General features: G+C 42.4%; 1 long non-coding RNA gene across 1 annotated transcript; it reads right to left on the bottom strand.

Annotated features, from left to right (window-relative positions):
- Window positions 1–14,859: 14,859 nt before the first annotated feature.
- LOC105609771 (uncharacterized) lies at window positions 14,860–44,241 on the bottom strand. The gene is made up of 2 exons (XR_001435029.3): window positions 44,076–44,241; window positions 14,860–15,109 (listed from the first exon to the last, which is right to left on the bottom strand). It is a non-coding gene; the product is annotated as an uncharacterized LOC105609771 (long non-coding RNA).
- Between the last annotated feature and the right edge of the window lie 19,312 nt (window positions 44,242–63,553).

Genomic DNA, 63,553 nt, shown 5'->3' on the forward strand with positions numbered 1-63,553 from the left:
ATTACCTCTTAAAAAAAAAGAACACTGAATACATTGTTGTGTTTCTTCATTGAGAAATTCACTCAGATTACCTAAAGTAATGAGGTATCTGTTTTAATGATACAAACACAATCATAAGAGAGATAAGAAAGTGTGAAGTCACTCAGTCGTGGTCCGACTCTGCGGCCCCATGGACTGTAGCCCACCAGGCTCCTCCATCCACGGAATTTTCCCAGGCAAGAGTACTGGAGTGGGTTGCCATTTCCTATTCCAGGGGATCTTCCTGGCTGACCGCATATCAGGCCTCATAGGATCCTGCTGCTGCTGCTGCTGCTAAGTCGCTTCAGTCACGTCCGACTCTGTGCGGCCCCATAGACGGCAGCCCACCAGGCTCCCCTGTCCCTGGAATTCTCTAGGCAAGAACACTGGAGTGGGTTGCCATTTCCTTCTCCAATGCATGAAAGTGAAAAGTGAAAGTGAAGTCGCTCAGTCGTGTCTGGCTCTTAGCGACCCCATGGACTGCAGCCTACCCGGCTCCTCCATCCATGGGATTTTCCAGGCAAGAGTACTGGAGTGGGGTGCCATTGCCTTCTCCCATAGGATCCTAGGAAACCTTTATACCCAGAACTCATGGGAAGAAGAGGAATTATGGTATAGTGCCTAAAAGATCTGGAATGAAGAAACTAAAAATTTCTTCAGGATCCAGTGAAACCCTAGATAACTAGGTTCATTTTGTGACTCCTAAACAGAAGATGTTTGCTTGTTCTAATGTTCTGTCAGCTCCATGATTTAACTACTCTGTGCTTTTGTATATTTCTACCTGTACTATCACTGCCAATTAACACACTGTTCATCTGAAGTTCAAATTCCAGAGGGAAACTGATTGGTCCAGTTTGGATTGGTTCTCACTGGACGACTGGATGATTCATCACCATCATCCTGGTTCAACAGAACTTTCTTACTAGATCAGATCTCCTCTGGGCCGCTCCTGCCAAAAATGATGAGCCAGGATAGTGAGGCACTTTCTAAGGAACCATTTAGGACCAGTTTAGGAACTATGGGCATGACAAGCATTGGTAGGCTTGGCCAGCCCAGTATATTGCATATCCTATTTTCCAGGCACTAAACATCCCTCTGTTTGGATGTATAATTCCCAGAAATTCAAGGGAAGTGAGAGAACTTATGGAAACTCTGGAAATCTCTGATTTTTCTGAGAAAGTTAGATTTCTAGCAACATTGTCCCATCATGCTTGCTGAAGCGACAATTGGCTAGAGCTGAATAGAGGCTGCCCTTTAAAAAGGCTGCCTGACTTTCAGAATGGGAGAAAATAATAGCAGTGAAACAACTGACAAAGAATTAATCTCCAAAATATACAAGCAGCTCATGCAGCTCAATACCAAAAAAACGAACAACCCAATCAAAAAGTGGGCCAAAGAACTAAACAGACATTTCTTCAAAGAAGACATACAAATGGCTAATAAACACATGAAAAGATGCTCAACACCACTCATTATTAGAGAAATGCAAGTCAAAACCATAATGAGGTATCATCTCATGTTGGTCAGAATGGCCACCATCAAAAAGTCTACGAACAATAAATGCTAGAGAGGATGTGGAGAAAAGGGAAACCTCTTACACTGTTGGTGGGAATGCAAACTGATACAGCCACTATGGAGAACAGAGTAAAGATTCCTTAAAAAACTGCAAATAGAACTAACGTATGACCCAGCAATCCCACTGCTGGGCATACACACCAAGGAAACCAGAATTGAAAGAGACACGTGTACCCCAATGTTCATTGCAGCATTGTTTACAATAGCTAGGACTTGGAAGCAACCTAGATGTCCATTGGCAGATAAGAAAGTGTGGTACATATACACAATGGAATATTACTCAACTATGAAAAGGAATGAGTTTGACTCCATTCTAATAAGGCAGATTAAACTAAAGAGAAACACCATTACAGTATATTAATGCACATATATGGAATTTAGAAAGATGCTAACAATGATCCTATATGCAAGGCAGCAAAAGAGACACAGATGTAAAGAACAGACTTTTGGACTATGTGGGAGAAGGTGGTGGTGGGATGATTTGAGAGAATAGCGCTGAAACAAGTATATTACCATATGTAAAATAGATGACCAACACAAGTTAGATGCATGAAGCACTCAAATCTGATGCCCTGGGATAGCCCAGGGGGATAAGGTGTGGAGGGAGGTTGGTGGGGGTGGTTCAAGATCAGGGGACATGTGTGCACCCATGGCTGATTCATATCGATGTATGGCAGAAGCCATCACAATATTGTAAAGTAGTTATCCTCCAATTAAAACAAATAAATTTAGAAAAAAAAAAAAACAAGGGCTCTATAGCAACCTAGAAGGGTGGGTTAGGGAGGGAGATGGGAGGAAGGCTCAAGAGGGAGGGGACACATGTACTCCTATGGCTGATTCATGTTGATATTTGGCAGAAACCAACAAAATTCTGTAAAGCGATTATCCTTCGATTAAAAAAATAAAAGCCTGCTTGTTCTCATCCAGATCATTTCACTCCTTTACTTCCCTGACTCTTTAGGCAAAAAAGCTTGAAGTTCCTCTAAAAACAGATTGGAGGCAGTGAGGCAAATGGCAATAACTTACCTGTGAGGCACCTGAGGACTTGGACTAAGATAGTTCAGAGGAAATGGAAAGGTAGACATGGAAATAAAAGCCTGAGGCCTGGTGACTGAGCGGGGAGACCAGACATGGTGGGGAAGATGAGGAAGAGGAGAGGTAAGGAGAAGGGAGACTGGACAGAATGCTCCCTGACTTTCTAATCTTGTTGATTTGGAGAGAAATAGTAGCTTGACAGGATTGTGAAAATCCAGAGGGGCAATTTGAGGAGAAAATATGATCGTTGGGGTTTAGTAAGGTTTTATTTTTGATGTTCTTCATTTCAAAGCCAAATGAATTAAAATTTTTGTTTTGTTTCTCATAAACAAAAGAACCAAAAATAATTAAGTTGCTTTTTTTTAAATTTGCCTATGAACCCCTTATAGAAAAAGTATTCTTACTTTTGTTCAGTAAAAACATGAAAATCCACTTTTTAAATCAATCTGGTTATCTTTGCTTATTTCATTTGACATTTCCAGAAAATACTTAAGCTACCTCCAGAAAACTTAAGGAAAATGAATAGAAATATACCCTGTCAAATCACCTTTATTTTTCAGGTCCCCGAAGAGTCAGTTCAATCTTATCCTAGTCAGCTAAAATTCCATGAAGAAAATAGCATATCTCATTTCTATGAAATAGTGCAATGCCCCAATTTTTACTGTATTTGAACTTAGGGTGAGATCAGTTCAGTTCAGTCGCTCAGTCGTGTCCAACTCTTTGTGACCCCATGAACCATAGGACGCCAGGCCTCCCTGTCCATCACCAACTCCCAGAGTCCACCCAAACCCATGTCCATTGAGTCGGTGATGCCATCCAACCTTCTCATCCTCTGTCGTCCCCTTCTCCTCCCGCCCTCAATCTTTCCCAGCATCAGGGTCTTTTCAAATGAATCAGCTCTTCACATCAGGTGGCCAAAGTATTGGAGTTTCAGCTTCAAAATCAGTCCTACCAATTAACACCCAGGACTGATCTCCTTCAGAATGGACTGGTTGGATCTCCTTGCAGTCCAAGGGACTCTCAGGAGTCTTCTCCAACACCACAGTTCAAAAGCATCAATTCTTCGGTGCTCAGCTTTCTTCACAGTCCAACTCTCACATCCATACATGACCAATGGAAAAACCATAGCCTTGAAACTTTTTGGACAAAGTAATGTCTCTGCTTTTTAATATGCTGTCTAGGTTGGTCATAACTTTCTTTCCAAGGAGTAAGCGTCTTTTAATTTCATGGCTGCAATCACCATCTCCAGTGATTTTGGAGCCCCCCAAAGTAAAGTCTGTCATCGTTTCCACTGTTTCCCCATCTATTTGCAATGAAGTGATGGGACCGGATGCCATGATCTTAGTTTTCTGAATGTTGAGCTTAAAGCCAACTTTTTCACTCTCCTCTTTCACTTTCATCAAGAGGCTCTTTACTTCTTCTTCACTTTCTGCCATAGGGTGGTGTCATCTGCATATCTGAGGTTATTGATATTTCTCCCAGCAATCTTGATTCCATTAAGGTGAGATAATAAAGCAGAATTTCAGACTCAAGGGCTCTTTCAACTATGTGATGGTAAAAGGTTCCAAAATGAATATTTGTTTTAGAGAAACGCTCTTGATTTTCAGTTGTTTTTTTTTTATTAGTTTGTAACCCTAGAGCACAAAAACAAAAATGAAATTTGGCCAGTTATTTTTCTATTAATTTTCCCTAAGAAAGATTTTCCATGTCCTTACCATATCCAAAAAGATTTAAGATTTGTCCGAAGCAATCCAAACCAGAATTGCCTGAGTTATCTTTACTGTGTCCTTATTCCATCCTTGGAAATTTAAGATTTGTATAAAAAAATGAAACTGACCATCCCTGAGTTATATCTTTTTTTTTTCTTTTTACATTGCTGAACACAGAGCGGAAGACCAAAACAATGTTTGAATTGCAGAGCCAAAGAAAAGCACAGAGAAACTCAGAATGAAACTGTGATATTGATATTTTACCAAGTTTTCTCCAAGATATTGATTATGACTTTCAGCCAAGTATGACTCATTGCTGTAATCTAACATGATGTCATCAGCCTTTTGAATTTCAGGAGAGAGATGAGAGTGATCTTTCAGCAAAATTAGTAAGTTAAGCATATTACAGTTATTCTGCATGTATACAAGTGCATATGTGGTTGGCTTAAATACTGACAGCAAAGATTCTTTAAGAGCTATCCCAGCCAGATCATCTCATAAAGATGTTCACTGGCCAGTAATTCATGCCATGTACACTGAGTTTACCATCAGCTTTTTGCTATACCCTAAAGTGCAAGCAGTCAGGCAAGGATCACCAGAGAAACGAACAAGCAGGAATAAAAGGAACTTGCAGGACATAGAAAATGTAGAAGAAATTTTAAAAATTATTTTTGGTTGTGCTGGGTCTTTGTTATTGTGCATGGGCTTTCTCTAGCTGAGATATTCAGTTGTGTTGTGCAGGCTTCTCATCACGGTGGTGTCTCTTGCAGAGCATGGGTTCTAGAGGGTGGGCTTCGGTAGTTGTGGCTGCTCCTTGGCATGCGGAATCTGCCAGGACTAGGAATGGAAGTCATCATTCCATTGTCTTCTGGCTTCAAGCTGATATTTCAGATATGATTCTGCTTTCAATACTTTGTATTGGACCTGTTTTTTCCCTGCCTGATGATATTAAGAGGTGGGGCTTTTGGGGGTAGGGGGTGATACAATCATGTACTTGGAGCTCTCATGAATGGGATTAGTGCCCTTGTAACAGTTTGCTTCCTTCTCTCTGCTCTTTATCAGATAAGGATACGAAATGGCAACCCACTCCAGTACTCTTGCCTTGAAAATCCCATGGACGGAGGAGCCATGGATGGATGCTACAGTCCATGGGGTAGCAAAGAGTCAGACACGACTGAGCCACTTCACTTTCATAAGTCAGAAGAGGGCTTTCCCTAGAACCCATCCAGGCTGGCACCCTGATATGAAACTTCCTGCCTCCAGAAACTGTTAAGTGTCTGCCTGCCGTGCGGGAGACCCGGGTTCGATCCCTGGGTTGGGAAGATCCGCTGGAGAAGGAAATGGCAACCCACTCCAGTAATCTTGCCTGGAAAATTCCATGGACTGAAGAGCCTGATGGGCTACAGTCCATGGGGTCGCAAAGAGTTGGACACGACTGAGCAACTTCACTTTCACTTTCCAGAACTGTTAGAAAGAAACTTCTGTTATTTATAGCCACCGGTGTATGTTAGTCAGTCAGTCCTGTCCAACTTTTTGCGACCCTGTGGACTGTAGCTTACCAGGCTCCTCTATCCGTGGGATTCTCCAGGCAAGAATACTGGAGAGGATTGCCATTCCCTTCTCCAGAGGATCTTCCTAACCCAGGGATCGAACCCAGGCCTCCTGCATTGCAGGCAGATTCTTTACCATTTGAGCTACAGGGAAGTCCTTATCTACAGTACTTTGTTACGGCAGCCCAAACTAAGATACCTCCCAAATTATCATTCAAGCATAAAGGCACAATAACAGATATTCAAACACAGAACAACTTGTGAAATTTCTCCCATGCATTTTTTTCTTCAGGAAGCTACTAGAAGAGTGCTTCATTGAAGAGAATAAACCGACAAAGAGGAAGTCATGGAGACTAGGAAACATGAGAGCCCACACCAGAGAGGAGTAGAAGGAACCTTCAGGATCAGGGTGAGAGGTGAGCTCAGGGCGATAGCTGTACTGTGGCCTGGAAGGCAAGACACCATGCAGCAGGAAGGTGGATGACTCTGGGGGGAGGGGAGGACTTCTAAGAAAAAGGTGAAATTGATAGAGTCCTCAATAAGTTTGAAGGAACTGAGAAGAGATGTACACTTTTGGCAGAGAGCTTGGGGACTAATAAATGCTAGGTAAATGGGCTTCCCTGGTGGCTCAGTGGTAAAGAATCCGCCTGCCGATGCAGTAGACTCAGGTTTGATCCCCAGGTTGGGAAGATCCCCTGGAGAAGGAAATGGCAATGCACTCCAGTATTCTTGCCTGGAGAATTCCATAGACAGAGGAGCCTGGTGGGCTACAGTCCATGGGGTCCCAGAAAGAGTCGGACATGACTTAGTGCCTGAACAGCAACAAAAAATGGAAAATGAAACAAGGAAAATAAAGTCAAGGGAGGAGCAAGGCAATGATTAAGAGAAAAAGCCCAAGCAAGAGACTATATTCATAGTAAAACTGGTTACATGTAAATACCTGTTAAAAAGAAACAACAAGCCCTGAAGTCACTGTGGTAAATCACACCAAGACTTAATACCTAACCTAATGCAGTTTTAACCTCTCCCAGAAGGTTTAAAAACCATTGAGTGTGAAATTTCCTGGTAGAGCTAGTGAGGTAATCTGCCTATGACCGCCCCCACCCCCACCCTGCCCCGCCTTCCTCTCAGGGAGGGTGAGGGTCTTGAAATAATCCACTCTTGTAATTTCCTTGTCCCACCCTCTTTCTGCTATAGAAACCTTCCATTTTACACAAACTCCTCTGGAGCACCTCAGGAGTCATTTAATAAAGCCAGTCAGGGACTTCGCTGGCAGCCCAGCTGAAACTCTCCCTTCCAATGCAGGGGGTGCAGATTCCATCCCTGGGTGGGGAGCTAAGATTCCACATCCCCAAACACCAAAACGTAAAACAGAAGCAACACTATAACAAATTCAATCGAGACTTTTAAAATGATTGCCATCCAAAAATCTTTTAAAAAATAATAATAAAGCCAATTAGACCTTTAGATTTACTCAGTCTACTTTTGTTTTATAACATGACAAATATTAATGGAATTCAAACTTAAGATTTAACCATATTAAGATGGGGAAGGAGAATATATGTACACATATATTTGTTGTTGTTCATTCGACAAGTCATGTCCAACTCTTCACACACTAGGCTTCCCTGTCCTTCACTATCTCCTAGAGTTTGCTCAAATTCATGTCCATTGAGTCCGTGATGCTATCTCATCCTCTGCCACCCTCTTCTCCTTTTGCCTTCAATTTTTCCCAGCATCAGGATCTTTTCCAATGAGTTGACTCTTTCCAGCAGGTGGCCAAAGTATTGGAGCTTCAGCTTCAGCATCAGTCCTTCCAATGAATATTCAGGGTTTTTTTTCTTTTACTTTTTTTAACGCATAAGTGTAAGTATATGTGTATAGATGGGATCTAGGTGATAACAGAGTGAAAACCTCATCATAGTAGAAAGTCATCAGTTTATATTCAGCCAAAAAATAAATATATTATTGTTGTTTAGTCACTAACTTGTGTCCAACCCTTTTGCAACCCCATGAACTGTAGCCTGCCAGGCTCCTCTGTCCATGAGATTTCCTTGGCAAAAATACTGGAAAGGATTGCCGTTTCCTTCTCCAGGGGATCTCCCTGACCCAGGCATCAAACTTGAGTCTCCTGCATTGGCAGGCAGATTTTTTGCGACTGAGGCACCAGGAAAGCCCCCCCGAATATATCATTATTAGTGTTTTACTTTAAAATATGAAGATTGACATTAAAAGAACCATCAGAAAATTAGAAGTTCGCCAGAAAGGAGAAGGCGTGGACAGGAAGCAAGGGCTGGTAGAGGGAGTTTGATTTATGATACCACACTTTAAGATCATGATTTTTTTAAAAAATAGACCTACAGGATTTCATCTTTCTGTGTCATATCTTTTTGCCTTTTCATACTGTTCATGGGGTTCCAGATGTTCAAGCTGGATTTAGAAAACGCAGAGGAACCAGAGATCAAATTGCCAACATCCGTTGGATCATAGAAAAAGCAACAGAATCCCAGAAAAACATCTGTGTGTGTGTGTTAGTCGCTCAGTCGTGCCCGACTCTTTGCGACCCCATGGACTGCAATCCACCAGGTTCCTCTGTCCATGAGATTTTCCAGGCAAGGATACTGGAGTGGGTTGCCATTTCCTTCTCCAGGGGATCTTCCCAACCCAGGGACTGAACCCAGGTCTCCTGCACTGTGGGCAAATTCTTTACCGACTGAACTACAAGGGAAGCCCAGAAAAACATCTACTTCTGCTTTATTTATTACGCCAAAGCCTTTGACTGTCTAGATCACAACAAACTGTGAAAAATTCTTCAAGAGATGGGAATACCAGACCACCTTACCTGCCTCCTGAGAAATTTGTATGCAGGTCAAGAAGCAACAGTTAGAAGTGGGCATGGAACAACAGACTGGTTCCAAATTAGGAAAGGAGTATGTCAAGGCTGTATATTGTCACCCTGCTTATTATATGCAGAGTACATCATGTGAAATGCCAGGCTGGATGAAGCATAAGCTAGAATCAAGATTGCCAGGAGAAATATCAATAACTTCGGATATGCAGATGACACACCCTTATGGCAGAAAGTGAAGAGGAACTAAAAACCTCTTGATGAAAGTGAAAGAGAAGAGTGAAAAAACTAGCTTAAAACTCAACATTCAAAAAATGAAGATCATGGCATCTGGTCCCCATCACTTCATGGCAAATAGATGGGGAAAATATGGAAACCATGACAGACTTTATTTTCTTGGGCTCCAAAATCACTGCAGATGGTGACTGCAGCCATGAAATTAAAAGACACTTACTCCTTGGAAGAAAAGCTATGACTAACCTAGACAGCATATTAAAAAGCAGAGACATTACTTTGCCGGCAAAGGTCTGTCTAGTCAAAGCTATGGTTTTTCCAGTAATCATGTATGGATGAGAGAATTGGACTATAAAGAAAGCTGAGCACCGAAGAATTGATGCTTTTGAACTGTGGTGTTGGAGAAGACTCCTGAGAGTCCCTTGGCCTGCAAGGAGATCAAACTGGTAAATCCTAAAGGATATCAACCCTGAGTATTCATTGGACTGATGCTAAAGCTGAAGCTCTGATATTTTGGCCACCTGATGCTAAGAACTGACTCATTAGAAAAGACCCTGATGCTGGGAAAGATTGAAGGCAGGAGTAGAAGGGGATGACAGAGAGTGAGATGGTTGGGTGGCATCACCGACTCAATGGACATTAGTTTGAGCAAGCTCCAGGAGTTGTTGATGAACAGGGAAACCTGGTGTGCTGCAGTACATGGGGTTGCAAAGAATCAGACACGACTGAGCGACTGATTTGAACTGAAGAGGACTTCAACCTTAAAGCAAAGGCAGAGAGATGAGAGTACGCAGGGCAAGCATGGGTAGGAAAGAAAATAATCTAGAGAAACTGGAAATTTCGATGGAGGTCATACTGAGAGGGGCACTCAGGGCCCTGCTGAAGAACTCTGGTGTTGTGAGTACCTCAAGAAGGTGGGGAAGTGTTTATGTCATGTGCTGGGGAGCGTATTTTGGCAGAGTTAGTAAGAGAGTACCAAGACATCCAAAATTGAAAGGCAAGGAGGCTAATTAGAAGCTATTGCTGCTGCCAAAATCTTGGCTTCCTCTGCCCACCGGAAAGAAAATATGGAGACAGAGTTTGGAGAAAATCTAAAGATGGCTTTAATCCTCAAGCCAGCAGAGGAGAGAAGTAGGCTCATGCCTCAAGGATTGTGCCTCCCCTCCATGGGGAATCAAGGAGATCCTATAGTTGGGGCTTGTTCGCAGTCAGGTGTTGGAAATAAAGAGCAAAGATGGAAGGATCCTGCATTCTTCTTTCTTTTTGCATTGTTTCAAAACACTCGATAGGCTGGCGTCAGATAGCCCAGTCACTTGGGTCTAACAGTTGGTCCCAATAGTGGGGCCCATTGATTTTGGTGGATTGCACCGTGATTTGCAGAACGAGGGAAAAACAAACTTTAATGGGTGGTTTGCAGAGAAAGTGCAGTAAAGTTGAGCATCAGGATGTGACTAGCATAAAATTAGAAGATAATGGATACATAATGTGGTTCATGCAGAGTTAGACGGCAATAGGTCCGTGATGTAGTTTACCTAACAGGTTAGTCTTCTGAAAAGAAGGAAATGCAGTTATCAGCGCAGACTGTAGATCAGGAACAGTTAAATCAAAGAAGGACTCAAAAGGGAAAGAGAAAAAGATAACTTTTTCATGTTTCACTGCAACACTACTTTTACTTTATTTTTAATTTTTAATTTTTAAATTTCCAAATGCGATGATTAATTGTATGTGTTAATGTGGCTGGGCCACAATTCTCCAGTATGTGGTCAAACACTGTTCTGGATGTTTCCATGAGGATATTTTTGGATGAGATTGACTTAAAAAAATATTTATTTATGTCTGGCTGCCTCCGGTCTAAGTTGTGGCACTTGGGGTCTTCATTGCGTCGAGCAGGATCTTTCACTGCGGCGTACAGACTCTCTAGTGTCTCAGTAGCTGTGGCATAAATATGCATAGTAGCCTTATTTATAATAGTCACAACAACCCAAATGGTTGCCAATTAATGGGTATCTGTCGAATAATAAACAGATCACTAAGGTGGTATATTCAAACCATAGAGTATTATTTGGCCATAAAAAGGAAAGAAATACTGGTACATGCTGTAGCATGGATGAACCTTGAAAACATGTTCAGTGAAGGAAGCCAGACACAAGGACTGTATGATTTGATTCCATTTATATGAAATGTCCAGTAAAAGAAAATGTATAGAAAACCGAAGTACGGTTAGTAGCTGACAAGAGCTGGAGGGGATGAGGAATGGGGAATGACTGCTAATGAGTATGGGGTTTCTTTTTGGAAAAGAAACAAAGTTTTAAAATTAGATATTGATGATAGTTGCATAATTCTGTAAATATTCTAAAATTCATTGAATTGTAAACTTTAAAACTGTGAATTTTATGGTATTCAAATTTATCTCTGTATGCAAGACAGGAAAAAAGACACAGATGTGTATAATGGACTTTTGGACTCAGAGGGAGAGGGAGAGGGTGGGATGATTTGGGAGAATGGGAATTCTAACATGTATACTATCATGTAAGAATTGAATTGCCAGTCCATGTCTGACGTAGGGTGCAGCATGCTTGGGGCTGGTGCATGGGGATGACCCAGAGAGATGTTGTGGGGAGGGAGGTGGGAGGGGGGGTCATGTTTGGGAACGCATGTAAGAATTAAAGATTTTAAAATTAAAAAAATAAAAGATTAAAAAAAAAACAAAAACCCAATCTTTGCTTGTACTTCTTCACTGAGCTAATAGGTTAAGAAGTTCTTAGAGAGACACAAAAATCTTCTATTTCCATGTGGGTGTGGCTCTTGCCTCTAGTTGCATCAGCACACAACCACTCACACGCGTGCACATGCGCACACACGCATACGGAGACAGCCTTCCAAGCAGAGCTGGACCACAGGTGATAGGTGGTCCCAGGGACCTGGCTAGGACCATTAGACAGCTGCTGCCTGTGCCTTCCCTCCATAAAGCAGACAAGCAAGATACACAGTGAAGGTGTAGGAGGTGGTGCTGGCCCAAGGGGAGCATTTTATAAACTGTTGTTGCCTAAAGCCTTCCCACCTGTGGTAGCAAGGCCACGCCAATGTGCTGAGAATTCACTAGTCTCAGAGCTCAACTTGGTTGTCAGCTATCTTTCCATCAGTTCCCCCAATAAATAGGAACCAGGCTGTAAAAATGTAATTACGTTGTTAATTTATAACACCAACTCCTACCTCTCTGAGAACCAGTTTTTTCCACACACACCCAGCAGGTTGGGCTTTATTGTTTGTTTCCTTCTTTCAGCCCAGGCACTGAGTCATCTTTGTTCATAAATGAGCTTGCACTTCCTAACCTCGTCTAGCTGAAGATGGGTAGTGTGTTTTCTTTCCCTCACCCACTTCCTAGGATGGCTAGTCCACTCCCCTCTTCCCTCAGCACCTTCCCTCAGGAACGTATATTTTATCTGTCTTTCCTGTTCCAGACTGCCAGCTGTCATATATGATTGAGAATTGGGCAATCATAAGTGGAGAAATGGGAGGCAGGGAAGGTGAGAAATGGGAGTTCTATTCTTCTAGCAGGATCTGGAGTTCCTGAAGGGCTGGAACTCTGTGGGGCTTCCCAGGTGGCTCAGTGGTAAAGAATCTGCCTGTCCATGCAGGAGACGCAAATTCGATCTCAGGTCTGGGAATATTCCCTGGAGAAGGAAATGGCAACCCACTCCAGTATTCTTGCCAGGAGAATCCCATGGACAGATCTGTCTGGCGGGCTACAGTCCATAGGGTCACAAAGAGTTGTACACAACTTAGCGACTGACCAACAACAAGAGGAGCTTTGTGACAGAGAGGGTCATTATTGCTGCAGCAACTATTTATTAAGTTTAAATAGCTACTTTAGATCATCATTATTATTATTTTGCCCATGCCCCGAGGCATGCCGGATCTTAGTTCTCTGTCCTGGTACTGAACGCATGCGCCATGCCGTGGAAGTTGAGTCTTAACCACTGAGCCACCAAGAATGTCCTACAAGTGTCACTTTAGGACAGCAGTTTCCAGAATGAGGCCAGAAACCGCCAGCGTCCCCAAGATCCTCCCTTTTCCAACTATATCTCTATGTGAGACCAGATTTCAACCAAAATATATCACAACTGATTAAACAGAGGAGCAGATATAAGAATTCAGCTGCCTTTATCAAACCAGACACAAGAGACTTGAAAAAAGAGTAAATGTCACTCCTCTTGGTAACTTTTGTTTTGGAAAATACAGCTATGCTTTATACACATTACTATATACAAAATATAGGACCTACTATACACAAAACAAGGACCTACTGAATAGGACAAGGAAACAGAGTCAATATTTTGTAGTAATTTATAAGGGAAAAGAATTGGAAAAAGAATATATATATTAATATATAAATAAATCACTTGTCTTATATACCTGATACTAACATGATATTATAAATCAATTATGCTTCAATTAAAAAAAAGAAAATATAATTGTTAAAAAATATATTATTTATGCTAACATAATATTTTTGTTCATTTTCAATAAATTAATTAATATTTAAATTTTTGTTTTTATTTTAATAGAACAAATATTGACATAACCCATGTAAAGAGAGTTCCTTGGAGTCCTCAACAATTTTTTGAAGTGTAAAGAGGTTCTGAGATTCAGAAGTTTGAGAACTGCTGCTCTAGGACCACTCTTGGCCCCCATGTGTGCTCCTTCTTGCTCTTCCTGAGGGACCTCACTAAGACCCACCACTATCAACCACCACCTCCAAGCTGGTGACTGCTCTGGCCAGCGTGCGAGTGCCTGGGTACCGCTCTGCAAGGACCTGGAGAGAAGGGAAGGAGGATTGCCCTGAGAGTGGAACTGGATAAATCCAAACACAGAGGATGTGACTGACCACTCGGCCATTCAACAAATACTCATTGAGCACCAACCCGTAGCCATGTGCTATTTCAGATGTTGCAGCTATTTCAGATGTTGCAGTTACAGGGGCAAGCAAAATGGAAAATCTCTGAATGCTCTGTTATAGGGAGACCATGAAAGAGTATAATGGGAAATGAAGTCATACGTAGCAATGAAAGTGAAGTCGTTCAGTTGTGTCCAACTCTTTGAGACCACATGGACTGTAGCCTACCAAGCTCCTCCGTCCATGGGATTCTCCAGGCAAGAATACTGGAGTGGGTTGCCATTTCCTTCTCCAGAGGATCTTCCCGACCCAGGGATCAAACGCAGGGATCGAACCCGGGTCTCCCACATTGGAGGCAGACGCTTTAACCTCTGAGCCACCAGGGAAGCCCCTGGTGTACGTAGCGATAATACTAGAAATTATTTGTAAGAATTATTTGTAAGAATAATCCCAAATTCCAGGTTTCTTTCCCTATACGATTTCCAAAGGTGATATTCAGACAACAGACAGTGATAAAGGAATGCAATGTGACAAAGATTGTGTGTGTGGGGTGTATGTTTTTTTCTATTCCATAAATCATGTTTTCCCAGGAGCCATTCTGCTGCTATGGTTCTGGGAAGTAGGTGTTTACAGATTTCACCTTGGTGAGGAGGCAGATGTGATGCAAGAGAAGTTCCTGCCAGTCACAGGAATGGCGGGGAAGGAGGAGATCGAAGAGAGGAGACTTTAGGATTGACAGCTCAAGGACAAGACCAGACTAGCATTCTTGCAACACACGTTGGTGACAATCCAGAGAAGAGTCACCATGAGGTCACCTAAGCACCACCCTCTAGACACTGTCTCCAGGAGGAAGAGAACAAAAGTGAGAGAAACAGTTTTGGCAGAGAGTTGTCATCTTGGGATAACATTGTCTCACATTAGAAAACTGAGATACTTTCATTGGCAATTTGAAGCTCCATCTTCAACATTTTCTATGCATGACCTGTCATCAAATTTCAGTCTGAATGCATTAACCATTTATTGTTGCTGGGCTTGTATGTGAATCCCTGGGGCAGGGTACTCTAGTTATAATGACTCAATCAGACCCTTCCTTCTTTTAATCCTAAACCCAAGTGTAACGACCAGTTAGTCACATGGGAGACAGGAGGTTGAAGCGAAGAGATGCCAGAAGAAAAGACAACAGGATGGACAGGTCGTTTCTTCAGAAGGAAATGCTTCCCGTCTTCTCTGCCACTTCGGCCACCTGGAAAGAAAGAGCTGAGATTGATCTGACCGCCTGCTACTGAAACATACACCCAGAAAGAGAACAGAGGGTGAAGAGAAAAACAATGAGTGTGTGTGTGTGTTGGGGGTGGAGGGGGGCAGGGGGTGGGGTGACTCCTTCCATGCTGACCCTCAGAAAAGATAAAGAAGAAAGAAAGAGAGCCCCATTCACTTGTGGCCCAATTCATAACCTATGAACTTGGGGTCTCCTCTGTGGAGTCAGAATAAAAGCAAGGACCAAGGAAGAGCCTGAGTAGACACTTCTCATGCCCAAAATACAACATCCCTGAAAGTTAGGCATTTTTCTTTTTTAAGTCTGAGCTGTGTGGCATGTGGGATCTTAGTTCCCAAACCAGGAATCAAACCTGTTCTCCCTGCGCTGAGAGCACAGTCTTAACCACTGGACCTCCAAGGAAGTCCTGAGTTGCGTGTGTTTGCTCAGTCTTAACCCAACTCATCTGAGATCTCTTGGACTACAGCCCGCCAGGCTCCTCTGTCTATGGGATTTCCCAGGGAAGAATACTGGAGTGGGTTACCATTTCCTTCTCTAGGGGATCTTCCTGACCCAGGGATAAAACCCATGGCTCCTGCATCTCCTGAATTGGCAGGTGGGTTCTTTACCACTGCACCACCTGGGTCCTGAGCTAGGCATTTTAAATAGGCCTATTTACTGAGGCTCAAGGAAAGAAATTGAAGTTCCACACTAAGGAAGGAGCAAAGTCAGAGTCTGCTCTTGGCTTGCAGGTTCCAGTAAACCATGCTGCTGCCCTTCTAAGCTCCCCCATCCCCCACAATTAGAACCTAATTGTTAGCATAGGTAGTCTTTAGTATATCTTGCTGTCCTGTGTCCTTCCCTACCCCAGGATATTAGATGAAATGACCACACCTATAGTCATTATTCGTTCATCTGGCTAATGTTTACTGAGACTGAGGCCTTTCTTCAGTTCTGAGCCCTGAAATTGCTTCTGTGATCCAGTGTCCTGAAATGTGGTATGAAGCTTCCCACGTGATTAGTGGTAAGGAATCTGCCTGCCAATGCAGGAGATGCAAGAGACAAGGGTTTAATCCCTGGATTGGGTAGATATCCAGGAGTGGGAAATAGGTGCCCACTCCAGTACTACTGCCTGGAAAATTCCATGGACAGAGGAGCCTGGTGGGCCACAGTCCATGGGCTGGCAAAGAGTCAGACACAACTGAGCACTCACATGAGTGCGCATGCACACACACACACACACACACACACACAAAGTGGAATGGATCCAGCCATAGGAAGAGAGCAGATTGAAAAATCAGGAAGTGGAGGATGAGAGGAGAAAGAAGACCAACAGTTAGCAGCCCTAAGGAGTCACCAGTCCTGGCAGTGAGCAGGACAGGGACCACACTATTGGCATGAAATGAGATCATGGTGATGAGGGCCCCTTTGCTGTGTGGTTTCTCCTTGACTATTTGCTATGCCAATAGAATCTTGTCCTATAGATCAGTTCAGTCGCTCAGTCATGTCTGACTCTTTGCGACCCCACGGACTGCAGCACACCAGGCCTCCCTGTCCATCACCAAATCCTAGAGATTGCTCAGACTCATGTACATTGAGTCGGTGATGCCATCCAACCATCTCATCCTCTGACCTATGGATAGATTATACTTTAAAAAAAATTTTATTTGCAGGGAGTTCCCCTGTGGCCTAGTGGTTAAGATTTGGGGCTTTCCCTGCCATGGCCTGGGTTCAATCACTGGCAGGGCCAAAAAATACGCACACACACACACACACACACACACACACACACAAAATAATTTGCTGTGGTATGTGGGATCTTTTTTAAAGAAATAATCTCACATAACTTTATTTTTGGCTGTGCTGGGTCTTTGTTGCTCCTCGGGCTTTTCTGTAGTTGCAGTGTGTGGCTTCTCATTGCAGTGGTTCCTCTTGTTGCAGCTCCTGGGTTCTAGAGCACAGGCTCAACAGTGGTGGTGCACAGGGTCAGTTGCTCCTTGGCATGTGGGGTCTTCCCAGGTCAGGGATCAAACCGGTGTCTCCGGCATTGGCATTGGTAGGCAGATTCTTTACCATTGAACCACCAGGGAAGCCCAGTGTGTGACGTCTTTAGGTACTGCATATGAACTCTTAGCTGTGGCATGTGAGGTCTGGTTCCCTGACCAGGGACCGAACCTGGGTCCCTTACATTGGGAGTGTGGAGTCTTAGCCACTGGACCACCAGGGAAGTCCCTGTACAAATATTTTTTGAAAGCTGATTGGCAGCTCCTAATGTTTCCCAACCGTCCAAACCATTCGAGTCATCTTCCGAATCTCTTTGAGGTCCCTACACAAAATGATCCAGATATCAGCTGTTAAAAGACAAACTGAAGCATATTAAAGATTTTAAGAGTTTATTGGAGCAGAAATCAATTGGAATCAGGCAGCACCAAAATAGAAGTATTTAGTAGTGCTTTCCACCAATAAGAGCTAGGGGAAAGACTTATAGAGAAAAGGTAGATTCAAAGCAAGGAAATTATTTGATTGGCTACAACTTACACTCCTGCCTTATATGGGAAAGCTTGCTTGGCTGTTTGTGATTGGCAGTCCTGAGGTTTGGCTTTCTTAACCTTGAGGTATTTATAAGTTCCAGTTTGGGTTTGCTTAGGGCCTCTAAGGCACGTGGCTCAGTGGTAAAGAACCGGCCTGCTAATGCAGGAGACACAAGAGACGCGGGTTAGATCCCTGAGTTGGGGAGGTCCCCTGGGGTAGGAAATGACAACCCACGCCAGTATTCTCGTGTGGAGAATTCCATGGACAGAGGAGCCTGGTGGGCTACAGTCCATGGGGTGGAAAAGTGTCAGACACGACTGAGCACAGCACAGCACTAAGGCACTTGGCTGCACCCGGTCTCAGCTGCGGTGCACGGGGTCGTCTTTCTTCCCTGTGGCATCTTTAGTTTGCAGCATGTGAACTCTCAGCTGTGGCATGTGGGATCTAGTTCCCTGACCAGGGATCGAACCCTGGCTCTGCATTGGGAGGGCGGAGTCTCAGCCACTTGACCACTAGCGAAGTCCCTTATTTATTGATCATTCTTTTAAAAAATTTATCTTATTGAAGTATAATTGACTTGGGGCTTCCCAGGTGGCTCAGTGGGTAAAGGATCTGCCTGAAATGCAGGAGACATAGGAGACACGGGCTCAGTTCCTCAGTCAGGAAGATGCCCTGGAGGAGGGCATGGTTACCCACTCCAGTATTCTTGCCTGGAGAATCCCATGGACAGAGGAGCCTGGTGGGCTACAGTCCACAGGATCACAAAGAGTTGGACACGACTGAAGCGCACATGCACATAGCTGACTTACAATGCTGTGTTAATCTCTGCTGATTCAGATATATATATATTTATTCTTTTCCACTATGGTTTATTAGAGGATATTTAATATAGTTCCTGTGCTATACAGTAGGACCATGTAGTTTATCTTCTCTATATAAGTTTGTATCTTCTAGCCCCAAACTCTCAATCCCTCGTTCCCCCATCCATGGCAAACTTTAAATCACAGACCGTTTTAAACTATTCAACTTTTGTTAATGTGTGTTCAGGAAATATTAACCTAAATAAAATATAGTTTGTATTAAAAAAAAAAGGCAAAAACGTGTCCTTAAAAAAAAAAAAAGAAAAAAACAGCAACAAAAAATTCTGTCCTCTAAAGTTAAACAATGTTATGCCTAATTTTTAGACCATTTAGAAGGCAGCAGAGCATGGTGACAAAACAGCGGAGGCCCTTATGTTAGACCATCTTGGTGAAGCCCCAGTGACTGCATTTACCAGCTCCGTGACTTTGGAAGAGTTACTCGACTCCTCTCTGCCTTGTTTTTCTTATATGTAAAGTGGGAATTTTACATATTCAGAACTGAGAAGTAAGTGCGCTTGTTATTGTCCAGCAGATAACAAATGATATTCGGTAAACGTCAGTTTCATCGTTAGTTTTCAGTTTCTTTCTCTCTTCTGTCCTCCATTCGCACAGTTAAAGCCATTTACTTCTTTCTTTTAAAAATACCTATCTTGATTACAGAATTAATATATATTAGTAAAAGATTCAGAGGATATATAAAAAGATAAAAAAGAGGAAATAGATATTACTCACTAATCCAAAACCCAAAAGATATAACCGCTTTGAAAATGACTCTCAAGAAATCTAGTTACTAGCATTTCTGAGAAGTGTTTGAAACTTCAATTCTTTGGTTTTATGGAAAGAAAAATCTCCTTTCTAAGGTACTATTTCTCTTCCCTAGACTACCTCAGTACAACTCTGTACACTTGTAGATGAACTTTTATTCACCATTTACAGCTTTCTTTGCCAAAAGAAATCAATGCATGATCCTCAATATCCACTCAGTTCCCCTCTGACAGGCTCAGAGGAATCCATCATTGTATTTTCTAATCTCCTTGTCATCTGAGGAACAGGGACAGTGAGAGCTTGACAGGGCTCCTGGCCCCTGTGTTTAACTTGGGGACACTAAAGCCCTGGATGGACATGTGACATGCTGGAGGGCCTCCGTGGGGCTGGAATCAGAAGCTGGAGCACCTCATGTGCCCTCCCTGCCCCCACACGGTGCAGCTGTGCAAGGCTGGACTCAGAAAGTCTGCCCTGGGTGTGGGTGGTTTCCCACGTCTGAAACCACCAGGTCTGTGTGGGAGAAGCTGTTTTTAAAAAATAATGCGCAATCTCTGAACCCGGAAGAGGAGAGCTTGGGAGGAGAGATTTGATAGAGGCTGGTGGGCCCTCCTTCTCAGAAAAGGCAGGAAGAGGCCCTGAGGTTGAGGAAGGACATTTGCTAGAAAACACAGTGTTAACAAAATAACAGGGTAAAACCCACAGAACCACAGAAAGGAGTATACAAATTGAAACTGGGTGGTGTGTGTTCAAAGCTAGATTGGGTAATACATCTTTGAAGGAAACTCTAGTTTTATTTTATTTTTTAATTTTTAGGAAGAAAACCTACAAGGTCATCTTATTTGAAAATCTTATTAAGTAGGTGCTCCTTCCTCTAACGTGAATATTGAAGGTCTAGATTTCCATTAGGCATAAATCCTTTCAGAAAGATTTTCAGTACTGATTATTTCAATATGAATAAAAGTGAGATATTCAGGATCGTGTACAGAAAATTAAACGAGACATTTCCTCTGTGATTTCTATTCGGTCGGTCTGTTAAAAGAAAAGGCCACGACACTTTAGTAGTGTGTTTATATTTAGATAGTCAAAATTAACTAAGAGCATGCAAAGTGCTTGTCTTAGAGTAAACCTTCTGTACCTATTTATTTATTAACTTTTAAAGTGTCTTTATTTATTTGGCTGTGTTGAGTCTTAGTTGTGGCACTTAGGATCTTTGCTGAATCATTCAGATCTTTCATTGTGCTGTGGGTGAAGATGTGACATAAACTAGTTAGAACCTACTAGACCCAAGATGGTGAAAGATTTACTTCCAGTGGGACTTGGGCCTCATTATATGCCATTGCAGTACATCAGCTAAATGACTCAGCAGCAAGGGCCATGACAGTTTTGAAGCCAACCATGGAAGTCCAAAAAGGGGGCAGTGGCCCAGTTCCTGGAAATCCTCTCCCCTTCCCCAGATAATTGGAATAATCCTCCCACTCATTAGCCTATGAAATTATGCAGCCCATAAAAACTAACCATGCCATATTTTGGGATCTCTCCCCTTCCAAGACGGCTCACACTCTGTTTATGGAGTGTGACTCTCTCTCAATACATCAATTTCTCGCCTATCACTTTGCCTGTTGCTGAATTCCTTCTGCACCGAAACATGAAGAATATGAGTTTCATTAAGTCCTGAGACCAGGTGTTCAATTTCAGCTGGGAGACTGTGGGCTCAAGTCTCCTCCTAAGCCAGAAGTTGTGGGTTCAAGTCCCAATCTTAAGTATGCAGCCTTAGCATGAGAGAAAGGGAGAGATCAAGGTGAATCTAAATGTTTGGACTGAGCAACTGATAAGCCAATCACTGAGGTGGAGAAAACTACAAGAGGCACAAATCTGGGGGGTTGGGAATTGGGTATTCTGTTTTGGATATACACATTTAATAGGCCTGAGAAACATACACTGGCAATTTTCAAGCAGGCAATTGAATACGAATCTGGAGGTCAAAGGAGAGATCTGGCTGGAGATGTATATTTAGGAGTCCTCAGCATACTAATAGTACTTAAAGCTACAAGCTGCTTAAGATCATCTGGGGCTATAGCAAGAAGAGGGAAATTGTTCTGACTACTCAGCCCTGAGACACGACATCCACAGAGGAGGAATTAGCAGAGAAGACAGGCCAGCCAGCGAGACAGAGTGGCAGTAAGAGCGAGTGCTGTCTTGGAAGCCAAGGGAAGAAAGTGTTTTGGGGAGCAGAGGAAGATCAGCTGTGGAAACGCTGGTTTGACTGTCAAAGTTAATAGCATGGACCTCACAGGGCATCATGACAAAAACAATGAAAAGATGATTAGAGGAGATTCCAAAGAGAATGGGAAGAGACAGACTGGAGACAGCATGCACTGACAATGTATGTCTTCAAGTTTTGTAGAAAGGGAAGCAGATAGATAGGGTAGCAGCCAGTGAAGTGAAAGCCAAAGTGTTAGTTGCTCAGTTGTGTCTGACCCTTTGCGACCCCATGGACCATAGCCTGTCAAGCTCCTCTGTCCATGGAATTCTCCAGGCAAGAATACTGGAGTGGGTTCCTATTCCCTTCTACAGAGAATCTTCCCGATTCAGGGATCAAACCCTGGTCTTCTGCACTGCAGGCGGATTCTTTACCATCTGAGCCATCAGAAGGGGGATTAACGTGAAACTGAGAGGTAAATATTGTTACATGCTAAGGTGAGGATATTTTAGGACATATTCATAGACTGAGGAGAATGATCTAGTAGAGAGGAAAATTTGAGTATGCAAGGGAGAGAGGAATAATTTCTGAAGCCATATCTTTGAGTAGGTTAGAGAATAGTGGGTCTAGTACCCAAGTGAGACAATGATATTGAACAGGGAGCTTGGATAGTTTATCTGTGATGGCATGTGATAGAGTAGAGGATAAGGCAGATGTGATAATGGGAGCTCCTAGAAGACTTTTTTCTGGTTGCTTCTCTTTTCTTAAGGAAATGGGAGGTAAGGTCATCCATGTGAGGTTTAGGAGAGAAAAGAAGGTGTGAAACAGCTGCCGTGGAGAGTGGAAGAGTGAACGACGGGGGACGATGGGATAGGGATGCCGGGCAGCACTCAGGGGACACCTGAGGTTAGTGGTCATAATTTAACGTGAGCCACTCCGCACAGTCGGTTGCTCTCCTCCAGCCACATTCAGCTGCACTGGTGCAAAGGTGGAGCTGATGGACAGTTAGTTTTGCCATGGGCTAGGCTTTTACCAGGCAAGTTTGCTGAAGGGAGCAGTGTAGGGAGTAACGAATCATGGATGGAAGATAGTTCAGGACAGACATGATGATGTTATGGACAGTGAAATAGTTTGAGGATTAATGAATTATGGATCCCAGACAAAGAAAGAATTACTCAAGTCAGAGCTTCCAAGACTGGAGGCAGTGGTCAGAGAGTGGTTTGCTTAAGACGATTTTGAAGGCAACTCCTGGAAGAGCTGACTATAGAACCTTAGAATTCAGAAGCTCCACAGACCAAGTGTTCAATTTCAGAGTATGAGGTGTTCATAACTAAAATTTTGGTATGTGCTGTAGGAATAGTTTGTGAAGAGAAGGGAAAAAGAGACAGTAATGAAGATGCCTTTAACAGAAGGAAATGGATTATCATTTTAAGCATAAAGAAAATAAAGCCAGAATCAAGGTCACAGAAGTCCATGTGAGAAAGGGGAAAACTGGAAAGAGATTTGTCCCACATTTCAAGGTCATAGTGATTGATGTAGGCAGGTGAAGGGAATTGGAATCAATGTTAAAAGCAAAAATAGAAATACATGACACTGTTGATCCACGAGGGGACTTTGCACAGTTGTTGTCAAGAATTGTTGAAGTGCTTGATTTCAAAGCACTTACTAATGACATCAAGAGTTGTTTGGTCACTGGTTGCCATGTGTGATAATGAGACCAACTGGAAGGTCTCATTAGTCCCCTCCTTTCTCAGTGATCATTTGTTTCAGGGAAGCTCAAGTAACAGGGATGAGTCGGAACAATAAATCACGTTATCTAGACACACTATCTTCAAACACAGGCATCTGAAAGCATAGGCAGGAGACCTCTGGCCACTCAAAGAAAACTCAATAAAAGTTTAGTCAGTAACTTAGATGGCAGACCTTTCTGTGGCTTATCATTTACTCTTGAAAGTTATCATCTATTGAAAGATTCAAATAAAAATAAGCTCAAAAATGAATGCTTGGGAGTTCCCTGGGATGTCCAGCGGTTAGGACATAGTGCTTCCACTGCCATAGCCCTGGATTCAAACCCTGGTCAGGGATCTTACCCACAAGCCATCTGGTATGGCCAAAAAACCCAAAGAATTCTTAATGTGGTGATGATTGCATAACTCTGTAAAAATATTAAAAGTTATTGAATTGTATACTTAAAATGGGTAAATTTCATGAAATATAAAATTACACCTAAGAAACCTTAAAAAAACTGAATTAATATTTATTAAATATTATAACAACATATTTGAAAATTTAATTCAGGGTTGAGCTCAAAGTCATACTGACTGTTGATTTATTATTAAAAAAAGCAGCCAACCAGGGTATAGCCCTAAAAAAAGGAAAATCCCTGGAAAAGAATTAGGTCACTTACTATGTGTTTCTAGTACTAGTTAATACAAACCAGCAGTGAAACTGTAACATTGCCCAGGATAATAACCAGAGTTTGTGTAAGGCTCCAGAAAATTCTTTCCTTGCAACACTTCTTGGCTAGCTTGCTCTTGCTCTTTCTGGTAACGTCCAGCCCACGTTGTCCCTGGACTTCTTAACCTTTCTTTGCTTGTCCTTTGGATGTATTTTGCTGCCTGGACTGTAATTCTTTTTTATACTGAAGTTGGTAGTTAACTAGAAGACACTAGTAGATTTTGCTGACAGGAAAAAGGCCAAGTAGGAACTTGCATGTAAATCAGCCTGCTAGTTAGTCATCATTCTCACCAATAAAACGATGTACCTGGAAGGTGACCAATGAAACTCCATAATTGGAATGAGCGTCTGGCCTGGTTCCTGCGGACTTGGAAAGCCCGTAGTTCATACCCAAGTGTACAGAGGAGGGGCCGCTGCCTCATGATCTCTTCACAGCTGTTATTTTGAAATAATTATTCATGGCAGTGAGCTGTCACAGAATATTCGAGGCGTATGCCTGTGTTATGAAACAACATTTGATGTTTACCGCCATGGTGAAATGCTTAGAACACCAAGCAGTGGTAGGCGAACTGAAAGTCTCCAGTCAGGAGGCCTCCTTTTGGGAATAATTAAAACGTGTCGAGTCCTGCCTCTTTGCTTTTCTTCTCGTGATTCTCCCTGATCTGCTGCCCCGTTCACCTGCCCACACCCGTTCCCCAAGCCTTCCTGGAGCGCTAGCTCGAAGACAGTCTCTCCTAAGTTCTCACCCAGGTGCTTCCCCCTTAAGCATCTGTATGATTTAGGGAAGTTCTTTTACCTTCTTCGGAAAATGGGACAATATTTCGCAAGGTAGTGGTTTGGCACTAGATGCTCGGTAAAAATTAATACCTTTCCTGACTGTTTTAGGAGAGTAAAAATATATCACGTTCCTCTGAATGGAATGTACTTCACAAGTCAGTGCTTTATTTTAAGCTCCCTTGTACTTTTGCTCACTGTTTCATGGACACTATTTATCTTATACCCACAGTGAGCCTCAACCCTCCCAGGGACATAGAAAAGCTTTTACTCTTTTCTGAAGTCCTCTTGGAGTGTCTACTTAGTCACAGAGCAAGAACATGTAGGTTTGGACTAGGCTGTGGCTGGTGGGCAGTTTACTTTGCTGACGTCACTGTTTTCAGTTCAGTTAGGTTGTGGTGATAAGATCAGACCAGGTGGCTAGGATGTAGGGACCCTGTGATTGGGTTGTTGGACATGAGTCACTGGCAGACCACTGAGGAGGGTTATCTCTTGGAAGCATAGGAGTTCAGTTTCTCAGAAAGTAGAAAGCTCTCAATGACTTTTATTAATCAAAATAGAAGGCTTTTTATACCATCTAATATGTGAAACTTCTACTGTTCTCAATTTGTGCTCAGTTGCTCAGTCCTGCCCAACTCTTTGTGACCCCAAGGACTATAGCCCGCCAGGCTCCTCTGTCCATGGGATTCTCCAGGCAAGAATACTGGAGAGGGTTGCTACTTCCTCCTCCGAGGCATCTTCCCACCCAGGGATGGAACCCCAGTCTCTTGTGTCTCCTGAACTGGCAGGTGGATTCTTTACCACTGCACCACCCGGGAAGCCCCTTCTTAATTTCCTCTTACCCAGTAGCCATGCCAGAATCTTGAGACATGCTTAAATCTTCCCTCTTTACCTCCATCACACCCATACGGATATCGTCAGCAAAATCCAGTTGATTCTATCTCTTCCATGACTCTTCTGATCGGTCTTCTTGTCCTCCCAGGCCTCAGTGTAGGCTCCCATCAGCTCTTACCTGGATCTTTAGAATAACTTTGTTACTAAATTCACCCCTCTTTAATTTTCTTCCAAAATGCTGCCACCAGTGATCTTTGTCAAACAGCCACCAAATCAGGTTATCTTCCTTTGTAAAATCTTTTAAGGATTTGCCACTATTGACAGAGAAAATATTCTCTACTCGCTCTCCTATGGAGTCCATCACCTTGAATCTCTGTCTCCCTTACAATCTTTATTCTCCATCATTCTTCCCTTCACATCCTCACCCCAGTTACAACTTGCAGGTGCTGTGCTCTTTCAGGCTTCTTGGCCCTTAAATGTTTTCTTGTCCTGGAATGCCCTCTCTTTCATGTCTTTGACAGCATCATTCTTTGGAGCAAAGGCTCTGGGCAGACGCCTTCATTTGATACTGACTCCTCTGCTTGCCAGCCGAGATGTTGGGCAAGTTATTTTAAAATACTTCATATTATTTTATATAGTAACAGAGAAGGCAATGGCAACCCACTCCAGTACTCTTGCCTGGCAAATCCCATGGATGGAGGAGCCTGGTAGGCTGCAGTCCATGGGGTCGCTAAGAGGTGGACACGACTGAGCGACTTCACTTTCACTTTTCACTTTCATGCATTGGAGAAGGAAATAGCAACCCACTCCAGTGTTCTTGCCTGGAGAATCCCAGGGATGGTGGAGCCTGGTGGGCTGCCGTCTATGGGGTCACACAGAGTCGGACACGACTGAAGCGACTTAGCAGCAAAGGGACTTCACAGATGTTAAGGATCTTGAGCTGGGTAAGTATCCTGGTTTGTCCAGGTGGGTCTCAAGTAATCACAAGGGGCCTTATAAGAGGAAGACAGGATGGTCAGAGAGATGAGGAGAAGGCAGAGTGATGATGAGAACAGAGCCTGCAGTGAGGCAGCCGTGAGCCAAAGGCTGCTGGCAACCTTGAAAAGCTGGGAGAAATGAGGAACAGATTCTCCTCCGGAGCCTCCAGAAAGAACCAGCCCTGTCAAACACATTGATTTTTAACCTTTAGGACTCTTTTCTGACTTCTGATCTCCAGAACTGTAAGAGGATACATTGGTGTTGAATTAAGCCACTAAGTGTGTGTTAGATTGCTACAGCATTAATAGGAGATGGAGTGAATTCCATAACATTTACGTATCTATATCTATATATAGTTTTTAATTCATATGTTTCCCCATTAGGCTGTGTATGTGTGTTTCTTAGGGTCTGATGATTTTTTCTTCTTCTTTGTGACGAATGTGAACAAATCCTTACTTCAAATTGTGTTTATTTCAGGAGGGTGAAGACTTGGGTACCAAACTCTACAGTTTGGTACTTACCCAGCTCAAGATCCTTAACTTAACATCTGTGAAGTCCCTTTACTATATAAAATAATATAAAGTATTTTAAAATAACTTGCCCATCATCTCAGCTGGCAAGCAGAGGAGTCAGGATTCAAATGAAGGTACCAAATGAAAGAATAGACAGAGACAAAACCCAGTTCAATAAGGCCCTCTCTGCCAAGGAAAAGTCAAGGTGCTCTTGATTCTTATTAATATTTTAAAAACACTCCCTAGTCCCATGTCTGCATACCTAGCACTGTGCTTGGCACATTCTTAAACTCATATAAATATCTGATGAAGGAAAGGTTATGGTATCAAGTGTGATCTTGCATTTGATTGGATTCAGTTCACACCAGAATGGAGGCACAAGTTGTGAACTCTCCAATAAGGTTCTGTCTCCAACAAGGACAGGTCTGTGAGATATGTCGAAGAAATGGTTGAAAACAGGTCTGGGCATTGTTGTAGAAAAAGAGAGGTGACTATAATTAAAGGAGTGCCTGGTCCTGGAATATTTTACATGATAAATATTTCATAGGGTTTTGGTCTCTCTAGCATAAGACAGAGCTAGAAAAAAATCCAGAGAAGGATGTTAAAGATGATCAAAGCCGAGGGAATTAGGTAGGTATGGTAGTAAAAATAAAAAAGATTCTATTTGAAAAAAAAATTAAAGTCTTAAATTCACAAATAATAATCACAGATTACTTTCTCAAACCTGAAAAAAAAAAGAAGTAGGTAACATTTCTTAAGCTTGAAAATCCTTCTACTAAAAATAAAAGCGAAATACCTCTTTATATCGCACACATGAAAATATAGAATTCATTACTCTGAAAGGCTGTGCCTACCAGAAATGTAAATACTGCAGAGAGAGCTGAATTAGGGGTCAAGCCAGGCAGCAGTGGCCTGAACTACCTCTAAGAGGCACAAATCATTGCTAAATACATTAGATTGTGGTGTCTCTGTTAATTCAGGTTTTCCAAATACAGCTTTTTACAATTTTACACTTGTAAATTGCCTGTCTCTGTTAAAATAAACAGTGCCCTTGAGTGGAATTTAAAAAGAAAAACAAGAAAAGTCTTACCATTTGGATTCATGTCTTTTGAAATGCTTTCGAATTACACATATAAGTAGCCTCGTCAACTAAACTTTTGGATTGAATAGAATGAATGGCCTTAGTGCTATTTACCGTAAGGGAATGATTTATTTTCTCATGCACACTTTAATCTTTTTAACATAATTTACACAAAGTTATCTGGTGCAAAAAGCCACAAAAGGAAACTCTACAGAGAATAAGGACCACAGAAAAGTGAGAACCATCGTACAGATTGTTTTGAGGACATTTAACGTATGATTTTGGTATAAGGTAGGGATCTGATTTTATCTTCCAAATGACTAGACAATTGTCTCAATGCTATTTATTAAATACTTTGTCTTTTCTCTTCCCTGGTGGCTCAGATGGTAAAGAATCTGCCTGTAATGCGGGAGACCCATTCGATCAGGTCAGGAAGATTCCCTGGTGAAGGGAATGGCAACCCACTGCAGTATTCTTGCTTGGAGAATCCCATGGACAAAGGAGCCTGGAGGGCTACAGTTCATGGGGTCACAGAGAGTCAGACGGCTAACACTTTCACTTTATCTTCTCTCTAATGCTTTAAACACCATTTTGTTGTATACTAAATTCCCATATCAATGGCAGTTCTTCAGGTAATATGTAGAAGTGAATTTGAAACCAATGGGAGGAGGAAGTCCATGACAAGAGCAGGATTGGCTCCTAAACTGTCAGGCCACGGGAGTTTCCAGCAAGGCAATTAGGCAAATAAATTGGCAGCCTAATACTCTACATTCTATTAGTATGAATTGATTGGACACTGATTAGTCCATTTCAAGTTTTTTCTTTCTAGAATCTATAAAACAATATTACTAATTCTTTGGCGCAGAAAATAAGATTGGGATATTTATTCTCCAGCTCCCTTCCAGTGATACCCCTCAGAGTACTGGTGTCACAACTCCTGTCTCTTGATTCTGGTAACCTCCCTCTCCTCCTGCTCTTTTGGACCTTAACTGCTGTTAGCCCTGGGTCCTTGCAGGATCCCTATATCTCTCCCACATTTTCAAAATAGGCTGGTGATATGCTGGTAGATAGCTGGGGCCAAGGGATGTGGGAGAGCCTTAACTTGTAGTACCTGCCACTTGCTCTGATATAAATGTTCCTATCATGGCCCATCTTAAGCTACCAGTGTGAACTCACTGAACCCAGAGCTGGGAGGAAATGCTAAGAGGTGGCTTTTATAAACTGTTATGAGCCAGCTCCAGCACAGCACTCACTGAGATGGTCCTCTTATAAATGAATTCTTTCTAAATTATCCTAATTAGAGTTTGCCATCTGATTCCTTGGAGAAGGAAATGGCAACCCACTCCAGTATTCTTGCCTGGAGAACCCCATGGACAGAGGAGCCTGGTGGGCTATACAGTTCATGGGGTCACAAAGAGTCGGACACGACTGAGTGACTACACACTTATCTGATTCCTATTGGGCCCCGAACTGATTCCGATACCATCCTGGACCATTAAATGTTTAATCAGAGAGAAAAGAGCTCTCTTTTCTATAGGACTTAAATCTGGGAGGATGTGAAACTAGAGCTTCAGAAGCTGAGAGCAAAGGCAACCAGGAGGAAGGCAGAGCTAAGAGACGGAAGTAGACAAGTCCTGGCCATATCATCTCAGCCTGGATTCTGCTGGTGTGAGGCCTTTACCAAGGCCACAAAAGCAGAACCCAGAGCCAAGGTCACCTCAAAAGCTGACAGAGCCCCTTTGTAACTTTGCCAAAAGGCCCCCTGATCATCATAATCAGGCTTCCTGACCCATATTAGGCAAATATGCCCACCTCAGTAGTCACCCTATAGCGCCCTAACCAATCACCTAATGCCAACCTTCTAGCAGGAATTTTATTCACCTTGAAGTTCTAAAAATTGGCTACTAACCCGTGAAAAGTGTCTTTTCCTGGTCTGTCAGGAGGTCAGCCTGCCTGTGCTTGCAGTGCCTACTTTATCTCTGCTCTTTGTTCTTAATAAATCCACTCCCTTCTGAAATGCTCTGTGTCTGGAAATTCTTTTCCAGCTCCTTCTCAGATTGCCTCAGCAGATAACGGCCATACTTGTTAAGACTTATTTTTTAATTTGACTGCCTCAGGTCTTAGTTGTGGTATATGGGATCTTTAGTTGTGGCATATGGGATCTAGTTCCATGACCAGAGATCTAACCCAGGCCCCCTGCATTGGGAGGGCAGAGTCTCAGCCACTGGACCACCAGGAAAAGTCCTGATACAGAAAAGTCCCGATACAGCCATACTTGAAGTGAACTGTGCCCTGGCCTTTTCAGGACCATGAACTAGTAAATTTTCAGGACCATGAACTAATAAGTCCTCTCTCTCTCTCCCCCTCTCTTTTTCTATTGATTTCTTTATTTTTGCTTAAGCCAGTTTCTCTTGGAATTTTACCATTTGCACATGGAAGATAGCTAATAAATATACAATGGCACGGTGTGGTTTGGCTCTTTGCTCCCCTGGCTTTCTGCACTCCAGCTTCACTGGTTTTCTTTCAGTCACTTAGAAGCTCCTTTGCTCCTCTGCTGCAATTGCTTTGCAGGTCCCATTGCCTCTGCCTGGAACAGTCTTCCACCCTCTTTGCCCGTTTAGCTCCTACTCATCTTCCAGATCCCTGACTGGTGTCACTCTGCTAGTTGGTTTCAACGTGGCTCCTGGTGAATTATACCTTCTGGTATTCATGTCCTTTTGTAGTCTCCTCCCCCTTGACTCTGGCTTGGTGCTGTGACTGCTGTAAACAACAGAATTCAGCACCAAATGGGGCTGTGCCCGTCCCGAGGTTAACACTTAAGAAAAGCTGGAAGCTTCTACTTTTGTGCTATTGGAAGACTTGGGCCAGTATAACAAAGGTCTGATTTCCCTGCTGGAGAGACCAAATGGAGAGGCTTCTCCTGAGAACCCTAGCTGTATCCTAGCCTACGTGCCAGCTGCATGCAGCTGCGTGAGTGACCCCTGAAAAGACCGGCAGGGGAACGAACTAGCTCCACCCAAATCACAAAGTTATGAGCAGGTAGAATAAAAGGCTCCTCTTCTTCAAGATGGTTGCTTTTAGTCATTACATTTTGGGCTAGCTAGTTGTGCAGCAATGGATAACTGAGTCATCCGGAGAAAATGCCTCCAAAAAAGGAAAAGAAAATTTCTCCAACATTCCTAGACCAAGTCATTCCCCAGTTAGACATTATCAGAGTACCATGCACATGGCTTTCATGATACTCAGCATAGTTTGTAGTGATACGTTTACAAGAATGACTTTTTTTGGGGTGTTCCTTCCCTTTGATAATTTCAGGATTATTGACCACCCCATTCCCCACCCTGGGGAAGGAAACAGCAATCTGCTGCAGTTTTCTTGCCTTGGAAATTCCATGGACAAAGGAGCCTGGTGGGCTACAGTCCATGGGGTCTCAAAGAGTCAGACATGACTGAGAGACTAAGCAACAACAACAAAGGATATTTACCCAACTTCAAGACATGAGTCCTTGCAATCATGGTTAACCACCTAGTCTGCCCCATCCCAGGGTTGAGAACCCTAGAGAACTAGGGTTCTCTGCTTTTATTTGTGCCGAATCTGCCACTGATGCTCTGAATGTAGGTTCAGTAGAAGTTTTTACATAGAAGTTTAGCACAGCAAATATTCCATATTCCTCTTCTCCACTCCATTCATGATTCTACTCTCAAGCGTTACGCCCTATTAATAGGGAAACTAGATTAAAAAAGACTCATGGTTTACAGGTTTACAGTATTCAGATTTACACAGCAGTTTCTTCCAAATTATACTCAGGGGTATAAATCAGGGACTAACATCGGCTCACTGACCAAGCACAGAGCCTTCCAATTCTAGAGGATTTTGCTGGTGAGTCATTGAGTTAAAAAAATTCATATCAGTAATAAATCTCTGGAGAAGTACTCTGTGTTCTTTTGACAATTGATTGTTTCTAGGTGGCTACTTCAACTAACATTATCCAAAAGATAGAGTTCTGTTAGAATATAGAATAATGCTTTCTGAGAAGTTATTTCTATTTTTATTGTTTAAAGTTGAGACCTGGGTTCAATCCCTGGGTTGGGAAGATCCCCTGGAGAAGCGAAAGGCTACCTGCTCCAGTACTCTGGCCTGGAAAATTCCATGGACTGGATAGTCCATGGTTATAAAGAGTAGGACACAACTGAGCTTCTAAAATAGAAAAAAAGAAAAGAAAGTTGAGACAGGAGATTTACCATGGAGTATACTTCCAAAGGACCAGAACTTTCAGTAAATTTATTCTGTGTTATTTTCATTAAAAAAAAAATTATAGATCATAAACCTCTGCCAGATTGGACATTTGGGTTGCTGTGTTTGTGGGGAGAGGGCATAAGGAGGCCTAAACATTAAGCAGCTTAGAACTGACTCTCCTGGTGTTACAAAGTTTCAGCCATGGTGACTGAAGGTGTATGAGGATCCCCCTAACCCATCCGCTTGCTCAAGTGCTCCATCAGCCTCCACAGATCTCACGACAAAGACCGTGCTGCCACCTTCTCTCTTTTGCTGTTGACTTTGCTCTAGTTCAGCCTGTGGAATTTCGTGGTGGCCTCATAAGTGGGTTTCCTGCCTTCGGTCTCTTCTTCACTCTGTGAGTGTGTGCTAAGTCAGTTCAGTCATGTCAGACTCTTTGTGACCCCATGGACTGTAGCCCGCCAGACTCCTCTGTCCATGGGATTCTCCAGGCAAGAGTACTGGAGTGGGTTGCCATTGCCTCCTCCAGGGCATCTTCCCAACTAGGACTGAGCCCACATCTCTTATGTCTCCTACATTGGCAGGTGAGTTCCTCACCACGAGCACCGCCTTCACTCCCTCTACCTCCGAATCCATTTCTGGATTCACCCCACCGCTGGGGCGACTGGCCACTCCCTTTCATAAAACCCTGCCAGGACTCACCATCCTCTGCTGCTAAGGTCCCTAACTCATGGTCCACAGATATTAGGCAGATAAGGGGCCAGGAACCCTTTGAAGATGTGCAGACAACTGACATGACTATGTCCATTCCTTGGGAGAGCATTCCTGACATGACTATGTCCATTCCTTTCAAGAGCCACAGTCTTGAAAAGGTCTGTGGCTCCCCAAGAGGGAAGAACCACTGGCCTACAGGAGACAAGCAAATTCCTTGACAAGTAATGTGATTGTTGGAAGGGTGATGGAGGCGATGAAAAGATGCTCTAAATACCACAAGGAAAAGGTATGATTTCCAATCTGGTAAATGTTGTGCTTAACAAAACAAGACTTGGGTGGGAGGAGAGATAAATTAGGAGTTTGGGATTAACATATACATACTGTCATATATAAAATAGATAACCAACAAGGACCTACTGTACAGTAAAGGGAACTCTACTCAATATTTTGTAATAGTATCTAAGGGAAAAGAATCTGAAAAAGAATATATTTATATGAATCACTGTGCTATACACCTGAAACTAACATGACATTGTAAATCAACTATACTTCAATTTAAAAAATCAAAACAAAAACAACAACAGAAAAGCAAGACTTGGCAGCATCCTCCCCAAAGGAAGGCCAAAGCTTTCCTTGTCCTCAAGTTCCCATAAAGACACCCTAAAATGATGCTGCTGAGGTCTTCCCAGGTGGCATTAGTGGTAAAGAACCTGCCTGCCAATGCAGGAGACATAAGATCCTCTGGAGGAGGGCGTGGCAACCAACCTAGAGAATCCTATGGACAGAGGAGCCTGGAGGGCTGCAGTCCATGAGATTGCAAAGAGTCTGGCATGACTGAAGCGACTTAGCATGCTCGCATACTGATGCTGCCACTGGACCAGCATCCTTTTTGAGGAGAGACCATCCCAGTCCCTTTCAGGATGGCCAGTTGGTCTCAGACGCTGAGAGCTCTTCTGTGTTCCTTCCAGCCTCCTTTTGCAAACTATGAATTAACTTTCTCATGGTAGGAAGCACCCTGCCCTGGGGAGGATATGCACTTCTGCCTTTTCTCAGGTTGTAATATAGATGATGTGTAGCAGGCTCAGTGCCTTCCTAAGCAACCACAGTGGGCCCAGGTGGAATCCTAGAACAATTTCCAGTGACATCTGAATCTGACTTTCCCAGGTGGGATAAGGCTTCAGGTTACTGGAAGCTTTATCTCCCCCAGGACACACAAGGCCCTTTTTAACTGGCTGCTGCTCCAGGTCTGACATGGGCCCTGTGTTCCAAACATACTAAAATATTCGAATCTCTCTGAACCAGCCGTGCACATTCATGACTCTGCCTCTGACACAACATCAGTCATTATCAACATCATCTCCAACTAAAACTCTGTGAGGTAGGTCATATTATCTGTAGTTTAAAATGAGGACCCTGAGGGACTCCCCTGGCAGTCCACTGGTTAAGACTCTGTGCTTCAAATGCAGGGGATGCAGGTTTGATCCCTGGTCGGAGAACTAAGGGGGCTTTCCAGGTGGCCATAGTAGTAAGGAATCCATTTGCCAATGCTGGAGACTTGAGATGGGGGTTTGATCCCTGGGTTGGGAACATCCCCAGGAGGAGGGCATGGTAGCCAATTCCAGTATTCTTGCCTGGAGAATTCCCATGGACAGAGGAGCCTGGTGGGCTACAGTCCATAGGGTCACAGAATCCAACACGATTGAATCAACCTAGCACGCATGCTAATAAACCTAAGAGCCTGCATGCTGTGAAGCCAAAAAAATAAAATGAGGCTGGTAAGAGTTAATTTCTTTGCCCAAACCTAACAAAGAAAGTGAGTGTGACCTAGAACTGCCTCTAGTGAATGACTTTTCCTGACAGCATCAGCTTGCCTTACTTCCTTGTAAAACCTGTTCTGACTACTTCAGGTATTAGGCATCCATTCCTTTATGTTTCCACTAAATCTTCAAACATTTTTCACCATAACAGTAACATATATTTATTATATAAAGTTGTGAGAGCTAAAAATTATTCCTCAATAGTATATCTATCCCTGGTGGCTCAGATGGTAAAGAATCTGCCTGCAATGCGGGAGACCTGGGTTCCATCCCTGGGTTGGGAAGATCCTCTGGAGAAGGGCATGGCAACCCACTCCAGTATTCTTGCCTGGAGAATCCCATGGACAGAGGAGCCTGGTGGGGTGCAATCCATAGGGTCTCAAAGAGTTGGACATGACTGAGTGACTAACACCTAACCAAATACCATCATGGTTATTTTTTAAAAACTATTTTTATCCTATTTTAAGTATTTTCATAACTATTCTTATAGATTTTAAAATATTGCTGTAATCACTATGTGTGCATTACTTGGGAGTCTACTTTTGGTGGGGGGCGCTGGTAATATTAGTGGAAACGTTTCCCTGTATTATTACAATACCTTTGCTTTCTCAGTTAGAATACTTTTGCTTTCTCAGTTAGAATACTTTTGGATCCAAGTTAACAACCATCTCAGAATGTCCTGAACAATAAGGAATGCGTCATAATCACTGCTATAACAAGAGCCACAGAAGTAGGGCAGGCTTCAGGCAGGCTATAATTTGAGTTTCTACTCTGTTTTTCTGCAGTTCTCTCCTATCTGCAGTTGCTCCACACTCCTGTCACGGGCTGACATTGTCCTCAGGGCCCCTCACATCAAAGCTGAGATAGCCTCTTCCTGGTTTGTGAAGGGGCTAAATGCTACCCTGATGATGGAATAAAGTTCCACTTTTAGGTCTGACTGGGTCAAACTTAAAAGCACTTGTAGGTCATGTGCTTTCCCCTGGACGTAGAATAATTGCTGGGGGAATCTAACTCTAACCTTAAGCCTGGGTTCTGAGCCAGTTACTGGCCATCCACTGAATGGGTGGCCACTGTGTTGATTAGGAATCTGCTTTTGGATTCTGGGATAAAGTCAGCTTGAGTCATCCGACTGCATGTATGAGGCAGGAACACCCAAAGAAAAACTGGGGCTTCTGTTAGAAAGGAACAAGGAGGGATGGACTATTCCTCTTTTATTTTTATGTTTGCTAATTTGATAGGGGAGAGTTCCTCATTGCTATTTTACCCTCCTGTCTGTTGTCTGTCCCCTTCATGCCTGCATGTGGCGCTTCCACATGAGATGGTGGTGCTTTCCTTGCTAGTCTCTGGACTTCTTATGGATTATGAGCTTCTTAAGGGTAAGGAATCTGTAACAGTAATACTTGCTCCCTCAATATTCAGAAGATGTATACATGTCAGTTGGATAAATGATTAAAGGAAAGAGTGAATGAGTGCAGTGCAGAATGCGCACTATGGCAGCCAGGATTAAGATAATGCAATGACCGTCGCTCAGTCGTGTCTGACTCTTTGTGACCCCATGGACTGAGGTACACAAGACTTCTGTGTCCATCACCAACTCCTGAAGCCCGCTCAAACTCATATCCATCGAGTCGGTGATGCCATCCAACCATCTCATCCTCTGTTGTCCCCTTCTCCCGCCTTCAGTTTTTCCCAGCATCAGGATCTTTTCAAATGAGTCAGTTCTTCGCATCAGGTGGCCAAAGTATTGGAGTTTCAGCTTCAGTATCAGTCCTTCCAGTGAATATTAAGGACTTTCCTTTAGGATTGACTGGTTTGATCTCCTTGCAGTCCAAGGGACTCTCAAGGGTCTTCTCCAATACCACAGTTCAAAAGCATCAATTCTTCTGCACTCAGCTTTCTTTATGGTCCAACTCTCACATCCATACATAATTACTGGAAAAACCATAGCTTTGACTAGATGGACCTTTGCCAGCAAAGTAATGTTTCTGCTTTTCATATGCTGTCTTGGTTGGTCATAACTTCTCTTCCAAGGAGCAAGTATCTTTTAATTTCATGGCTGCAGTCACCATCTGCAGTGATTTTGGAGCTCAAGAAAATAGTCTCTCACTGTTTCCATTGTTTCCGCATCTATTTGCCATAAAGTAATGGGGCCAGATGCCATGATCTTCATTTTTGGAATGTTGAGTTTTAAGTCAGCTTTTTCACTTTCCTTTATTTTCATCAAGAGGCTTTTGAGTTCCTCTTTACTTTCTGCCGTAAGTGTGGTGTCATCTGTATATCTGAGGTTACTGATATTTCTCCTGGCAATCTTGATTCCAGCTTGCGTTTCATCTAGCCTTGCATTTCACATGATGTACTCTGCATATAATAAGCAGGGTGACAATATACAGCCTTGACATACTCCTTTCCCAATCTGGAACCAGTCCATTGTTCCATGTCCGGTTGTAACTGTTGCTTCTTGACCTGTATACAGATTTCTCAGGAGGCAGGTAAGATGGTCTGGTATTCCCATCTCTTGAAGAATTTTCCACAGTTTGTTGTGATCCACACAATCAAGGCTTTGGCATAGTCATTAAAACAGAAGTAGGTGTTTTTCTGGAACTCTCTTGCTTTTTCTATAATCCAACATATGTCGGCAATTTGATCTTTGGTTCCTTTGCCTTTTCTAAATCCAGCTTGAACATCTGGAATTTCTCAGTTCACGTAGTGTTGAAGCCTGGCTTGGAGAACTTTGAGCATTACTTTGCCACTGTAGTCCACTAGGCTCTTCTGTCCATGGCATTCTCCAGGCAAGAATACTGGAGTGGTTTGCCATGCCCTCCTCCAGGGGATCTTCCCAGCCTAGGGATGGACCCAGGTATCCCACATTGCAGGCAGATTCTTGACCATCTGAGTCACCACGGAAGCCCGAGAATGCTGGAGTGGGTGGCCTATCGCTTCTCCAGGGGATCTTCCCAACCCAGGAATTGAACCAGGATGGCAACCCACTCCAGTATTCTTACCTAGAGAATCCCATGGATGGAGGAGCCTGGTGGGCTACAGTCCATGGGGTTGCAAAGAGTCGGACATGACTGAGCCACTTCACTCACTTCACACCTGCACTACAGGCAGATTCTTTACCAGCTGAGCTATCCGGGAAGTCCATGATTAAGATACAGAATGGTACTATAATGAAGAAGAGAGACAGGGATTCCTTGGTTTTTTTTTTTTCACCTAGCATTTATGAAAGTCTTATTCTGCGCTCCCTGCTGAGGTATACCACAGGGAGCAAGACAGATGATGGTTCTGCCTTCATGGAGCTTAGACGCTGATGGAAAGAGGAACATGGAAGGATGGGGTTGGTTTTACAAAGAGAACCACAGGGAGCTATGGAGCTGAAGGCTGCTCTGGGCTTTGTTCAGTTTGGGGCTGCTTCCCTTCTCTTTTTAGAATCGAGTCTGGCTCTGTCTTTCTAACAAGACAGGCAACTCAGGGCCCCCCACAGTAGAAAGCAAGCCACGGTTTTCACTGGTTCTCTGTTCCTGGTGACTCCAGTTTGTTGCTATTGTTATAAAGGCACTGCTTCGGATCTCTGGCTGAAGGTGGAGCTCTGCACATGTGCAGAAGGCTTTGAAGGGGAGCGTTGCCAACTGGGCAGACTGGAGAGACTGGGTTCAGCTGACAGGCTGCTGAGGAGTTACTGCCTGACTGCTGTGTGTGCGTGTGTGCGTGTGTGTGTGCTGCTGGTGTTCTGACCCTGCATTACTTCCCAAGGGTCCAGGGTAGTACCCCATCACACCTCCCCTCATTTAGGACATGGGGGAGGGGCAATATTTCTCTCCTGATGATTTAATGTGAAAAGCAAGCAAGCATGGTTTTTAAACCCAAACAGGCTTTTAATCGGGAATTTTTAGGTGTCACACACACTCCTACATAATGAGGGAGGGGAATGCCTTGCCTAAGGACAACTTACAAAGGTCACAGCCTGCCTTCTTTGAGAAGGAAATTCAGTGATTCTGTGAGGGCTTCAGAGAAATTCCGGCCCTGGGAGGTGCTTTCCCTTAGTTCCTCCAGAACAGGAACCCCACCTACTTTGGGAGAGGAGGGATTGCTTCTGCTTCATTTCAACAGAAATGACATTTGTGTTGAAATCCAAACGGTGAGCATGGCGTTTCCAAAACAAGGAGAGGGTTGGGGGGGTGGGCAGCATTCCAGGCAAGGAAACAGAGTGGAGGCTTTGAGGCCTCGGCAAGATCAACCCCAGGGCATTCTGGGAGCTGAAAATTTCCTGTTCGGTGTGCAGAGTGAAAAGAGGGCTGTATGTGAGTCTGCAGGGTAGGCAAGTGTGAGATCTTCTGTTACCTTGCAACAGTGTGGTAAATTTAGGACTCAGGCTAGGTCAGGAATTAATAGGTCAAGGAGGGACTTCCCTGGCTGTCCAGTGGTTAGGACTCAGTGCTTTCACTGCCGTGGGCCTGGGTTCGATTCCTGGTCAGGGAACTAAGATCCTTAAAGCCATAGATGTGGTCAAATAATAATAATAAATAAAATTTTAAAAATTTTAATTAAAAAATAAAACCAAGGTAAAGGAATCACTGGGCTAGTGTGGAAGGCCATCACCAGAATACTTTATGTGCATAATTCTTTTGCCTTTAAGGTTTCATTATGTAATTAATTGTTGTTGCAAAATAGATTCAGTTCCGTTCAGTTCAGTTCAGTCGCTCAGTCGTGTCCGACTCTTTGCAAAATAGATTAAAATTTAATTTTTATGCCATATTAGAAGATTGGCTTTTTAATCCAACATATTATTATACAAGTTTTCAAACAAGGAGAAGAATGGAAAGAATTGCCTATATTTGCTAGCTTTACTTTGTCATGTATCTATCCATCTAGCTATTCCTCTCACCACCCATCAATCCACCTTATTTTTTGATGCATATTAAAGCAGTTGGAGACATCAGTCAAGTTCATCCCTGGACACTTCAGTATGCATACCATTATCTAGAGTTTAATATTTGTTCATGGTTCTTTATATACGAACATCTGAAGTATTCCATTTGATGGGTGTTGATAAACATGTACATGAAAATTTGAAGTTTCAAAACAGGTACAACTTTTACCAAAAATTATCATATACTGTTATAAGGCTTTTATAGTATATACGAAGTGGTATAATATCAAGATAGATTTTGATACATTACGGAGAAGGCAATGGCAACCCACTCCAGTACTCTTGCCTGGCAAATCCCATGGATGGAGGAGCCTGGTAGGCTGCAGTCCATGGGGTCACTAGGAGTTGGACACGACTGAGCGACTTCACTTTCATTTTTCACTTTCATGCATTGGAGAAGGAATGGCAACCCACTCCAGTGTTCTTGCCTGGAGAATCCCAGGGACAGGGAAGCCTGGTGAGCTGCCATCTCTGGGGTTGTACAGAGTTGGACACAACAGAAGTGACTTAGCAGCAGCAGCAGCAGTAATCACTTAGAAAATATTACCTAAAGGGGAATTCCTGGGCAGTCCAGTAGTTAGGACTTGGTACTTTCACTGTCAAGGGTACAGGTTTGATCCCTGGTTGGGGAGCTAAGACCATGCCAAAAAAAAAAAAAAAAAAAAAGCTAAAAAGCCAATAGAAGGGATAAGCTAGTACACAAAAATTAACAACAATAACACACACACACACATACAAAAAAACCTCAACTCAAAAGAAGACCAAATTAAAAACAAATAGCAAAACAGGAGACTGAAATCTGCCTGTAACATGTGCATGCATATGTGCTAAGATGCTTCAGTCGTGTCTGGCTCTGTGTGACCCTATGGACTGGAGCCCACCAGGCTCCTCTGTCCATGGCATTCTCCAGGCAAGAATACTGGAGTGGGTTGCCATGCCCTCCTGCAGAGGATCTTCCCAACCCAGGGATCAAACCCATGTCTCCTATGTCTCATGCATTGGAAGACGGGTTCTTTACCAGTACTGCCACCCAGGAAGCCCCACCTATAACATAAATACCTCAAATTTGAAGGACAGAACTTTTCAATTAAAAGATAAAGATTGTCAGCCTGGATAAAAAGCAAGGCCCAACTATATTCTGTTTATAGGAGATGTACTTAAATACAGAGACATACATATACTTTTTTTTAACCTTCTTTAATTTTTAAGCTATTTCTCTATAGCATGCAAACACTAAGCATCAGAAAGCTAATATGTCTGTATTTCCACATATCAGGCGAAGTAAATTTAAAGACAAAGAGTATTTTCAGAAACCAAGAATGATATTGTAACAATAAAAGGTCAATCAATCAAGAAAACATAACAGTTCAAACTGTGTGATCAATTAATAGCAGAGCATCAAAGTATACGAAAGCAAAAACTGACAAGACAGAAATCGATCTGCAGTCATACTTGGAGGTTTTAAGACTTCTCTTTCAGGATGTGATGGAATAAATAGACAAAAATATCAGTGAGGATACAAAAGATTTGAACAGCATTCTTACCAACTTGACCTAACTGACATATTTAGATGATCCAAAAATTGCAGAGTACACATTCTTTACAAGTGTATATCAGACATTCACCAAGATATATTTTATGCTTCTGGGCCATATGTGAAATTTAAAAAGAAATACTATTTATGAAAGCAGCACAACAAAATACTAAAGAATGAACACATTTAACAAAAAATGTGCAAAACATCTACACTGAAAAATATAAATATTATAGAGAGAAATTAAAATCTAAATAGAGTAAAAATTGGAAACTGCTCATGATTAGAAGCCTTCATATTATCATGATGTTAATCATTCATAAACTGATCTAGAGTAAAAACCATCCAAATCAGAATCATGGCAGGGTCATTTAAAAAGAAATTTACAAGCTGATTTGTAAATTTTTCGTGAAATTTCAAAGGACAGAGAAAATGAGCTTTAAAAAGGACAAAGTTTGAGAACTTTGTCAAACTTGTCAAGTTGTCAGAATTTCCTGATTTCAAGAATTACTAAAAGGTTACAGTCGTCAAGATAGAGTGATGTTGGTGTAAATAGACCCATGCATGGAACAGAATAGAATCCAGAAGTAGACTGACATTTGTACAGTTGATTGGTTTTCAAAAAAGGTGTCAAGGGAATCCAGTGGGAAAAATGACAATCATGTTAATAACACATGTGACTGGAAGAACTAGATAATGTATGAAAAAAACTGTCATTGTATATAATCACATTCGTAGTATATATGTGTGACAAATTACAATTTTGAGCCTGTGTTATCCATGTCCTGGGAGATAAATTATGCACCTGTACTGCTATATCTCAAGCCACAGGAGTATTATTTATTATGAAAAAGTTGTTAAGGGGCTGCAATAACATTGAGGACACAAGGGGATAGTTTAGAAAATAGTTTCTAATTCATTAAATAATGCTTTATATCCTGGATGATATAATAAAAATGGCCTTTTGTTTTTACAGCAAGTTTAATCCCTCCCTATATTCGTAGTAGTAGGAGAAATTTCCAATTTCACTCATGACCAATGATATATATTTGTGAAACTCCTAGCTGGTTGGAGGGGCAGGGGCTATATCTGCAAAAATGAAATCTCATAAGCCAATAGCTGAAGACTTCTTTTAGATACTGGAAGAATCACATCCTTCATGTACATGGGAGGTGGCATTATTATTGTGACTAACAGAGGTTAATCAAAAGGAGAAGTTCCTGCCCTAACAAGCTGGAATGTAAATGTGATTGTGGGTGCTTCAGTTGTGTTTGACTCTTTGCAACCCTACGGACTGTAGCCAGCCAGCCTCCTCTGTCCATGAGATTCTCCAGGCAAGAATACTGGAGTGGGTTGTCATGCCATCCTCCAGGAATCTTCTCAACCCAGGGATGGAACTCACGTCTCTTAAACCTGCTGCATTGGTAGGCGCATTCTTTACCACTAGTGCCACCTGGGAAGCATGTAAATATGATTAAGTTTTGAAAACTTTTCCCTCCTACACTTTAAGAGGGGTTTCTTGAGGACAAAAGATGGGGCTTCTCTATGATTCTCACACTCACATCCATCAGGCTGTGTAATTAAATAAGGCCTGATACTCTTCAGGGAATTCCTCCAAAAGGGCCCATTGATTCTAGAGAATCAAGTTGTAGCTGGAGTAACTGCACACTTACTTTATTTTAATAATACAGGAAAGTCTCCCAGAGCTGGGGTCAAAAATGCTTTCACCATGGAAAGTATGTTCTTTCTCCCATACAGTGCTAGGCATGCATCATAAACTCTCCCTCTTATTTTCTTTCTTTTCTTCTATCTCTATAGTGTTTTCTCTTTTCATAGTCTGTGCAGGCAATGACACTTCCATTACTATACTGTCACCTGAAATGTTCAGATGACAGGAGGGTTGATCAGATTACATTTCTGTTTCGTTAAATAACAGGCCTGCAGATACATTTAGAACACTGTTCCTGCAGTTACTTTCTCAACTTCCCCACGAATGGCACCCATCATCTTTTAGGAAGGATTACTCTTGGAAGTGGGTCATCACAATCATTTTGTTTTTATTCTTAGTTTGATATTTCTGGAGCATGTACCAAAGGTCAGGCTAAGTGCTTTCCTTACATTATCTAGTATAACCCTTATGACACCTTTTCAAATAGATACTTTTATTTCCTCATTTTATGATTAACTTACTTTAGGACAGAGAGTTGGGTGGTGACAGAATTGGACCTCAAGCACAGATCTGAGCCCAGAAGAACAAGCTCTTATAAACTTACAGTGCTCAGAGGAATGCATAATTCTGATCTTACCCCAAACCCCAGATACCTGTCTGTAACTCCCTGTATTTTTACTATCAACCAGTTTCCTAGTGTGGGTAGAAAAACTGTACTAGGCTGCATGGGGTGAAATAAAGCAAAACACAAGGAATCGTCTTGCTTTTGGAGAACTTCTAATCTAGCTAAGCTCCAGTTAAGCAGTTGTTTTCCATTTAAGATGCACACGAGGATCATCTGCAAAACTTTAACAAATACCGATACAGAAATTTGATTTAACTGATGTAGGGGGAGGTCTGAGCATCAGGATTTTAAAAACTTCTTAGGTGATTTGAAGGTGCAGCCAAGGTTGACAACCACCTAGTTTGAATAACAACAACAACAACAAAACCACATAAAATAACATTAAAACCACTACAATGTACAACATGATATATTCTTAAATGTATTTATTCCTTACCTTATTCCACAAAGGATATGACATGGCTAAACAAATTATTCGGTACAGAACAAATCCCACTGAAGGGCACAGGGTTCCAGGTGCCTGTTAAATAGGCCATCAAAGGGGCCAGGACGCATGAGGTCAGCAGAGAAATAATTTAAGTACAGTTTATTTTTTGGTTTGCAAGGCAGCAGTGGCAGGTTTTAGGAGAAATAGTCCTTAGAAAACAGTGATTGGTCCAGGTACTGTTTCTAGGTGGTTGATTGGTCCAAGAACAGTTTCCAGGGAGTTGATTGGTCTGGAAGCTGTTTCCACACTGTCAGGCCAGTAGATTGCCTTGTCTCCAAGGGTTACTCAATCTACAAAGTGATAACAGGCCTCAGAAGCTTGTGTGAAATGATAATATTTTTTCTCATTACAGAGGCTTGTTGAAAAAAATGCCAGTATCTGAGGGATGACTCATAGGCACATTTCATTGCTCCAACTTCCTTAAGGGCTATGAATTGCTCGCACAGCACCAGCTTCCTAAATTACTTGTTTCGCAAGTCGTGGAGTGGCCAGAGCTATTTCATGAAAAATTTCCAGCCATTAAAAGGGCAACATTGAACTATTCAGTGCAATCCAGTTGGAATATTTCCTGTCTTTTCTTTCTCCTTCTCAATTGTTGTTGAGAAGTTAATATCAGTAGGGAAAAACAGGTACCCTATAAAATGATGATGTAATAACAAAGCTAAGAAAAAGGATTAAGTCACTGTGCTTCTATAGTCTTAATATTGAATCATTTTTATTTTTGCATATTTTTATTCTAACCTAAGGTCAATATTATTTGGATGATAACATGTACAATTTAAGGCCTGACTATCTAATCATATTTTTTTAATGGTGCTATCAGTTTCTTTATTTTAGAGTGCTTTAACAAGTTCCTCTAAAGTATGATGTCATAACATGTTTTATGAGTAAATTTTGTAGTTTTAGTTTTAGGTTCAGTGAATACTTTTGAGTGGCATTCACACACAGGCTGGACAGTTATTTTACATAATTATCTTATTTTTAAAATAACAACAATAAGCATTGATGGAAGGCCACATGGTAGCAAGCTCTGTTCTAAGGACAGACAATATAGCTGGGGAAAAAAAAACAGACAAAAATTTTCTTACTCTGGGAGGAAAAGATAGACAATTACAACCCTGACTGACACAAAATGCTTCTGTGCTCCACGTGGTTACACATATTAACTCATTTCATTTCTCTTACCAATCCCAGGAAGTAGATACTATCAGCAACTCCATTATATAGGAGAGGGAGAGAGTGCACAGAGAGGTTAACTTGCTGAAGTTCACACGTTAGTGAGTATTGAGCTGGAATTTATGGTGCCACACGCTCCATGCTTAAGTGCTATTTTCTGTCTCTCTGTAATTAGCTTATTTATACTTATTCTATTGACGTAAGGTAGCACACGTTTCCCTCTTTCTTTCTGAAGTATTTTCAATTTTTAGTTCAAATATTTACCACTTCTCTATAAAGGTATTAAATTAGTGCTTTAGAGAAAACTGTCCAATTACAGGATGCCTACTGTAGGCCTGGTACTTTACTGACTTGATGAAACTAAAGTGAAATGTTTTGTTTGGTGTATTTGCAAAAATTTTCCTTCAAAATAAAATGGCAACTAGAAAAGATCTGTAGCCTCAAACTAGGAAATGAGTTAATGAGGTGGGTTCCAACTTTCTCTGCACATTGGAATCACCTGAAGAAATTTTTAGACTATACTGATACCTGGGTCTCACATCCAGGGATTCTGGTTCAGTTGGTCTGGGGTGAGTTCAGGCATTAGTACTTTGCGAATACGGTAAAATGGCAATGTGACAGAATGTGTAAAAGCCAGACATTTAAAATAATCGTCATTGTTAAAAAGCAGGAATTTGAATCAGATTGATCTGGATTAAATCACACATCTGCCACTCATCAGCTGTGTGATTACAGGCAAGTTTCTGTAGGGGAGGAAAAAAATTCTCCATTCTCTTAGGGGCTACAACTGGGCCTAAGAATTAAACTGACATAAGACATAGTATCAGAGGGAAAAGTGTACAGATTTTAATCAAATTTTTCAAGAGAAGGACAACCCAAAGAAGTGATCAAAGTAAGAAGCGTTTGTAGCTTTTAGTCAAAGAAACGATAACTTTTGCAGAAATGACCAAACAAAGGGGCTGGGCTGGGGCAGAGCGTCATGGGGAAGTGACTAGGAGACTCATGAGGGGAATTCGTGGAAGAGAAGGGTTATTTCAGTATGTTTGTACAGACTGATTGTACATTTCAGTATCGACTCCCCGTCTCTGGGGACAAGGATGTTCTCTTCCTGGTACAGTGAGGGCAACTTCCTCCTGGGAAACTTTGTTCTTTTTTTAGGTAGAAAAGGGAAGATCGGAGAACCTTTCAGAGAGGAACTGTTTCTCAACTCCTTCAGCTCAAAATGACCATCATACCAAAACAACGTATTTTGGGATGGCGTATCCTGAACGCCTTCATGTCTCTATCTCTCTACACCTTTCTTTCCTCATCTGTAAAGTGGGAAGAATCGTCCACCTCTCAGAGCAGTTGTAAGAATTCAAGAGCATACACATTACCATCATTTTCACAGACCTGGCGCAAAGCGTGGGTCTCATCAGCAGTTCCTCTTAGCTGTCCATGCATTACTTCACTTGGCAAATAATTGCTGAGCATCCACCATGCTCCCCCTGGAGAAGGAAATGGCAACCCACTCCAGTGATCTTGCCTGGAGAATTCCGTGGACAGAGGAGCCTGGCAGGCTACAGTCCATGTAGTTGCAAAGAGTCAGGCATGACCGAGAAACTAGCATTCACCATGTTCCAGGCGCTGGAGAGGCAGCGTTGAGAAGAATGGATAAGAGGCTAGTCCTCCGAGCACTACTTTGGATTGTTTCTTAGCATTAATTACATGTCCTTAATCTCATGGTCCTTATACTACTCTACCCTGTACTAGGTCATCTGAACGTGAGGCCCCATCTTTACCTGCTCTCAGAGAGCTTCCTCCATCAGTGGTCCCTTCTTCTCTTTACTGGCTCTTTACCGTATTCATTCATTTGTTGAATCTCAGTTCAGCAAGCAAATGGCTTGTGGAATCCTAGTTCCCCAACCAGGGATTAAACCCAGTGGTGAAAGCACGGAGTTCTAACTACTGTACTGCCAGGGAATTCCCTGTCATATTCATTTAAAGGCAATCACTTAATCTTTCATGTTAAAAAAAAAATCTCTGAATCAGGGATTTGGGGCTGCAAGTTACCCAACAGTTCTGCCTTCATCCTTGGTTGGTTTGCTTAGCAGGAAAGTGTAGATACTGTCTGGACTCACTGCCTCCGCTCCCCAGACTGCTCCATCTCTTCTTATTTCCATCCAGAACACTGTGGTCAGGCTCCATCACTCTACAGGTATTATTCTCACCAAGGTCACTCCCTTTTAAAACTGTTCAGTGGCTCCATATTTACCTTCGGATGAAGTCCAAACTGTTTAAAATGGCATGTGGTCCTTTCTAGCCTTCTCTCCCTTTTTTGCCTGTACTCCTCTCCCCTGCCTGCTGCTCCCACCCCCCGCAGTGAGTTCCCACCCACAGGACTGCTAGGAATTCCCTAGAAGCATCATACAACCTGTAGGCAGTGATGTTCTGAAGGGGATTTTTAGTCGCTTGTGAGTTTGGTGTGCATCTCCCAATTATGTGTTCAGTGATGTCCTGTTGGTTGCCTAAAATCAGCCATGGTGGGAGTATTTATATCAAGGAAATTGGCAAAATCCACAAATTTGGGCCTTCTCACCTACTCCTAGAGAGATGGCTATTAAAAATCTATCATATAGCATTGCTTCTAGGACTGTGTATATATGTTTTCCTCTCTACTCCAGCTTGGCTCAGCTTAAATGTCTCTTTTGAAAGCGTCTCCTGACTCTTCAAGATTGGAATAGATGCCCTTCTCTATGATTCTATGGAAACCTGGGACCTTGTCACCCTGCATTGTGGCACTTATCATACTGATTTTTTCGGTATCCTATATGGATGTGAGAGTTGGACCATAAAGAAGGCAGAGTGCCGAAGAATTGATGTGTCTAACTGCGGTGTTGGAGAAGATTCTTGAGAGTCCCTTAAACAGCAAAGAGATCAAACCAGTCCATCCTACAGGAAATCAACCCTGAATATTCATTGGAAGGACTGATGCTGAAGCTCCAAAACTTTGGCCACCTGATGCGAAGAACTGACTCATTTGAAAAGACTCTGATGCTGGGAAAGATTGAAGGCAGGAGGAGAAGGGGACGACAGAGCATGAGATGGTTGGATGGCATCACCATCCACCATCACCACATGGGTCTGAGGAAACTCTGGGAGATAGTGAAGGAGAGGGAAGCCTGGCATGCTGCAGTCCATGGGGTCACAAAGAGTCTGCCACGACAGAGCGACTGAACAGCAACAGCAACGATGACAACAACAATACCGGCCAAGTGAAGTCTTGGAGGTCAGGGAAGACTTCATAGTATGGTTCTCCAATCATCAACATGATTGTCACCAGGGGAACTGGTTAGAAATGCAAACTCTCAGGCCCACCCCAGACCAATTAAATCAGAAACTGCCTTTTAACAAGATCTCCAGGAACTGAGTACATTTAAATTGAAGATGCACCGCCTTAAGGACCATCTCATCATTTTTCAGATGGAAAAATAAAACATCAAGGGCTTTGTCTTATTCATTGCCATTGTTCTCCACCTGGGATAGTGTTTGCCATGTAGCAAGGTGCAGCATCATATTTTGAAATGAATCAGTCCATGAGTAATTGAAATAATTAACTCCCTCTATTGGGCTTCCCTGATGGCTCAGATGGTAAAGATATCCACCTGCAGTGCAAGAGACTTGGATTCAGTCCCTGGGTTGGGAAGATCCTCTGGAGAAGGAGATGGCAACCAACTCCAGTATTCTTGCCTGGTGAGTTCCATGGACAGAGGAACCTGGTGGGCTACAGTCCATGGGGTCACATAGAGTTGGACACGACTGAGTGACTAACAGACCCATTAAATAAGAAACTTTTTATGGCCCAAGAATGTGTCTTCATCTTTGCATCTCCTAAATTTTCTCACATGCAGTCAGCATTCAGTAGACAGTGGAATAGGATGAATGAATTAGGCTTGAGTGGACTTTTGCTGGGCCTGATTTCAAACATTCACTCTAGAAAAAGTCATTGACTTTTGAAGTTGTGGGTCTGTAGAAATCAAGCCTGGAGTTTTTAAATAGGTCACCAGAAACTTCAGATTTTTCCTAGCCATCAACCTGCCTCAATGTTCTACTCTTATTTCCTAGTTTCTTCTAACACAGTGATGCCAAGCTTACCCCACCTCCTTATTTCCTTTTCTTTCACCTAGCATCAACTCACTCCTTGCTCACAGATTCACACGGACATTGAACATGAGGTAGAGTAGAAGAGCCGTGTCTTGCAGTGGAAGGTGCTTGGGTTTTAGTCAGGAGACCCTGGCTGTATTCCTGCCCCTCACAATCTTTCTGGAGACTTTGTCTCTTCCTCCACAATAGGGAAAATGGTAACTTCCCTATCTAATTCACCACATTTTTGTAGGATCAAATGAGTTAGGTGAAAATGCTTTTATAAATTGTAAAGCACTGCATAGAACAAATGCAAAATCTCTCAGACAAATGGGTCTCAAGCACATGCTATGGTTTACTAACTCCCTAGCACGTGGAGATTAAAGCATGTTCCAGGACGGAGAGAGTATAAAATCTGGAGGTTATTTATCTAGGAAATAGGATGCTTACCTGTGTCCCAGCATGTAATTAGGTAGAGATTATGGTTTTGCATTGCAAAGATATAAAACACGGGCTTCATATCAGATGTCATGTAGGAAATCTGGGGTGACTCCATCTGAGATGCCATGTATGCTATCAATCAGCAATACAAAACAAAAATGATAAGGAAATTGTGGCTGATAATTGGAATAACAGTTGCATTCTTCAGTAGAATCTGCTAGGCTCCAACTAATCTAGACACATAAATATAGATCAACACCAGGCAATAGAGTTCCTTTCAAATAGCTACCAAACTGTAAGCATTATTGCAGATATATGGCTTGCTCATTTCTTACTGTTGGCACATCCCTTGCAGATGTTAGTCATTGCTAAGTCACTTCAGTCGTGTCCAACTCTTTGCCACCCTATGGACTGTAGCCCGTCAGGCTCCTCTGTCCATGGGATTCTCCAGGCTAGAATATTGGAGTGGGTTGCCATTCCCTTCTCCAGGGGATCTTCCCAATCCAGGGATCAAACCCATTTCTCTTATACCCACCTGTGTTGGCAGGCAGGCTCTTTACCACTAGAGCCACCTGGGAAGCCAAGCCGTTATTTATCAGCTGCCTGAAATTGGAAGGCTCCACAATGTGGTCCTCCAATCAGCAGTGTGATTATCACTGGGGGAACTGGTTAGAAACACACTCTCAGGTCCAGTTCATATCTATGGTATCAGAATCTGCATTTTAACAAGATCTCCAGAGGCTGAATACATTTAAATTTAAGGTACACTGCCTTAGGGACCGTCTCATCATTTTTCAAATGGAAAAACAGAAATCGGAATTTTAAGGGTGATTTTCTCCTCAAGCTCTAATAGGCATGGGAGGCAGAGAATGGATAAGAACAAAGGTTTCTGACTGCTGGTGGTTCCAGCATCGCTCACCACGTCACAGCCTGGTTCTCTAGCTTTTGGCTGTGAATTTAGGACAAGTTAGTGAACCTCTCGGAGCCTGTCTGCTCATCTATGAAATGTCTGCCTCACAGAACTCTGAGGTTTAACTCAAATCAGAAAATCTCCAGCACAAGGCACTGTTCACATGAAAAGGCTTATTATTCTCTGATGGAAAGGCAGACAATGTTCTGCATAATTTAAACAGTAGAGGTAAGTTTTTTACTGCACACAGAAGCAGATCGTTATTTATATCTCTAAAAATCTTCATGCCTTGACAGAAATGTTTAGAAGACAGTTTCCCCCCCCCACTTTTAATTTTTCATATTTTCCATTAAAAATACTTATATAAGCTGCCCGGCACAGGTGCTCTGCTAGTTACTCTCAATTAATCATCTCGATGGTTAGGCTGATCTATGTTAATACGAATTTGGTGAACCGGGGCCAAATTCACCCTTTGAAATTGGCACCCACATGTGGAATTAAAGAACCTGACTCACTGACCTACTTTCTTGGCCACCAAAACACGGTGAGGCTGCATTTCCCAGTGTTCGGCTCCATCTAGTGGCCAAATATGGTATAGGCATCAATTTTCAGATACAGGGCAATTACCAGGAATTCTACAGTAGTTTTATCTTTTAACGTGAAAAGTGAAAGTGAAGTCGCTAGTCGTGTCAGACTCTTTGAGACCCCATGGACTGTAGCCTGCCAGGCCCCTCTGTCCATGGGATTCTCCAGGCAAGGGTACTGGAGTGGGTTGCCATTTCCTTCTCCAGGGGATCTTCCCAAACCAGGAATTGAACCCAGGTCTCCCGCATTGCAGGCAGATGCTTTACCCTCTGAGCCACCAGGGAAGCAAAACGCATCCAAATTCTCACTATTGAGGAGAAATGATCTGATATATACATTATCAGATGTATTTTTGTTTGTTATATGTGAAATAATAGGCCTCAGTTCAGTTCAGTTCAGTCACTCAGTCATGTCCGAGTCTTTGCTACCCCATAAACTGGAGCACGCCAGGCCTCCCTGTCCATCACCAACTCCTGGAGTTTACTCAACCTCATGTCCATCGAGTCGCTGATGCCTTCCAACCATCTCATCCTCTGTCATCCCCTTCTCCTCCTGCCTTCAATCTTTCCCAGCATCACGATATTTTCCAATGAGTCAGTTTTTCACATCAGGTGGCTAAAATATTGGAGTTTCAGCTTCAGCATCAGTCCTTCCAATGAATATTCAGGACTGATCTCCTTTAGGAAGGACTGGTTGGATCCCCTTGCAGTCCAAGGGACTCCCAAGAGTCTTCTCCGACACCACAGTTCAAAAGCATCAATTCTTCAGTGGTCAGCTTTCCTCATGGTCCAAATCTCACATCCATACATGACTATAGAAAAATCATAGCTTTGACCAGATGGACCTCTTTTGGCAAAGTAATGTCTCTGCTTTTTAATATGCTGTCTAGGTTGGCCATAACTTTTCTTCCAAGGAGCAAGCATCTTTTAATTTCATGGCTGCAGTCACCATCTGCAGTGATTTTGGAGACCCCCCAAAATAACATCTGTCACTGTTTCCACTGTTTCCCCATCTATTGGCGATGAAGTCATGGGACTGGATGCCATGATCTTAGTTTTCTGAATGTTGAGTTTTAAGCCCAATTTTTCACTCTCCTCTTTCACTTTCATCAAGAGGCTCTTCAGTTCTTCTTAACTTTCTGCCATAAGGGTGGTGTAATCTGCATATCTGAGGTTATTGATATTTCTCCTGGCAATCTTGATTCCAGCTTGTGCTTCATCCAGCCCAGCATTTCTCATGATTTACTCTGCATATAAGTTAAATAAGCAGGGTGACAGTATACAGCCTTGATATATTCCTTTCCTGATTTGGAACCAGTCTGTTGTTCCATGTCCAGTTCTAACTGTTGCTTCCTAACCTATATACAGATTTCTCAAGAAGCAGGTCAGGTGGTCTGGTATTCCCATCTCTTTCAGAATTTTCCACAGTTTGTTCTGATCCACACAGTCCAAGGCTTTGGCATAGTCAATAAAGCAGAACTAGGTGTTTTTCTGGAGCTCTCTTGCTTTTTTGATGATCCAGTGGATGTTGGCAAATTGATCTCTGTTTCCTCTGCCTTTTCTAAAACCAGCTTGAACATCTGGAAGTTCACGGTTCACATACTGCTGAAGCCTGGCTTGGAGAATTTTGAGCATTACTTTGCTAGCGTGTGAGATGAGTGCAATTGTGCAGTAGTTTGAGCATTCTTTGGCATTGCCTTTCTTTGGGATTAGAATTAAAACTGACCTTTTCCAGTCCTGTGGCCACTGCTGAGTTTTCCAAATTTGCTAGCATAATAATAGGCTTATAAATGTACCATACTAACGGTACATTTATTTAGAAATGTACCATATTAATGCAAGGTGATAATGAGGAAACTCTTGGGAGGGAGAGAATTCTGTTCAGCTCAATTTTCTGTAAACATAAAATAGTTCTAAAAAATAAGCCAATTGATTTAAAAAAATAGGCTTAGGATTCTTGTTGCTAGCTGGTAAGTTGGCAACTTTCTGATTTGGAAAGAAAAACTAGGGTCATTTTTGATGCTTCTGTTGATGAAAAAAATGAATCAATAATCAATGTAAGAAATAGAAGATTTTATTCCAGTCAACCTGAGGGTTTATAAGCCAGGAGACAGTTTTTCAAGAAGCTCTGAGGTCGGTTCTCTTTTTAGATGTTAAAGCACGATTATAGAAGTTTTTGAGACAAAAGGTTCTGTATCCAAGTGACATTCTGGCAGTTTAAATAGTCTGACAAGGTGAGTAGTGGGTCATTGTGATCTCTTACAGGATTAAGAAAAAAGTATCAGCTCCTAACTGGTTACTTGCTGGTGTCGGGAGGGAATTACCTTTTTTTTGTTGTTTTGGTGAGTGGGCATTCCTCTGTCTTCTAAGGAGAACGCATATGCACAGTGCCCACTAAAGGGAGGGAGAGTGGCTCCAATGGCAGAGAAAATTTTGTTAAATTTTTCTCGTCTTGCTTTAAAATAATTTTATTTCACTACTTCATTTGTGTGGTATGTCCATTCTGTCATCAAACCCTAAAATTTTATTTCTCAAGACATTAGCCATAGTCAGAGGGAAAGACATTTTCCTCTTCCCTTCTAGGTTCTTCTGCTTGATCTAAGAATTAAATTGACATGAAGGCGAAAAGCATTAGTTGCTTAGTTGTGTCTGACTTTTTGCAACCCTGTGGACGGTAGCCCACCAGGCTCCTCTGTCCATGGGATTTCCCAGACAAGAATACAGGAGTGGGTTGCCATTCCCTTCTCCAAGGGATCTTCCCAACCCAGGGATCAAACTTGGGTCTCCTGCATTGGTAGGCAGGTTCTTTACCACTGAGCCACTAGGGAAGCCCTGATATGAGGAAGGTTAACAGGAGACAATCAAAGTTTCATAACACGTCTACCTGGGAGAGACCCAGGAAAACTGAGTAACTCACCAAAATGGCCAAAACCACTAATGAACCTTAATACTATCTTAACACAGTCCCTTGGACTGCAAGATCAAACCAGTCAATCCTAAAGGAAATCAACCCTGAATATTCATTAGAAGGACTGATGCTGAAGCTAAAGCTCCAATATTTTGGTCACCTGATGTGAAGACCTGACTCATTGGAGAAGACCCTGATGCTGAAAAAGATAGAGGGCAGGAGGAGAAGGGGATGACAGAGGAAGAGATGGCTGGATGGCATCACAGACTCAATGGACATGAGTATGAGCAAGCTCTGGGAGATAGTGAAGATGAAGGAAGCCTGGCGTGCTGCAGTCCATGGGGTCTCAAAGAGTCAGACATGACTTAGGGACTGAACAACAACAACAACAATACTATCGCCAGTTAAAGACAAGAGATGTTTGGGGTAGTGATTTGGGACGTCAGAAGGGAGAAAGACAATTGACATGGAGGTGAAGAAAAGAAAAAGAAAGCAAATATTTGGTAAATAAATGCTTGCATGGGCCATGGAGAAAAAATGGGATTCAGAGTAGACATGATCTCTAGAGAGTTTTCCCTGTACATGTAACCCATAGTCTTTGCAGATATCTCTAGAGATAGTTGTATTTGGGGACAGGTCTTATATCTAAATTCTTTTTTAGGCAGTTAGGGGGAAGGTCCAAGTTTCTTTCCGTGGCCTTCAGGCCTTCATTGTTTTTAGCTTGAAGTAACCCACCTGCAGGAGAATCCCAGGGACAGGGAAGCCTGGTGGGCTGCCGTCTATGGGGTCGAACAGAGTTGGACACGACTGAAGTGACTTAGCAGCAGCAGCAGCAGCAACCCACCTGCCAAAGAGACATTTTTAAGGCAGAGACTTAAATCTCCATAACAAACCTTACCTTTTACTGTGTTTTTTCCTGGTAACCTCCCCAAACTGGCCTCTGTTTTGGTCTGGGTGCAGGTTGGAAAAGAATTTCCAGACATGAGACAGAATGAGAGGGAAATAAAGTTTATTAGAATGGGAGACACTGTTAGAACAGCAGGCCAGCTCAAGGGAGAACTGACGCTGAACAAGGGTCCTTAGGTCACTTTTATAACCAGGGTACAAGGAGTGGGATATAGGTCTTGCGGGTCATTTGCTGATTGGATGAGGCATGCATATTGGGTCGGGGAAGAGTGGAGCAAATACCTTCTCTCTATGGGGTAGGAGGGGAGACAGGTTATACTGTTCCACTAATAGTTACAACATGGGGGAGGGAAAGACAATAAGGGTTTGGTTTTTCTGTTCCTGCATTCCAAGACCCTCCTTGGTTTTATCTGCTCTTTCGTCCTGGGGTCACCACATTCCTCCCTCTTGTTAATTTTATGGCCAATTCTTTGGCCCCTTTTGATTTCCTGCTCATGTCTAACTATCTACCTATTTCCCTTCTCAGGCATTTGGGAACCCAGTCTCAGAGGGAAAGGGGCGATGACCACTCTGGCTTCTTCAGGCCGTACAGGGGCTTCGTGGGGCTCTGGGTTCCGTTTGCCTGCTCTCTGTCAGGGTGCATTTATGGAGGGAGCTGAGAGTCCATGGAATGATAAGGTGACTTGTTCCAGCATTGTCTAGCTGTTTGTTGGTCAGGGAATATTCTTGTCAACTACCACTTGGAGATTTGTTGTATTCTAGAAGAAACAAATTTAACAAGAAAGGTAAAGGTACGTGGCCCAAAGATTAATAGAAGTAGAAAAGTTGCTCAGGGGCTACCAGGAGAACCAGGAGCAGACATTGGTTTGCAACCTTAGTGTTTCTCTAGGTATGAGACGATGCAAGAATTTGGGCTCATAAAATCTTTACCTGAAAACATCTGACTATCTGATGGCCGGTTCTTGTGGGTTTTTCCCAGAGCACAGAGTGCCTTATTTCTGATCTCCACCCTGAACTCCTTTCAGGGGATGTTGAAGGTAAGCAGATTCCAGTGGTCACAAAGGAATCCTTATAGAGGCAGCTGGCAAGCGCCACCTTCCAATCAGCAGGGGCCTTTCATAGCCCCATATTCGACCACTCTTTGGGGCATTTCATGGCCACTGTGTCCCGAGGTGCTGGGAAGGGTTATTCCCAGGCCTACCGAAGATTCCACTGACAGGCCACTCAATGTGCTGTTACTAGACCAGGGCTTGTGAGTAGCAAAAGTCTCTGGACCATACCTATCTTACTAGCTGCTTGGTCCAGGAAAATATTCCCTCCTGTTGCCTCTTCCCATATCTAGAGTTACTTTGTTACACTTATTGATCTCATATACAACTGCATATCAGCATTTTATCACATGCTCAGTTACACATTTGGTAATGTAAAAAATCTTCTGAAACAAGCGACATAGAAAATAGTATAGCTAGCAGTTATTAGTAAGGTCACAAGCAAGAATCTAAGTCAAGAACTTTCATTAGGTATAGCCCAGTATACCCCAGGTCATCTGACTTCATTTGTTAAATGACTATAGCCTGGTGTTAATCTCCTGTTTGTACATCAAGGAGCGGAGTGTCTGATCTTTATCTGAAGATTGGTTACTGAGATAAGCTTTAGAAACAAACTTAGAGTGTCTTTTTCAATAACTTAATTAAACCTTTTAGCAATATAACATAACAAGGAACTGTCTCAGAAGTGTCTTGGTAAACACTAGACCTTAATTAACAAAACTAGAAACTTAGTTTAACAATTAACAAAACTTAATATTCAATGAAACATAATTTTTTTCATAATGAGGGCATTAACTCTGTAGCCAGGGAAGGCTTTAACCTATCAGATAAAAATGAGGTTTGTTAGGAAGCTGGGAAAGCCAAGTGGCTGTCTTGGATTTCCCATAGCCTTGACTGTTTGATTTACAGCTATTGTTCACCCATTTTTAAATCCCTGATTTAGGAGTAGAATGTTGCCATGTTTTAAGGACATCAGGATAGCAAAAGTCTAATTGTGAAGGCTTATTTTTTGTAGAAGCAGAATGAGGTTTGTCTACATGTACCATAATCTTAAATAATGCTTATTTACTTTACCAAAGTAACAAAATATTTAAGAAACAAATATAAATCACTTAAAGGCAAAGAAATTCATAATCTGTTATTGAAAGCTTCATTCTAAGAAAACTTTGTTCTCTTAACACAGAGAGTAGACTAAATTCCAGTCTGGTACCAGTTTACCAGATAATAAACAAACAAAATTTGTTCATGAGTTAATCTTAGAAAAGTCTTTTCCATAAATCTTGAAGAACTAGCAATATTAAAGGCATGAGAGTGAAACCATAGAAGGCAAGTTTAAAATCTAATTAAATTGCAATTGACAAGGTAGCCTGATCATTGCTGTGACTTGTAACACTTTAACATGATAACTAATTATAACTGACAACAGTTTACATATCAGGACATATCAGATTTTCATGAATTTCACATAATTTCTAGGCTATCTATATAGGTAACATCAACCATACAATTTAACCTGAGAAGATTCAGGTTAAATCTGAATCTTTAAGTATTTGTTTAAATCCTCTAACAATGCTTCCCAAGTCATTTAACATGTCAAATGAACTCAGGTAGCTTAATGGCTCTTTGCGGCATGTTTCAGGGGTCCTCTGAAGCATCCCAAAGTTAGCTAGAAGTCAAATGATTTAGGAAGTGTTTCCAATAAATATCAAAAGGGTTTGTAACACTCAGTCAGACAGGATCATATAAGTCACTATGAAACAATAGTTATTCACTTAGCCAAAGTTAACAAAAGATTTCAAAGGTAAACATAGAACAGAGTACTTCAAAGGTAAAGAAACTTAAAATCCATTATCAAAGGCAGTTCAACATCTTAAGAAAGCTTATATTTATACACAAAACTCTTCCCGTGGGGTCTACTTTCCATAAAACCTTCTTATCACTTTCTGTACCCATTACTTTGTTCTCCCATCCTGAAACGGCCACGTGTAAGTCAAACCTACTTCCTTTTCCCTTCATAAAATGTAATTTCATTTCTCATACCGTCTTGACTGAAAACACACTTTGTACTTTCCTTAAGCAACCAAGAACGACCTTTGTATTAGCAGTCTATAGATTGGTGGACATAAATACCAGTGACAATTTCTAAAAAAAAAAACATTTGCTTTCTTACAGAGAGCATCTCAGGATGGCATCAAACATTATTCATTAGTAGTCCAAAGTCTCTTTATTTTCTGTATAAGAGGGAGTTAGTGTTTAGTAGCGAATGTTTCCGAATCTTATTTTACTCGGAGAAGACCTAGCTATTTAATAAACTTCTGTCACTTAGTTTAGCACTACCCTAGAAATTCAGGCCACCAAAAGCTAGAGACTGTTTTAGACAGACATTTCTAAAGTATAATTATTCTTAATAGAGTTTGTCCAAAAGCTCATATCTCATTTACATTTTTTTTGAAGTTTCTTCACGGCAGGTACTTTCCTTGCTGACAAACCTGTAACAGATATAACAATATTTAACTTACAATAAACCCAGCACAATGAAAATATGCTTAATGTTAACGGTGCTTAGACATGTCTATACTAGACATGTCTAATTAGATTAGCAAACAAACATTAATATTAGATATTGAATATTCCCCAGTTCACGTGAATCTGAAATTCATTTAGGTTAATTTCTCTTGTATTTAGAATTGTCTGATTTGTAAGCACTTACTTTTGTTTAGGCTAATTAAATTAGAACTCATTTGCAACTTCAGCAATATTAAAAAAAAAAAAACCCCAAAAGACACATTGAGACATACATAAATCCAGACAGATGGGCAGAGATCTCATAATTTTCCACCTGATAATTAAAATGTCTCTTTGACTCCTCCCCGCTTTTTTTTTAAAGTTTTAATTTGCCCAAGGCTGAGGTCTCAGGCAAAGTGGGCTGTGTATTTCAGTCATAGAAAGGGTTAACTTCAAGCTTTTCTTTAGGCAGGCTTTTTAACAAGCTAGTTGTTTTAAATTGCATATGCAAAAAGAATTGGTTTTGAAGCAAAGAGGAGAGTTTTTGATCCTTCAGGCTTTCAAATATAGGAGAAAGACCTGGACCAAAGGGAACCTCAGAATCCTTTCCTAAAAATCATGTGGCTATGAAAGGTCGAGAACAGGTCATCTAAGAAATCTGATGGAGAGAGACAGAGGGGGGCAGGAGATAGGGAGGAAGGAAATTGAGTCCTTTCCCTGCTTTTGGCAAAGCTGGTGTACCATTCAGAGGCCTTTTTTGGGGTTGGGGGGGAAGTTATGGCTCGGAGGCAAGACCTAGGTTCCTGTCAATCAGTCTGGACCAAAAAGGTAAAGAAGTGAAAGTGGTAGGGAAGAAGGTTGAGGAATTCACCTTACAGTCCTATCGGGGAGGCAGTGGCCAGGGGATGATGGTCTCCGTTTTGAATATTTCTTGGCGTAGTCCTCAGTTGGAAAGAAGACAAAGGAGAGACCCTCACCCATTTGGGTGGAAGCTACTGGGGTGCAGTGAGCAGTGGGGCCTTCAGAACACACCAGAGGGTAACCCTGGCCAGAGTTCCTTTGTTGCTTCCACAGCACTTGCCTGTTCGCAGAGGGTCCCTATGAGAAAGGAGAAGCGAGGAGGTGGGGAAGAGACCCCAAGTCCCTGTATGGGCCATCAGAAGTGTCGTGGTCTGGGTGCAGGTTGAAAAAGAATTTCCAGACATGAGACAGAATGAGAGGGAAATAAAGTTTATTAGGATGGGAGACATTGTTAGAACAGTGGGCCAGCTCAAGGGAGAACCGATGTTGAACAGGGGTCTTTAGTACACTTTAATACCCAGGGTACAAGAAGTGGGATAGAGGTCTTGTGGGTCATTTGCTAATTGGATGAGGCATGTATACTGGGTGGGGGAAGAGCAGGGCAAATACTTTCTCCCTATGGGGTAGGAGGGGAGACCGGTTATACTGTTCCATTAATAGTTACAACATGGGTGAGGGAAGGACTATCTGGTTTTTCTGTTCCTGCATTCCAAGATCCTCCTTGGTTTTATCTGCTCTTTTGTCCTTGGGTCACCACAGTCTCTCCATTTCCCCCAACATCTTTCTTTTGTCTTTGGCTCAAGATGTTAGTATTTACGGTGCTGGCTGTCTCAGCTTCCCTGGGTATCTCACATCCATATGTGAGATGTCCATGTTAATAATCTTCTGTTTGTTTCTCTCTTGTCTTTTATGATAGGAGGTCTCAGCCAAGAAAAGTAGAGGGAACATTATTTTTCCTTTCCTACATGACCTATTTATTAATAACAGAATGGAATTCAGAATCAGGATTGAGTTGATTTATAGAAAATAGATGTGGTATCCTTGTATGCAGGTTTGTGACTTGTTCAGAGTTGGGCATATATTTGTAACCCTGGAACTGGAGTCATTTCATGTTGAGACTTTGTTGGGGAATTGATGTTGTTAAATTAATTAAACAGTTTTACAATTAAATAATTAAGGAGGCCATTTGACTGATGTGTGTCTCTCATGCCAAGAGGGCCTACAGAAATAAACCAAAATCAAACCCTGTAAATATGCCCAGGTTAGGAGAAGGCAATGGCGCCCCACTCCAGTACCCTTGCCTGGGAAGTCCCATGGACGAAGGACCCTGGTGGGCCGTAGTCCATGGAGCCGCGAAGAGTCGGACACGACTGAGCGACTTCCCTTTACTTTTCACTTTCATGCATTGGAGAAGGAAATGGCAACCCACTCCAGTGTTCTTGCCTGGAGAATCCCAGGGATGGGGGAGTCTGGTGGGCTGCTGTCTATGGGGTCACACAGACATGACTGGTGACTTAGCAGCAGCAGCAGCAGGAAATAAAAACATGAAGGACCAAAAAAAAAAAAAACCCAAAAAACATGAAGGACAACTAATCATAAATAGACAAGGAGGCTTTAAGCTCTAGACAACTGAATAATTTTTTTAGAAAACTGAAGTATAGTTGATTTGCTGCTGCTACTGCTAAGTCACAGCAGCCCACCAGGCTCCCCCGTCCCTGGGATTATCCAGGCAAGAACACTGGAGTGGGTTGCCATTACAACATGTTAGTTTATGGAAGGTGATTTTGACTTTGCTCAAGATATCTCATTCCCCGCATCTCCTAGTACTACCAAACCAAACTTGGCCCACTCCGTCACACAGTAAAACTCATCTATGGACACCAGGTTGTGGTGAAGGAAAGGCATTTATTGGACACCAGACATGTAGTCCAAGGCAGCTAGTACTCAAAAAAGCCCAAACTCCTCAACGGATTTCAAGGAGGCATTTTTAAAGGCAAGGAGAGGGACTTCCCAGGTGGTCCAGTGGTTAAGGCTCTCCATTTCCATTGCAGGGAGCCCCTGTTCAGTCCCTGGTCAAAGAAACTAGATCCCACGTGCTGCAACTAAAAAAAACAAAAACAAAAACAAAAACCCTACAACTAAACATCCCTCATGTCGGCTGGAAGATCCTATATGCCATAACTAAGACCTGGTGAAGCCAGGTGAGGGAGGGGAGTCACAGGGTATCTGATCAGCTTATGCATCATTTTCTTATTGGCTGATGTTGATGTTACAGGGGTTAACATTATCAATCCTCAGGCTCCTGTAGGTTAGGGGGCTACATGCTCTAGTCATAATGTACTGTTATGTTCTATGTTATTATATTAGCTTAATGGGGGTTTTATTTTTTTGGCTACTCTGAGAGGCTTGCAGCATCTTAGCCCCCTGATCAGGGATCAAATCTGTGGGCACCCTGCAGTGGAAGTGTGGAGCCCTAACTACCAGACTGCCAGGTAGTTCCGTTGATGGGGGTTTTAGCATCTGTAGAACAACTCAGAAAATGCACATGAGATGTTCAGAGAGGAGGTTAAGCAGAGGACATGGTGGGAGGGGTCTGTCCCAGGAAGGATACTGCTGGGTTCCACTTGCAGTATTCAAAAAAAGGGAGGGACAAGGAAGGCGATTTTTAAGACCTGTGTTGCAGTTTCTGACTTTTCAGAAAAACGGAATGGTTCTCTAAAAAAGGAAGACATAGAGCAGCCAAATTCCTGGGATTCGGAAGGACTTATGTTTCTGCAAGTTTGGATGTGCCTCCAGAAGTCATGGTGGGTATCATGGATTGAATTGTCCCAAAAGATATGTTTAATTTCTGACCTTGTACTTTTGAGTGTGGCTTTATTTGGAAGTAGGTTTTTGCAGATGGAATCTTGATGAGTTTACACAGGATGGGGCTGGAATTCAATGGATAGACTGGAAATTTGGACATAGCCCCACATAGAGAGGGCTTCCCAGGTGGTGCTAGTGGTAAAGAATCCACTTACCAATGCAGAAGACATAAGAGACATGGGCTCTATCTTTGCGACTTACAGCTTGGAACCAGGTGGTGTTGTTGTTGTTCAGTCACCCAGTCGTGTCTGACTCTTTGCAACCCCATGGACTACAGCACACCAGGCCTCCCTGTCCTTCACCAACTCCTGGAGCTTGCTCAAACTCATGTCCATTGAGTCTGTGATGACATCCAACCATCTCATCCTCTGTTGTCCCCTTCTGCTCTTGCCTTCAATCTTCCCCAGCATCAGGGTCTTTTTCAATGAGTCAGCTCTTCTCATCAGATGGCCAAAGTATTGGAGTTTCAGCTTCAGCGTCAGTCCTTCCAATGAATATTCAGGACTGATTTCCTTTAGGATTGACTGGTTTGATCTCCTTGCAGTCCAAGGCACTTTCAAGAGTCTTCTCCAACACCACAGTTCAAAAGCATCAATTTTTTGGTATTCAGGTTTCTTAATGGTCCAGCTCTCATATCCATATAGTACTACTGGAAAAACTATAGCTTTGACTGTAGGGACCTTTGTTGGTAAAGAAATGTTTCTGCTTTCTTTAGGTTAAATTCCTGTGATGACAAGGAGACAGGGGGGTGCCATCTTTCTTCCTGTTTACAAAGAGGTGGCTCTCTAGACCTTGAGAAAAGTTCTTGGGTTGTAAAGCAGGCAAGAGGCTTACTGAGCTGTTCAAAAGACTTATATATAGGTATCAAAGCGATGGGGCAGGATTTACAAATAAAAGTTTTTGAAAGAAAATGTTCTAGGAAAGGGGAAAGTCTTTTTCCTTTTTGTCAACAGGGAAAATTCAATCTTATTTACCCCTACTCTCACCTCTCTGCCGTTTTCCAAGAGGAAAAAGAGATGCCCATAGAGTGACCAACATGAGTCCTCCCTGGCTTTCTGGAACCACAAACACATTCTCATTAACATGTCTTGACTTCCTCTTTGCTCCAACTCCACTCTGCCAGCAGACACTAGAATTGGCCATCATCTAGGCAGATTGCT

The sequence above is a fragment of the Ovis aries genome, chromosome 8, assembly GCF_016772045.2.
Source record: "Ovis aries strain OAR_USU_Benz2616 breed Rambouillet chromosome 8, ARS-UI_Ramb_v3.0, whole genome shotgun sequence".
Classification (NCBI taxonomy): domain Eukaryota; kingdom Metazoa; phylum Chordata; class Mammalia; order Artiodactyla; family Bovidae; genus Ovis; species Ovis aries.